The sequence below is a fragment of the Sinohyriopsis cumingii genome, chromosome 8 (assembly GCF_028554795.1).
Source record: "Sinohyriopsis cumingii isolate HCF-2022 chromosome 8, ASM2855479v2, whole genome shotgun sequence".
NCBI lineage: Eukaryota > Metazoa > Mollusca > Bivalvia > Unionida > Unionidae > Sinohyriopsis > Sinohyriopsis cumingii.
Window position 1 is genome coordinate 77547415 of NC_142968.1, and position 72089 is coordinate 77619503.

General features: G+C 35.5%; 1 protein-coding gene and 1 long non-coding RNA gene across 2 annotated transcripts in view; both read left to right on the forward strand.

Moving 5' to 3' along the window:
- The window catches only part of LOC149793921 (palmitoyltransferase ZDHHC1-like), a 7797-nt gene extending 6383 nt beyond the window's left edge, over positions 1 to 1414 (forward strand). The window contains exons 3-4 of the mRNA XM_089969067.1: positions 181 to 282; positions 1184 to 1414. Coding sequence (XP_089825193.1) covers positions 181 to 282; positions 1184 to 1328 — 247 coding nt within the window. The 3' untranslated portion in view covers positions 1329 to 1414. The remainder of the gene's footprint in view (positions 1 to 180; positions 283 to 1183) is intronic.
- A 23993-nt stretch (positions 1415 to 25407) lies between these two features.
- LOC149793922 (uncharacterized) lies at positions 25408 to 41563 on the forward strand. Its single transcript, XR_016422591.1, has 3 exons — positions 25408 to 25597; positions 35658 to 35707; positions 38708 to 41563. It is a non-coding gene; the product is annotated as an uncharacterized LOC149793922 (long non-coding RNA).
- Positions 41564 to 72089: the final 30526 nt, after the last annotated feature.

Consider the following 72089-nt stretch of genomic DNA (forward strand, 5'->3'; position numbering starts at 1 on the left):
GTTATGTTTTTACAACATTCTTGTTTTCTTATCAAAAAAAGCCTTGTACTTTTAAATTTTAGCTGGCTGCATCAAAAGACAATGAAATAAGGCTGCTAGGATGCCATGTTGTAATGTTAAGAAAATGGACTGACATTCTGTTACAAATAAATTAAAACTGTTCATCTTTCTCTTTTTCAGGAGTCCCAAAACAAGACATTGTTCAGTCTGCAACAAGTGTGTAGATGGTTATGATCACCATTGTTTCTTTCTGAATAATTGCGTCGGAAGCCGTAACTTCAGGTAAAGTAATCTATTTTTATTCATTCTTACTATTCCATGGAAGTTATGGGTTATTATTAATTGAAGCATTATTTGTGATTTTTATCATTTTTAAGATCGAATAAATGTAGTGTAATTATTATACGAGTACAAGATGACATATTTCATTGGTGGATCAAAATTACATGGGGTTTTGATTGTGTAAAACAAGGAAGGAGTTTAAATTATTTAAGTGAGGAAGGAGTTTACATTTTATGTGTAGCTACTTGTGATCAGAAAGGAGGTATTGACACCCGAATTTCATGCTCTCTACATATTACCTGTCTGGACTGTTTGAACAAATACAAGAATAAATAGTGTAACTCAGTGACCATTTAGTTACATACTACAAGTGCTAGGAGGGGCCCCGAGTGGCCGAGTGGTCTAATGCGCTCTCCGTTACGGATCACTGCCATCTCACCTCTGTCTGCGTAGGTTCGAGTCTCGGATTCGGCCAATGTGGATATGTGAGAAAGCTTGCCAGTAGCTTCTCGAGGGTCAGTGGTTCTTTCCGGGTTTTTCCCGGGTTCTTCCTCCACCATTAATACTGGCCGCCATGTATAGCCTATCGTGTGCTGAAAAATGGCGTTAAACCCAACAACAACAACTGCTAGGTGTCAGAATGGTTATAAGTATCATGTACTCATCAACAGAACAGTGAAAGTTTGAATCCTTCTATCAGATCAGCCCAGCTAGCTGGTCACCTACCATGGTGTGTCCTTCAACAAGACACTTTTATCAAATCTGGCTGAAACACTGCTTTACTCCCATATTACCTTGAACGGCACTGAATAACCTTTTGAAGGTTTGAAAGCAACCAACTTAATAGAATTTTAACCAACCAACTTAATGGAAACTGAATGATATTTGTTTTCTTTTTCAGATGGTTCTTTGCCAACGTAGTCACAGCCATTATAGGTCTTCTATTAATAGTAGCTTTGGCCCTCTTGGAATTTGTGGCTTATTATACGGATAAGAGTGCTCGGGTCATCCTTCTGCCATATGTCAGTAAGTCTTTCACTCTTTAATTTGTGTTATCTGTGGATGCTACTTTTAACTTGAAGCATTATGTGATGGAGATGTCATCACAGAACAGTTTTAATAATACTATTCTCTCTCCCATGCCCCTCTACCAGCAGAAGAGATAAAAGCAAAAGAAATTGACATATAATCAACATAAAACAATTACTTGCATTTCCTTGCTAATAAAAAAAAAATTGTTTTAAATTTATGAAAAAGAATAATATTGTATGGTAAAATATTATATTTAGGTTTTATGCGAGAAAAAAAAATTCAGTAAAAATTGCAAAAATGTATATTGTGAGTAACAAAAGGGTAACTCTAAATAAAATTTGAACTCTTGTTTCTTCCAATGTAGAATCCTGGATTAAAATAATGCACCTCCATTACCACCAAAATGGAATGCCTTGATATCCTGAAAAATCTTTGTATGGCTACTTTTCTTGAAGATATGGTCATATTGACAGTGTTTTAACACTAAGCTAGTGATTTAGTCTTTAATAGTAATACATGGTTATGTTCATCTGTCTACCAACATGGCAACAGCTCATGTACAAAGGCTTAATAAATAGGGTGTTTTAATTCAATTGCATGAATGTTTGACATCTTGTTCTCTCAGTGATCAAGTAGTTATTTTAAACATGTACATTAAACGTGTAATGATACAAATAGAATAATTTGCAATTGATCGTAAAACATGTACTTATGGCTGGAACAATATACACTAAAAACTATGCTGAAAAGTAATAAATTGTTTTGCACAATATGTCTGCATAAAATAATGCAAACACTCTGTTTTTTTTTTATTTGCCATACTGGCTATTTAAAAAATCTTGTTATCACCACTCTCGTATGAATGGTGGGCAATGATGTGGTTTATTTGCTAAAACACTTCTTACATTATATGTAATTGGTTCTGAATAACAATGGTTCAGATATGATCACCTATATATCTGCACTTTTTGTCACCGAGTTTGAAAACCAGACCAAATTGACTTTGAGGTCAAGTCAAAGTTCATTACTTGCATTTATTTACATTAATGACACTATGAATATGGTGACCTGTGCATATGCAAATGAAGATTGACTTTGTACTTGCAGTCCATTAAAGAAGTTGATTGTGAGAAGTAAGCACTCTTACATTGATTTTAAGGTCAATGATCTTGATTCAGGTTTTCTCTTAATGTGAGTATAATAACAAGTAAGCATGGATTTTGATAAAACCAATGAATGCTACCAGTTTTTTTTCTCTTCTGCTCAATAATTATTAATGTTAGATTAATCAAACTTAGTGTGTAGGTTTATTGACATTGTCTGAGACAGGTTTGGTAATCTTCTATTCCTAATATCAGGTTAAAGGACACAGAATTTAGAAGTGCTCTTGCAAGTATCATATGGGCAGTCAACTCTTCCACAAAAAAATTTCTTCATGCCAAGTATTAGCAATTGCAATTTACATTGGCCTCATAAAATCCATACAAGCAGTTTTGAAATTTTCTACTTTAAAACAAGTTTATAATTTACTGGGAAGCAAGATAGCGGTAACAACAGCCCAAGTTTCCATCTCACATACCAGAATTTTAGACCAGCTGTATGTATTAATATCCCATCCTCAAGAACTGGACAACATCATGCCAGCTAAGATGGCCACATTATTTTATGACCAGACTTGGCCATACAAGTCTAATAACACCCCACGACCACAATTGATCATACAGTACGATGCTCAGCTTTAAGCACTCAGTACCCATGAATTCAGTCATACAGCAGTCAAACCAGCATAGTGTGGCTAGGCACTAAGTGGATGATGGCCAGTTTATACAGGAACTCTGGTGGATTAGTCAAACTTTCATTGTGCCATTAGGCACTTCCTGTGGATGACATCGAGTTTATACGCACACTTCTGTGGATGAATCTAAGCTGCTGTTTCCAAGAGATGCCTCATCACTCATCCTCAAGTTTTTGCCACCCAAAGAAAGCCTCTACTTAGCAACATCTTGGAAGTAATAGGATCTAACTTGTGATGTGCTGCAAGTGTATTGAGTTGCTATCCTAGACATTCTTTTCCAGCTGCTTTACAGGTAGCAAATCAGGAACCGCTCTGGTTGCCTAGTAGTTAGAGCATCCGCCTCAAATGCGAGAGGTTGTGGGTTCGATCCCTGGCTGAGTCATACCAAAGACTTAAAAAAAATGGTACTAACAGCTGCCTCACTTGGTGTTCAGCATTAAGAGCTGGTTAGTGTTAGGACTGGTCAACCTGGTGTCAGGATAATGTGACTTGGTGGGACATCATGCTACATGTCTGTGGCATGATGCCCCAGTGCTAGACACCACTATAAACTGCCACACTGCAGACATTGTAGCGATATGACTGAAAAATTTTTAAAGCTACGTTAAAAATCCAGATCAGACACAGAGAGACGATTCTGCTACCTTAATCCAAAAAGATTGAAATTGGCTAAGTCTTTTGTTCACTCGTTATTAAATCTTTCTTTGATGCAGGACTGGAGAAGTTTTCAGCTCTCTTTCATTATAACTGTCTCCTCATTCCTCTGCAACCCTGTCTGGTCTACAGTTCCAACATCAGGTGATCATTCACTAAGGAAGAATCTGCTTTCGATTGCTTCCACCATCTGAAACAGTTACTGGAAATTTTAGTCCTGTGCACCAGTTTTCCACTTGGATATCCATCAGTTGATTCATAACATTATCATAATGGGATCAATGTGGCATCTTGTATAATAGCAGTGTTTCAATAAACAGAACACAGCTTACCATCTCCCACCCAGAAACTCATGCCTGTTTATGGAATGGCCCTTCTTAAACATAGATGCCCAGCATACTATGGTTATGAGTGTAACAACAGATATGAACTTACAACTGGTGGAATGAAATACAATGCTCTCTACCACCACCTTTCTTAAAAAGACCATCATAGGCCAAGCTACACTCTTGACCCTATTCATGTATTATCCTCTTTAATGATCAGGTTGATAAAATTTATAAAGCCACCAGGGATACCTTCTTTCCAGCACACATGAGTCTCAGCTACAGCAGAAAGTTTTGCAAGGCAGTTAAACAAAATATCACAGACATCCCTGCAGCACAGGCCACTCAGACTTCAAGCAGTCCTACTGAATCTACAACCATCGGAAGCCTCAGTTCTCCCAAACTAAAGAGGCAGAGGGAGGGAGATCGCTTTTGCCAGTGTTTCACTCCACAAGATTCTCCTTATCTCAAATGACCTAACTTACATACCCCTTGTATTAAAGATTCTAATAGAGGATGCTGCATTCATTCATTGTCAAATGGAGAAGATTTGCAATGACGACATATGGACCTGACAAGTCGTTTCCAGGGAACTCATTATTTCATTCAGCACAATTGTTCCATTGCCCAGATTTCTTCACCAACAAATGTGGCACTTGGTCATAAACCATTCTAGTGCAGTCATTCAACTTGTTTTTGAGTTCACAAAGGAATGCAACAATTACTTCTAAATGCTTCATTGGGAACACTATTCAAAGCAGCTGGCAGCTGAGTGGTTGTATCTTGGAGCAAGACACATATCACTTGTGACCCTCCTTCTCATTCTTCTTGTCAACAAGGACATTTTGTCCTCGAACCATTTCAAGATTTTGGTCATCTAGGACTGGAACTGAACATTCTAGTAAACAGAGTATGCCTCCCCAAATAATAATAGAATTAGTACAGTTCCTTCCTAGTAGATTCCTTGCCTATAATACATAATAATCTGCTCAATAGACAATATTGTCTTCACCAGCTGGGTTTGCTCAGTAACATTTGTCTTCGTTCTAGATCACCATCTTAGAATCCCATTACAATGATCCTCAGTCTTGATAATGGTCCTTGTGGAAGCTGAACCTTAAATTTTGACCACATTGAACTTTCACAATCTATACAATATGTGGTTACATTTTGAAGGTAGAGAAACCCACTGGACTAGCGTCAGGAATATCTCTGTATGTACAACCTCCAGAAAGCTCCATCGGTACAGATGCAAAAACAGAGGGCTGGGGGGGTAGTAAGTCTCCTTTAATTTTGGAATATCAATGGAGTATGGCCATATTAGGATCATTATTTACTTATCAGCATTCTCAAGATGGTCTTCAGTTTTAAAGGCATATGGAGGCATCTGAATATCTTGCATAATAACACTTGATACCACTGCAGGCATCAATACCTTAATAGCTATAAACTTCCTACTATGGCTTTTTGACAACATGCAGTGAGTTAGCACCAATCACAGTTAAGGGCTACTGTTCCATGATCTCTGGCACCCTGCATTGTCATGGAAGAGAGGGTCTCAGGCAAAGCATAGACCTGTTAGATTTTCTGTCCAATTTTTTATTAGACATATCACATGATGTTTTCTCCTTGCCCAAGTGGAATCTATCATGAGTACTAGCTTCACTTAAAAAGACACCATTTGAACCGCTCTCAAGAGCTTTATTGGTTCACCTCTCCAATAAGACCTGCTTCCTCTGTGTATTAGTAGGCAGCAAGCAGAATCTGATGTACATACTCTTTTAGTGGACTCAGACTAAATGCAGTTCTGATAAGATGGGTCAGAATTGCTCATGATGGCACCTGCTTTCGTTGCCTGGAACAAGCTTATGTTCATTGCGAATCTAACTTTTGTAATGAATTCCTATAAACTCTGGACATGTCATCTCAAGGTCATCTATGGGACCCAGTGTGAGCTTGAGAATGACTGAACCATTGCATAGAAGAAGAACATGCCACTTCTTACTCATCACAGAGGGAAGAAATGACATGTCAGCACAGACACTTTCATCCTAGATAAGGTGGATTATTCATTCTTCTTATTGGAAAAAAACCCAATACCAGATGGATTTGCTTTGTATCTCAGCTCATGAAGTTAGGGTAGTTGCCACAAACATTTCATTTGAATGAAACATTTCTGTTATTATCCATGAAGTGTGATGTTGATCTTAGTTCACTTCTCAAGCTTTTGTCTCAGATCTTTAAAAGGCTAAACTCAATCTGGTGGAACCTATTTCCATGGTACAGCAACTAGGTTACCTTACTGGATCATTTCACAACTTTACAAATATGCAGCTTAATTAAGCTGCATTATTTGTAAAGTTGTGAAATGATCCAGTAAGATAACCATGACTTTGACTACATTTGTTGGAGGGAAATTTTGTCCATTTTCAACTTGATCCCTGACATATGCAGTCTACTGAGTCCAGAAAGGTTATCCTGAAGATGTTGCTCATACATTAGGGGACCAGAGCTGGTAAAAGGATGTATCACACCACACCTCTTATCTATGCTTATCTAATACTTACCTTAACATAGTAAACATACACCCTCTTAGCTTCCCCATGGTGATTCCATATAGAGAGTGTGCCTGAATCTGCTCCAGTATAGTAACTAAAGAATTAATGGAATTTGGTGCCAATCCTTGTAATTTGAGTGAGGTAAGATATGTATGTTACAGTAGGTGCCAACTATTCACTAAGATTAGCTGCTAGCTGAGGTAAGTAGGTTGGATATTTTTTTAATAGTTTTGATTAAACTGCATCATTTCAAATATAAAGACTGTACAAATTCAAAAGGTTTGCAGTCTAATCTACATCATTGATTTGCAGACTAAATCAGTGCTCCAGTGGTGAAGCCACATGATCTAGCTGCAGGAACAAAAGTGAAACATTTCACACAAAAATTATGTTCTGAACCTAATTGTACCGTCAACAAAGTTGTAGAAAATTTGCTAATACAGTGTACAATTTGGGTAAGAAAGATGTCTACTGATTATGGGATAAAATGTCATGGTCACTGGGAGTAGAATTATTTTGCATAACGACGTACTTCTTAACTACATGCTTTTGAGTTTATGGTGGGCTTGCACTCTGTGTGTGGAACAGGCATTATAATTTTGGTGTCAGAATGTCAATGGGCCAATGATCATTGCAACATTTAAGAGACAAAATGGATTTGCGCTATAACATTTAATTTCTTCTACAGTAAGTTCGACCTTGATCAAATTTTGTGCACTTCTTTCAGTGCACTTCAGGTAAATAAATTAACTGATATATTTTGTTACCTAATGTCAGCAATTAATCAAGAGTCAGATTATAAAATAATGCATTCTGCTCTTTAAATTTACTCCAAGACCGCATACAGTAACGTGACCAAGGGCCTTTGAGTTCATTGAGGTCCATTAAAGACAGTATAGTACAGTACCTTGACCAACATCCTAGGTCACTGCGGCCCATTAAAGACAGTAGACAGTACCTTGACCAACATCCTAAGTCACTGTGACCCATTAAAGACAGTATACAGTAAATTGACCAACATCCTAGGTCACTGAGGCCCATTAAAGACAGTATACAGTAACTTGACCAACATCATAGGTCACTAATGAGGCCTATTAAAGACAATATAGTACAGTACCTTGACCGACATCCTAGGTCACTAAGGCCCATTAAAGACAGTATACAGTAACTTGACCAACATCCTAGGTCACTCATGAGGCCCATTAAAGACAGCATAGTACAGTACCTTGACCAACATCCTAGGTCACTAAGGCTCATTAAAAACAGTATACAGTAACTTGAACAACATCCTAGGTCACTGAAGCCCATTAAAAACAGTATACAGTAACTTGACCAACACCCTAGGTCACTAAGGCCCATTAAAGACAGTATAAAGTAACTTGACCAACATCCTAGGTCACTCATGAGGCCCATTAAAGACAGTATACAGTAACTTGACCAACATCCTAGGTCATTGAGGCCCATTGGTCAGTAGTATCGATTGTCATCTTGGCACCTGGCCAACACTTATATAGAGAACTATTAAACATGATGCAAATGTTATTTTTGTAGAACCCTTGAAAATTGATGGCCAGGAAAATATTAAATTCAAAATATAATGGACCCATGGATATAATATTGAATCCAATTATTTCCTTCCTGCATTGTATTTGAACCTGCATATTTTTGCTTACTGTGCAATCTGCACAATATCTTTTGTATCCAGATTGCATGGATCTAGTTAATTTCAAGTTAGGTATTAATTACAATGGTTTCTATGTCCATTATTTGTTTCTATTCAACAGGCACACCAAGCGGTGTGGCAGCACGTAAGTGTCTTTCATACTTTTGTTAATTAGTAAATAATATACACCCAATGTGGAAAAGAAACTTGAAGAGTCATATCTGCCCATCCATAATGTGCTTGCAAACCAGGATGTCTTGTGTATCACTCCTTGTGTTCATTTATATTACCAATGAGGTGATTTCTTGTTGTCAGAGATTTTGCCGTACTTTACTGATAAAATGTCAGACTCCTGTGGTTCACCTGACATACAACTGGAGCTGCTAGATTTTAAGTTTGTAGGATTTTCGTGCCTTTTAACTTTTCTTTTATTCCACCTCCTTCATTTGATTCAAAAGACATAATTAATGTGATAATACAAAGGAGGCCAGCTATTAATTCAGTGCAACAATACATATACTTCCGGAAGTCAGTTATCAAAACACGGTCGGCACTTAATTAGGTTATAAAAGAAACATTTGCGGACATAGCTGTTATGGTAGATTGACATATTTTACGTTTAATTACAAGAGAACACATTGTATTTATGACGATTACACTTGAAAGGAACAAAAAATAGAACTAGAACACAAATTTCAATTGATAAAAAATTATTTAATTTGTATTTATTTATTAAAGTACTACCTCCACTCAGCGTGAGTGACATTTTCATTGATCAAAATTTTCTTACATATCATTAATTGCAGTGTACTAGGAATGTCATTTGGAAAGAAAATGTAAAGAATTGTATGACCTATTTTTAAATTTGATATTTCATAGTGTTGATTAAAATTTCCAGGTGCTATCTACCATTTTTGATGAAAAAACGAGTGATATCTCAAAATTTCCGTTACCAATTTTGATTGTGATTTTCTTCAAGTTCAACAAATAGGGATCAATTTTTTGGAGTATTTTCTGGTTTAAAAAATGGGATCCATGGCTGACCCTGCATCATAAGCGGGTTCACAAGTTATCGAGGGAGTGGTGTATGAGGGAATTTAGTCTGGGTCGATTGTATTGTTTACTTTAAAAATCAAACCAATGAATGAATGACTATTGAAGACCCCTATGTGCTACCTGGGTGTCTGTATTGATGTTCACCTTAGATTAAATGTAAAATGAACCATGGAAATCCTGATCTGTCAGTCATAATACTCTTCACGTCAAGGTCCGTATTGTTGCTATTATTAAACATTATACATAGAATGAATATTGAGGAATCTGATCTATGCTGCTATTCACTTTAGAGATCTAATGCAGGATGAATACTGAAAAGTCTTAACCACCGGTTCATAATATTTTTACAAGGTAGGGTCAGACTGTATGGCTGTTCACTTTAAATTAAATTTAAAAATGAACACTGAAGACTTTGATTTGTCAGCCCATAATGTCCTAGCAAACTGTTCTTTCATTCCAGTTCATTTTCATTTATTGCCACTTTTAAACATTGATTATGGATGCCTTATATGTTCAGTATTTACTTCCTTACAATTTTCTTGTGACCTCTTTGCTTCATCTCCAAGATGCTCATTGATAGAAGAGCCTTTGATGGAACAATGATTATGGATGATATTTATCCACAATTACCTTTATTTCATTTCACACAGAATTACATAATATTCTCTAATGCCTTTGTAAAATTTAATAATTCTTTGAGAGTCATTAGTCCAGACATCAGCACATTATGGTAATTTTATCTATATTGTTTTAAAGATTTTATATCATAATTTGACTGTTTATTTTACCTGATGTTTATCTTTGTTTCAGAGTTCAAAGTCTTTTACTATCCTGCCACAGATGAAGGCTGGCTGGCACTTATTGGAGTTACTGCTTTCCTGGGAAGCGTGGCATGTGCCTTGCTCATCATTCTCTTTTTCTGTCATTGCTACATTAGTAAGTTACACTTTCATGGATGTTTCGCACCACCATTGTTTTCTTTCCATAGTGTCCTTCCTAATGAAAAAAAAAACAAACCACCACCACAGCAAGTTGTTTGTACAGTTGCAGTTTCTAATGCCAACTAGCCCAGAGATTCTGCCAGGCTGCAGGGTCACTGGATTATTGCAACAGTGATTAATGTCAGTCACACAACTTCTCAAAATCAGTGGGAGAAAGGTCATACAAATTATTTGTGGTTCCCACCATTTGTTCTACCCTGGGCATGCTGCTTATTTTCTTTTAAAACACAGCAATTCAAACAAAGGCTTGTAAAATTAATTCTTTGTAAAATAAGATGATTTATTTAATGTTGACAAGATTTGAAACAACTGTGAACTCCATGATCATCCATTTTGCTGGTGATCCCAATCACTGACATATTTTCAAGAAAAGAAAAAAAAACAGGTTTCTTCTGTTTGAAATTTTTCATCATTCAAGCTTCAGCATATACCCAGACCTTAAGTCTTACAAAAATTACCCTTAAAATATGACATAAAAGCAAAACACAAAAACTACAAAAAAAAAGATAATTGCCAAAATATCCGGACAATTTGTTAATCCATGTTTGATTTGGATCTGGGTTTCATATTAGAAGTAGTGAGATTGGTCAGGAAACCAGAATAACTTTACAGCAGCACATCAGCTGCTTGAAACTGCACTTACTTGTTCTTGGGAAGTGTCTGCATGATCAAACTGTTGATCATAGAATTTTTTTAAAACTGGCATCCAGCAAACCATGCATGTTTATGACCAAAGAGAAAATAAGCCTCTTTAAAAGTGTTAATAATCAACACAGGAGAAATAAAAAGGAATATTCAGATTCTTGTGAATAAAAGTAGGAAGGGACACAATTATGTTTATTGAACATCACGTGCAAGTTTGCGTATAACCATGGCAGAAAATATGATCAGTGCTGTCATTATGTAAAATGGAATAGAAATTTCCAGGAATTAGGTCAAGTTGAGATACAGCAACAAGCAATTGAACTGCATAGGGTTTGGGTCTAAAGTTTGTGCACTGTACGAGTGGTTAATAAAGTCTACATGTACTTTACAAACTTTTCAGTTGAGCATAATGTTTATCGTCACCTCACATTCCGAATACCAAACTTTGAATTACGTTTTCTAGCATTACAGTAGCAGTTTATGATATTTTGTTACACCTTACTGAAAACTGGTCAGACTTACGGAAAAAAATCAACTGCCTTAATGAGATAGGCTCGTGGTTGGCAGGTATGCATACCAGATCAGAGAAAGGACAAATCACCAAATTTGTAAAGAAGAATATGAGAGCAATGCTATACAGTACTTAGATTGAGCATATCCTGTGTTTTGTGAGATTTTAAAGTCATTAAATGCTTGTGTTAAATCAGGTATGCTAGTTTTTCATAATGTCACTCATCAACTACCATTTGTCATTTTGCCCCATGCCCCCACCCCACCCCCTGGATGTATAAGCAGTTAGCGTCCTCTACCTCTTAAGAATATACCTAACAGCCTCTCACCTGTAAGCTATGTCAGTTACCAGTCCACTTAAATGTTGGCTATGTAATCAAGTTTGACATAACCCGTACAGAAATTTCTTCCGTATGGAATACTTATGGAATCCGTATGGAATAGATATGGGCTGAAAAACTTATGGAATCAGACAATTTATTCCATATCAATTCCATAAGTACTTCACAGCAAGTGAAAATTCCATATGGAATAAAGTTGCAACTTTAATCCATAAGCACTTTTTTCCATATGGAAATCAGGCTCGTGTGTTATAGCATCATGGAAAATACTCTCTGTAGACTTAATAACTAAACTATCTGATTAAAATAGAAATGTTGGTGGGAGTTTGTGTACCTGTATATGTCAGTGTAGCTGATGTGGAAGGATGAATATATACTCATAAATTTTAAAAAACACATGTATGTCAGTTTTCTTTAATTTATTTCCACAGATGTTTAAAAACAAAGACATGACCAAAAAAGTAGGGAAAATGTAAACATGATCAGAAATTTAATATTAAAATACAAGCATAGATGAATCTTTGGTGCAAGGTGGATTTGGGCTTGATCTAATGTTTATTCTGAAAAGTAATTTTTTTGGCTTCCTATTAAAATATGCTCTACAAAAATCATGCCCTAGTGAAAATGTGACTTAAATTTCAGCAAAATCAATGAACATTTCTTGACATTCACTCAAATGTCCATTTTCACTAAAATCGTGGTATTTTAGGAGATTTTACCAAAATTTAAGAAAATATCAGTGAAATTTTTTGATTGAAATTTCACTGATTCTGCCAACATTTCTGAAGATATTAGTGGGAATTTTTTATTGAAATTTCACTGAGAGTTTGTCAAAAATTCTAAAAATATAGTGATATTTTGTGATTGCAAAATCACTGAAATTTTAGTTTAAAAAAATATAAATAAGATATAATAAAATTTATTTTTGTTTCTTGTACAGTTTGATTGATTTTCAGCAGCATTTATATTCCCTGTTTCTGATAGCTGTAATTGTATTGTTTATTTTGGGGACAATAACTCCTTTCCACATCTTTCTGTATTATATTTCTTTATCAAATTTTGTTATTGTTGTTGTTGTATATTCTTAAACTTAAACTGGATTTAACTGCCCTCAAACAAGTTTTCAGAATTTCGCTTTTCTCCGGACCTGAATCTGATTTTCCTCGATATGGACCCTTTTTTTGGTATAGTCTCCGAAACTTTTTTTAAATAATGCTCTATCCGGTCCCATTCCGCAACGGACTTTCTAATAAGTATTTGTTCCGTTTATTATTTAAAGGATGATCAATGTAAAGCGCTTTCTGATTGGTTAAAATTTTGTACTTGTCCAATGAGTCGTTGTGTAACGGAAACTGACGGGAATGCTAAAAATGGCGATTCGAGTGGGATATGAGTTTGAATAACCATTTGAAAAATGTGCGGCAAAGAGAATAGCTTGAATCAAAGTCGATGGGAGCGTAATTGGTCAGTGTGTATGAATTCTTATACTCCTTCTTGAGAAGTACAGTGTGTGTTGTTTTATCGTCTGAAAATGGCAAGGACAAAGCAAACTGTATGTGGTAGAGAGAGGTAAAAGGGTTTTCATACTAACAACTTGAGATTTACTTTTGTTGATTTAGCTTTGTTTATAACACTTTAACTTATTCTGTATTGCTACACAAGATTAATCCCGGCTGGGATTAGGTGCAGCAAAACGGAGTGGGTGATATTCAGCATATATATAAATAGTGGCAAGATTTGTTTTTGCTGTTGTATATGTTGCATATTTGCTAAATAGGATATTCAATAGATTTAGTATAATTTAATTGAGCATTGACCGGCTCCCAAGCATTGAAACCCCATTTAGAATAACTGGAATAGGAATAATAGTAGTGTGCGACCCATTCTCGGCTGTACACACACAAAACAAAATGGAAACAGATCGAGAGGGACAGGATGGCCCAGGCGGATTTAAAATCAAACAATATTTCCAGACCATCATAGAAGACAACAAAATGATAGTCAACCACCCAGCCGGGTGCCAGACTATAGACTTTGATGGGGCGGAGAGTACACCAAGGCAAAGCGAGGTACTTATGGCACTACACACCGCTGGGATTGACATAGGCAAGATAGAGGCAATGCAGAACGGGGGACTGAATAAGTACATGATATACCCCAAAAGGAATGAACCACTGCTTGAAGGGGATGAGATAATAATAAAAGGAATGGTGGCGAAAGTATACAGGACAGTGCCCTTCATTAGAAACATAGAACCGCGAGCGACAGAGGTCCACGTTATGGGACTGCCGCTGGAAGTGAGCACCAATGAGCTGGTTGAAAAATTACAGAAGAAAATGGGAGTAAAGACCATCACTCATAAAATGGCAACTATATGGGGGTTTGCCCCAATCAAGTCGGGCAATAGACTGATATATGTGAGCAAAGCAGACGCCAAAAAAATACCCATATTTTTCTATGTATTAGGGTTTCGAGTCAAAACCTGGTACCGGGGGTCCGAGCACGACAGAGCGTGTCCCTTGTGTCACTATACCGGACATGGTCCTAGAGACTGTCCCGGGGCAAAGGAAGCAAGAAGACCACAAGGTGAAGCAGCGAGTCAAGAAACCCAGCAAGAAAAACAACGACAACAACAACCACCAAAACAACAACAACAACACCAGGCGGAGGAGATAATGAACCTGATAAAAACTGTTAGAGAGAGAGAAGAAACTATCCATACCCTCCCAGAACTGGACATCACAAAAATTGAGGCCCATAAGACCCTACATTGGGAGGGATATTTAAGCCCCAACAAAACCGACAAATCAGAAATACAAGTAGAGGAAGGCATACCCATAAGGAATAGATTTGAAACCCTGGAGGTAGAGCCTACCCAGCAAGAGGATAACACTCCACAATTAACCTCAACACCCATGCCGAAGAGAGGGAGGCGAAAAAGAAAAACGGATACAATCTCACCCCAGGAAAGATCGTCATCGAAAAGGAAACAAAACAAAGAAGAGAGGAAAGATACAGAAACGGAGTCCTGTGAGGAAAAAACAGACCTGGACAGTCAAAGTGAGGATGAAGAAAAGGGGCCAATGGAATCGGAAGAAAATGAAACAGAGGACAGTGGAGAAAAGAGAAAAGAAGATTTGGAAACAGACACGAACACAGATACAGGGACCAAAGAATCAACTCAAATGAGTAACACAGACAGCTCAATGCAACACACAAGCAATAATACGGCTGAGAGTGGAAGCACTATGGTCTCAGTACAGGGGGGTGGGGAAACCAGTGCCCCCTCCAGTGAATATTCACAATAACATAAATAAATTATAATTGATAAATAACCAGTAAGAAATGAAAAGCAACACCCTGGTATGTGACAGGAATGGAGGGAAAGAACTTACAGCTCATGTCAATAAATGTAAATGGTATAAGTAAAGAAAAATTGTTAAAATTTCCAGAAGACTTAAACTATGATGTGCTATTAATACAGGAAACCCATAATGGATTTAAAGATAACATGAAATCATTAATAGAGGGCAGACTAAACGGAATATTAATAACTAATGATTATGTACACACAGATGTAAAAGGGGGGGTGGCAATACTATTTAAAAACAAAAAGGGCCTAGTATGGGATAGAATTGAAGTAGGAGATTTTTTCAAGGGGAGGATGATACACGTTGTAATTGATGAAATACATATTATTAACATTTACATGCCAGCAAATAGGGAACAAAAGAAAATATTTTTAGAACATTTAAATACATATATGGCGAAATTTGCTACAGAAAATATTATTATAGGGGGTGATTTTAATTGGGTGGGAGATAATATAGATAGGGAAGGTAACTTAGCACCAAACGATATTAGAATAAAACCGGATATGGATTACTTTATTAAAAAATACAAATTGATAGATGTGTATAGAATGCAGAATTTATTAAGAAAACAATATACGTATGAATATAAAACAAACAAAGGGAGTCGCATAGATAAATTTTATTGTAATAATTATGATAAAGATGTGTATAAAGAAACTAACATTATTGATTTTAAAATATCAGATCATAAACTTATTAATATGACTATAATAACTAAATCTAGAGAAATATGGGGAAAAGGTAGATGGATGTTAAACAACTCAATTTTAAAAGATGAAGATTTTATACAAACTACAAAAAATGAAATAAATAAGCTTAAAAGTAGGGAAAATGCAGATATAATTATAGAGTGGGAGAAACTTAAAGGCAAAATTAAGGAAATAGCGATTGAGCACTGCAATATAAAAAGTAGGAAACTAAAAATGGAAAGGGAAGCGATTAGATATCAAATGCAAAAACTGAATAACACCCATAATACAGAAACTAGATTAAAAAACAGATTGGAAGAAATAAATAAATTAGAAAACAGGGGTAGAGAAATTAGGGCAGGGAAATATACGGGGATTTACAAAAAAGCTGAGGGGTTATATAAAAGGGAGGAAAAAGAATGGGGGGAGATAAAACTATGAATAAAATCAAAATTAATACAACAACAACAACAACAACAATCACAGGAAAGAGGAAGTTATGAAACAAATTAAGAATTATTATACTACACTTTACGAATCTCAGAAAATAGCAGATAATGAAATTGATTACTTAAATCAAATACCTTGTGATAAAATTAAACTCGATTTTAAAAAACTATGTGACGACTTTATCTCGCAAGAGGAAATTTTAGAGAGTATAAACTCAATGAATAAGGGGAAATCATCAGGAGGAGATGGACTCTGCAGAGTTCTACATGACATTCTGCGGAGAGTTGTTGCCCATTCTCGAATGGTTATATAACAACATACTTTTACGGAATAAGGAAATGACAGAAACGATGAAGGAGGGGATAATTATTTTAATATACAAGGGGAAGGGGAATAGGGAAGATTTGAAAAACTGGAGGCCCATCTCCCTCCTCAACACAGACTGCAAGATACTGAGTAGAATATTAAGTAATAGAATAAAAAAGGGGATAGGGGATATAATAAATATAAATCAAACATGTGGGCCAAAAAATAGGGACATACAACATAATATTCTAAACATAAGCACAATAATCGAATATCTACAAAATAAGGGACAAAAAGCTGCTATGGTACTTTTTGACCAAGAAAAAGCCTTTGATAGAATAGAGCATAATTATATACAAAAAGTCCTGGAAAAATTTGGATTCGGAGAGCCCTTCCGAAAATGGACTAAGATACTATATAATAACATAACTTATAGAGTACAAAATAATGGAGCAATGACAGAAAAATTCGACATAAAACGATCAGTGCGGCAAGGGTGCCCACTATCCATGCTGTTATACGTAATAGCAATTGAAATGCTGAGCATTAGCATAAAACTAAACAAAGAAATTAAAGGTATAAAAGTTCCAAATATTACAGATGAAGTGAAAATGCTACAACATGCAGATGATTGCACCAACTTTATAGATGATCCAAAATCCTTTGAACACCTATTAAAGGAATATGAGAAATTTGGACAAGCATCCGGATCAAAAATAAATCAAGACAAAACGGAAATATTAGAGATAGGCAACTGGCGGGGTAGGCACTCAAGCATACCTGCCCATGTATTCAAAGATACCGTTAAAGCACTCGGGGTGTGCTTTGGCAAAAACGAAGAGAAAGAAAACTGTAAGAAAATGGAAAGAGAGATTAAACGGAATGTTGATATCTGGGCACTTACGCCGTTATGCTTAATGGAACGAGCCCAAGTGGCCAAAACTTATATGTACAGTAACCTTAACTATATAATGAAATCAACCAACATAAATAATGTAATATTGAATAATATAGACAAACCTATAATTAATTATATATGGGATTTTAAATTACACTACGTAATAAAAGAAATTTTGTATAAAACGAGAGATTTGGGGGGATTAGGTATACCAAGCCCATTAATTTTAAAAACTACTAATATACTAAATAGATTTAAACGACTGAGCGACGATCCAAAATTACCATGGGAAGGGATATATATATATTGGTTTGGGTTCGTGTTACGGAATAGGGAGGGGATATACAAAAATAATAATGTCATGAAATTACTGGAAGCACCGAGAAAATATAAAAGTACAAAGGACTTATTAATGAAATATAGAGATAAAAAAGAATTTTGGGACTTAGACGAAAAACTCTCATATAATTGGATTAGAAATGACATGACCAAAAATATAATAACTAAAGTCGAAAGAGAAAACTTATATGTGAACTGGAAGAAAGCATGGGGGCACTGGTCTAGATTAGGGTCCCTGAAAATACAAAGCCTCACCTTCAAATACATGCATGATGCGTGGTTGACAGGAGAGGTGGCAGCGAGACGGCATATGGTCAGAGTACCGCCAAAATGTCCACTGTGTAAAATAGGGTCTTATAGTAAAAGACATATAATTTTATACTGTAGAGAAACACAAAATGAAAGAACAATAATAATAAATGAAATAAATAAAAATAGCTCTTTTAAGCCGCAAAGTCTACTATACTTTGACGGGGATTTTAATAAAGAAACGCTATACAAAATTTCTAGTTTTATAGTAAACACCATTAAAATATGTGGCCCTATTAAATTTTAATATAAAATAGATTTCAAGTGGGAAAGTACAGATAATGAGGCCATGGGGCTATGTCACATGGCGCTACGCGAAGTGAACAGCCCATGGCAGAATCTGGAAAAGAACCCCTCTTGAAAAATAAATTTTAAACTAAATTTCTATCTATTCTATCACTAACTCCAACAAAAATCTTTGTGAATTGAAATTGATTTTTAAATTAAAATTTAAATTTAAAACTTATCTAAAATTAAATAAAATATATATAATCAAATTTTGGTTTGCAACTCAAACCAATTTAATTTAAAAAAAATTTTTTTTTTTTTTTTTTCTCCCTCTCACTTATCTCTCAAATATTACTTTTAAACCCAATTAGAAACATTTATAACTAAAAGATAGACCAGCTCCATGGGGGAGAAGCATAATAATTAAAAAAAATGTGAACCCTCCGTGGAGCTCAGTCTTATTAATCTCATTAAGAAAGGTGATATAGCACATTCACAAGAATCATTAAGATTCAAAAATTAAGGGGAAATCACCTTTCTCCCAAATTCAAAAAGTACAAACAGGATCTTCCATGGTATGTGAACACGGAATATAGTAGAAAAACTTATACACTACAAGAATTTGATTTAACAAGCTATCCCAACAAAAACACATTATAGCATACATAACCAATAGCACAAACATATAACAAACATGGGATGTAGGAGACCCTAGCAAGGTCACAGAGAAAACGAAATAGAGGAAGTTCAACCGAGAGGATAATCTAAATCACTCTCGGAGATACTCCTCTATAGATACACTAGGGACTGAATAAATACCCGAACTCCTAAATTCACGTTACAAAAACGATGAAATAATACATTACAACATATCTGGGGGAACACAAAAACACGTAAATAATTTATGTAATTAGGAAAGGGGGGGCATCTGTCTGGCGCCCCCCCAAAAAAAGTGTGTATGAAAACTGAACGCCAGGATTAGCATTTCGCTTTTTGTGCCATAACAGCTTTACAGTAGCGGCTAACATGCTAAATAGGACAAGGAATTGAACCAGGATGATTTCGGAGTTATATAACTTAAAACTGATTAACTTCCAGGATGAATTTAAGGAGGACAAAGTATAGATCACTTGTGGAATTCTTGCGAAATACCCATGTCTATCAAAGATGGTCATATCTTTGCGGAATTTTCTTGGCCTACGTAGAATCATCGTTCAATATCGTGAGGCATTATTGTGTACATTATCTAAATATTCTAGGTGTGTTGGAATTCAGTGTAAAATAAGAGTACTTCTATCATGATAAACGTTTGTCACGCTGCTTATTGAACAAGGACTAATTCAAGAGACCACAACAGCATCATAGTTTGTACATTAATCAAAAATCAAATTGCAGTACAAGTGACATAGCAGGCTTTTAGCATTTCTTTTCATGTCTCAAATGGATGCTTTTCTGTAATTTTGCATTATTTTCACAGTTGAATTTTTCAATGCAGATTACTATTTTATATATGTTTATGTGTTCACAGATGCCTGTGCATATATTCTAGGCTTGATACTTTGATTTTTAAAATCACTTAATTATTTAGTGTCAAGCCAGATTCTTCACATCATGTTGTATATACTATAAATATTGTACATAACAGATAGGCCTCAAGGTAGTATAGTTCTGCAATTAAGTTACCTTCTCTAAATAAAGTCATTATTATTATTAATTTTATTATTATTATTAACTCCCATATCTCTTGCCTTGGATGTCATATAATTACAACATCTGTAAATAAAATCATGCAAACTTAATATCACCTTGGTTAATAAAGTCCTGTTTAAGTCATATTCATTATTAATCTGAAATGTATGAAAAACTTCTGAAACTTCAGTAAAATACTATACAATGATCAAAACTGTAGTGAAATCTCACAAACGTTTTAGTTAAATATTTGTGAAATCTCACCAGACTTTTCAGTGAAACGAAAAAGACTTAAGTGATGCCGTCATGGATTAGGCTTTGTATGCGAGAAAGAAAATGAGGACAAGAAAAACCTAAATCTTATTTGATAATGTCTGTCAAAATAAAATTTATATCCATTTTAAAAATTATGGTGAAATATTCATCATTGATTCCCAATAATGTCTAAGAATCATTAGGCAGTTTAATAGAAATCTGAAGAAGATTTTTTTATGGTTTAGACAGAAAGTACTTAAAAAACCCGTCTGAAATCCGCCTTAAGTATGCCTGGAAATTTTTGTACGGGATGAACTATTACCAAATTCCATATGGAACATTTACAAATTCCATATGGTATATTTGCCAGCTCCATATGGACTATTCACAAATTCCATATGGAGTATTGCCAAATTCCATATGGATTATTCACAAATTCCATATGGATTATTGCCAAATTCCATATGGAATTTTAATTTTATTCCATATGGACAACCTACAGATCTCATGGACTAATTAGCATATTCCATAAGATTTTTGGAGTCCATAACATTTCCATATGGATACACTGAAATCCATAAGAGTGCTTTAACTATAGAATAGAAATGTCCATATGGATATTTCTGTAAAAGTACGTATGGATTCCATATCCATTCCATGTGAAAAATTTCATACGGGAAGTAATGTCTAGTTTCCTATCTAAAAGTAGATGGCATATTTAGTTTTCGGTGATTTGAGATTACAGGATTTCATTGTTGTGACTTTTCTAATTTTTTCAGTTGGAGAATCACTATTGTTACGTATATCTAATTTTATATATATTTAATTTAATTTGTTTGTTTGTCAGCTTTATATTTTTCCAGAAAATTGGTTGACCTGAATCATTTTTTTCATAAACACCAGGTGTTGGCCTGGATGCTGACCGTGATTCAAAATTAGTAAACAAAGTTCTATCTTGTTTTTAATGATTGGCCATTGTCAAGGTCATTTTGTGGCTTTGGGTTTAAGTTAAATAATGTTTTTAATTATTATTTCTTAGAGAAAATGATTGGTTTTCATCATGGTCATTTTTGGTGTACATGACATAAACATGATCACGTGACCCTCCCCCCCATCTTGATATCGCAATTCTGGTTTTTCCATTACTACACATTTGTTAGTTTTAATAGAGATGCATGGAGAGGGGTTTCTCAGTTTTGGGCTTTTACACTTGGTATCAAGTTGTTTTTTTTGTTGTTGCCAGATTTTGAGTTAATTATCTTCAGATCATTTGGATTTCAAAGGAATTAATTCCTTTTTCTCTGGAAATATTTTGAGGAGTGCTCACACAGAAATTTTGGAAAGATATTGCTTACAAATTTAATTTGGATTTCCAACACCGGAGTGCCATTATTTTTATTTCTACATGGAACTAGATAAGCACAGTACTGACTACATCATACATCATCGTCATCCATCTTGGATTTTCCATCAGGATTTGAACTTGAAATTATTAGAACATTTGTTACTAGGACTTTTGCAAAATAATTTGTGGATTATTCTTAGATTATTTTGGGATTTGATTCTTGAAACTGTAAGTTCTTCTATTTTTTTTTTCATTTTTACAGAATTTTCTAAGAAAAATAAAATATTTGTTAAATTTTAAAAAGCTTGTGGTTTTCACTCTTTTTGTGTTACTGTTTATTCGAGCCTAAACACGTGACACTAAACTAATTACCCAACATGAGCTGTTCCAGTAACACATGCATGGAACCAAGGGAAGGCACTTTTAGTGTGGAGTAGTCACCCCTAGTAGCAATTTAGAAATTTGTATTATTCTCAAATGAACTTGGAGTAATCAGAGTCCCCTGGTGTATATTTTAGGAATAAAAAGCATGCCTTCCCTGCATACCATATATGTTTAAATGTAACAGCTTTTAATCTGCATCATATAGGCAGTATTATGCTGACATGGTCATTCAACTCTAATACATTCATACATTTCTGTGTTATTTTTGTCTTTTCTTAGATGTAGGTGTTCGACTAGATAATTGCCTAATATGTTAGCCTGCTGCAAGTAGGTCTAGATCATTGTATAATTTATTTTCATGAAAGCAGTGAAGGAACAAATAGATAAGCTGGTATTATTCATTCTCATCAAATGATCAAGACAGAACAAATTTAGCCTGGATATTTTTGCTGGTATACTTCATTTTCATGATTCATTCACAGAACAAATATAGACAGACTAGTATACTTTATTCTCATCAAATCTTAGAATAAATAGCACATATGAGCTGTTATTACTTTATAAATAGAACAAATACCATTGTATTCTGCTCCAGTACTGCCCATGCCTCTGCCCAGTCTGGCTTTGAGTTTAGGTTTTAATTGTAGATAGAATAACTAAGTCAAATTAATATTTAAACAGAGTTGAAGCTTTCTATGAAGTGTTATTTATCTTTGTACAGTTCTTGTCTTTTTTCAAAGCGGTCTAGTGATGTTGTGGAATGGTATACTGAAGGCATTTTAGGTGTCAAAGGTAAGATACTTTAATCTAAAGTGGGTATCTAACATGGTTTTTGCTTGCTGCCCAGTTTTTTGGGGCAAATCATTTTTATGCATGATCTTGTGTTTTTGTACACTTATGTGTTGCATGCCAATGAATTCATTTTTTAGTTATTATTCAGAGTTGGTTTTGATATGTTTGTGTCATAATTTAATTCAAAAAGCTAATTCAGGGAGTCTTGTTTGCATGAGAGAGCCCAAGATCACTGCAGTCTATGTTCAGTGACTATTTCTGTCTATTCATACAGTGGGTAGACCTCCCACCCCACCCCACCCAACCCCCTTCCTGGCAGCTTTTTGTAAAGGTGTTATCAGTTGGAGTCGGGACACTTTTATATAAGATCAGTATCTATAAATAAACCTCTGATAGTAATTTAATGTGTACGTCATAAATTACTAACAAAAGATAAATGGGATATTACACTTTTTTATATTATCAACAGTAAGTATATGTTATGCTAAATTGCACTGCAATGTATCAGTTAAGAGCAGAGATATTACTAAATGCTAACAACTGCATTTCAAGCATTGTGCTTATTCACCAAGTGCAGATGGTAAAATTATTTTAACAGTTGTAAAGTCACTTTAAGTACATGCTTAGCTTTGCTAATATTGGTAAATGGTACAGGCTGTCTTATTCTTATAGCATTTGTGAAGTTTAGCAAGGAATTTGTGCAATAACACATCCTGGAAAAAGCACTTCTTTTCAGACATATTTTTTTCCAAAGACAGCCATCAGACAGTTTGTTACTTTTCAATATAGAATTGATTTGAATGAGATTTTCTATAAGATTTTCTATAAGCTGGTATTAACAAGTATAATCCAGTTGCTTAATACTGTAAGAGCAGTTGATAGTTTATTATAATTCATTTCAGGAATGGAAAACGTGGGGCCTAAAAGCCCCTACCAGCTCATGATGTGGGGTCATTTAGATTTAAGAAAAGCAGGGGTTAAAATAAACCTTTTTATCCATCCTACTGGCACCAAAGATGAAAAATAAGCATCCTTTGCATGAGGGCACAGCTTAAAATTAACCCTTGTACACCTCTTGAAAGTCACAGAATAATACTTTGTAACCATAATTTGTAATATTCTGTTCATTATATGTATAATTTTGGCAAACTTCGTATAAACCATATCTGCTAGTATATTATGCCAATTATTGATCAAGTCAATTATAAACATTATAATCAAATCACTGGCAAATTTCGCTGAAAGTATATTATACTCTACCAAGTCAGTTAATGAAAGCAGCATTTGCCAAAATCATACAGTTGTGTTTCATATGTTTATCATTATATTATATATTATTTGAATCTTTAAAATTAACATGTTTATCCTGTGTAAATTATAGACTATAATGGCTCAATAAAGATTTATTATTTTCAAGAAACACAATTTTGAATAGTTTATGTGTGTTTCATTATTAAGCTTCCTTAGCTTTTTGTGCACTTAATTAACTTGATTAATTACCACAAAAAAAATTAAAGTAAAAAAATGGAAATGTTACTCATTTTTGTGAGGAAAATCTCACATTATACTGTTGTTGATATTGTATTACATATTACCAGACATTGTTTCCTTTTGAGAAATAGATGTATGTATGGATGGATATTGAGTGACACTTATTGTTTTATTTTCTGTACCATCATCAGACTGTCTCAGAAAGGTATAATTACAGAGTTATGCGTATTGTTCTATGGTCTGTACCTTCATCAGACTGTCTCAAGAAAGTAAAATAGCTAAGACTTGCAATTACTTGAGTTGCTTAAACATTACTTAGCCTTTTGAGATGTTTTATCCTTGACACAAAGAAGACTCTATTGATATTAGGGTCAAAAGGTGAAAGGTACAGGTTCTTTGTGAACAACCAATGCAAAATGGTTTCCAATTACAATGTAACAATATGTTTGCATACATCAGTGCTGTCCAACATGCGGGCTGTGGGCTGATTTTAAATGGCCCACCAGAGCTCAAGCAGCTATATAGTCGTTGCTTTTTAGTTTTCTGCTGCAGCACTTGGCTTCAAGAAAAACATTTTTCAGTGGCCCATGGTGTCAAAAAGGTTGGACAGCACTGGCATAGATGATTAAAGAAATTGTATTGTTATTGGCATCAGAAAATGAATGGTCAGGACACTTTGACATGGCTTACAAAGAGAAATTAGGTTAAATTGTATAATGACCTAAGTTCTACTGAATATGCCATAATCAGACTACACTGGTTGGCTTTTGTGCCAGATTTCAAGATCAAAATGTCAAGGTCAGTCTCAATGAGCCACACAAATTACTTTAAATTCTTTTCTCACACTTTATATTTGTATTGTTTCTTTAGACATGGTATTCAAAACTTGGTTCATTTTATTTTCTGATTAAATATTTTCAGCTGTTAAGCATTTCTTATATCCTTAGCATTTCAAAAGTTTTTTTGCTGAAATCTTATAGTTTAACTCAGCTTTAGTTTTGATTTTTACAATTATTGCTGTACGTACATTCTTCAAGGTTAAGAACGGGATACGGAGTGTTAGAAATTGTAATGAAGGTTAAACTTTGATTTTTTACTTGTAGATCACCACAGACTCTTTCCAGTTGATTGCTTTATGATCAGGCAGGGAATAGAGAGATGTCGTTCCAGATGCAGAAATGCCAGGTAGACTGATTAGTAAGCTGGTCTGTTCAAAGGAGTAATCACATGTTACTTCATTGTTATTGTCATATTTTGATGAAACCTTTTCTATAGCCTTAAATCGATAATAACAAAGTCTTGATCAAAAGCTATTAATAATGGGGAAAAAAACAGACTTGATGGTAGTGAAATATTGTGAAAAGTTTTATTTGACACCATAAAAGCGTAACATTTAATAGCCACAAGGGGAAAATTGAACATTTTTGTAGCGAGATTTCTCTGAGAGACTTTTATTATTTGGCCAACAGGTCATGTAATATGCAGTAATTTTTTTGTATGTGATGATGTCATACCATTTTTATGCCATCATGTTATGGGCTGTTCCAGTAAAACATGGCCCACCCCCACCCCTCCGGAAGGCACTTCAAAAAAAACTTCTGTAGGAGGTTGTGTTTCAAACTATTTTGACTCTGACAGTGGAAGGTTGGTTAGGAAAATCACTTCAGTTGTGGGGTTGTCAGAAGAAGAAAAAAACAAATATATATTTAAAATCACATCTGACTCCCTCCTTTAAGTGGTCTAACGTGAATAAAACATTGGGTCAGAAAATGAAGCCAGTACATGTTAGTGCACGTAATTTGTACGAATTTGCATACTTTTAAAGCCCTGATATGCCTTCTGCAAATTATGTCAATGTTACGGATATAAAACCTGTGCTTTGTGTAATATGCAATTTTTATTAGACTTTTAACTTTAAAAGTACATTCGCAATGTAACTCGTGCTGCCAGTAGCGGTCTCGCAGCACTTATGCAACATCCAGATAGCTGGATACTTCGGTTTGACATGAATGGCTGTTAAACTAATTTGATTGGTTCATTGGGTCCTGGAACTGGCATTTTATGGACGTTTTAACCTTATTTTCATCATGGAAGTTTTACAAATGCATGTTTCAAATAAGGGCCACACAGGAAACCAATATCGCTGAATAACAGGGTTTGTCTTCAGATGACATTTTCAGTCAGCAAATACTGGCTGGTGATAGCTATGATGACAATGAATTTCATGTGTATCAGTCTGTTGGACATTGGGAAAATGTCACTGGAAATACCAGTGTGTGATTTTGAGCCCAAAATTGATGTTGAGTGCGAGTCCGATGTACGAGTTGGATGGACAATATGCTGGCTATATTTATTCAAGATACCCATGTCTGAACAAGCAGACTATGGGAATGTTGGAATTAAAACCCTAATACAGCATATTGGAAGAGAAAAAATCTGATATTAGAGGCAGCAAGCACTGATACAAGGAAGTGAATCTTTGGCAGAGTTCATGTTTGTGAAAACTTAGAGGTCTCAGAAATGCTCAATCACACGTATTTGGATGCCAATTTTTTATTGGTGATGCAGAAAATCACTTGGGCGAGAGTCCTCTGTACACGTAATAGGTGGGCGGCAAAATTCAAAGACTTGCCAGTCCTGCTTCAGCAACCTGCTTAGTGGGAAAATGTGTAGATCAGTTAGCTGTGCTGATATTTACAATGACAGAATTTAGTGGCTGAAGGCCCCCCCCCCCCCATGTATATGACACCAATATGTCAGTACTTTAAATTAATGTGCTGCAATAGCTGGGCAGCAAGATCAGAGGCTTTGGCTGGCAGTTGGGTGGGAAAATCTAATGATATTTACATTGCTTGAATTCAGAGAAAGAAAGACCCAGAGATGTACATGTGGTCATTTATAACGGTACGTCAAATGAACAACTTTAGCTTAAATTATTGTGTTCATTTCTGAGTGTAGCGGAATAAGCAGTGCACATGACCTCGGAATCATGAGATCTTGAGACTTAGACTTGAATGTAAGTATTTTGGGGGTCATCGGCAAACTGACAAAGATTGTAATGAGATTCAGGAGAAAGCTAAAGTTGCTAGAACTGATAGTTTGGATGGGACAGTAAGTAACCAAGTGTAAGAAAGACGTGTGTGATACCTAGCTTAGTGCTTTGAATAAGACCTTCCTTGGATTGACAAAATTCAGACTCACTCTGATGGACAAACAAGAGTTACGCCAGTGTTATAAAGAATGTAGAAATTAAAATCAATGGCAACCAATAGTTCATATAATTTGCATAGTTTTCTAGGAGCCAACTGCAACTTTTGCTAGTGAGACTCCTAATTTTACCAAAATGGGAGTCCTGGACTCCTTAAGTTTTAAAATCTTAGCGAGACCTGTGCAAAACTTTTCTTTTTGGAACAGAGATATCCAAGAGAGAATACCCATAGGGCCATACCTGTGAGATTTTGAAAATTACACAACCATAAAGAACAGTAACTTGTTCAAGCTAGTTATGCATGTGTTTCAATGAAAAGATCAGTTCTCAGCACAGAATAATATTCATGCACAGAGGAGGAGGATCATATTAAATTCAGAAACAGTTAACAGATAATGCTTATAGGGAACATCAGAGAATCCCCATGCAACATAATTACCTATGTGTAGATCTTTAGTTGGCAGAACCCCAATGGCAACAAAAGAATAATGCAACAAACTTTTATATCATGCAGATGTATTACCAAATGAAGTATATGCTCTCTGTGTGCAAAAATTAAAAGACAGTAAACATAAGAGACTGGCTGATCTGTGTAAATTCAAAGCAAGATGGATAAAATTTGTAGTTTGTGTTTGGTTCTAATTTTATCATATATGTATATTTTGATCATGGTGATATTTTATGCAGACTTTTTGGCACTTAATTCCAAGCCATCATTTGGTATTTGCATTAAAATTGGATTTACTATTATCTAGTACACAACATTTTGAAGCAGTGTCATTAGCTAATGATGAAATTGATGAAAAAATACTTGATGTCATTCTGATATATGGATTACTACACAACTAATCTGTTCATCCTGATTCTTAATTTTCACCATCTTCTTTAGTTTTACTAGTACCAGTACTTTTAATAAAATTGTAACTTTTATTTTTTTTCAATCTAAATATTTGTAATCATGCATTATTGTCAAAAGGTAAAATGTGCTTAGTTTTTGTTGTAAAATCTAAAACTATTAATTAGCAAGGGACTAAAGTAAAAAGTGGGTCAGCTTCATGTGTGCAAAAATTATTGCCATATTACAGTGTCGTTAGAAACAACATAATATTTGTACAAGATGTATTTTGCAAAGTTTTAGAACCAGCACTAATATTGTCACCACGTATTCCATTTAAATAATAATATCATTATTTCTGCATATTCCTATCATTATTTTCCCAGTGGTATTAATTTTCTGATCTGAATCTGTTGTTCGTTTCTTGTGCAATTTTTGCACATCAAGAATTCTCACAGTATCATTACAAAACAATGTAATCTGCACCAAATTGAGTTGTTTAAGAAGAAATTCATTTTTCTAACTAAAAACACACTGAAGCTGTGAGTTCTGGCATTAATGTCTCACATTAAATAACATTTGAAATAGCCATGATAGTAATTTAGGATGCAACTGTACAAATTTCACCTTTGGACTGTATTCAGATCTTGAATATGATGGAGGAAGATGGCTCCAAAATAAACACTTCAATTTTAGAACTGTTCATTGACTATGAATCAAGTATATAACCAAAGTCCAACTGAATTGTTTGAAATTTTTTAACTCTTTGATAACATCATAATTAGCTGTCAAATATGGAGTACTAAACCTCTGGTCTTTCTGCCATCCCAACAAAGACCCCACCACAACCACGTGACCATGCCATATGACATCACAGTAATATACGCAATACATTTTACTAGGGATGACATCTCTCTGAGTATTTTGATTTCACTAGAGCCTTAACAGAGTGGAACAGTAAGAAAGATTGACAGATATGTAAGTGTTAGGGAGATATTTAACAATGGCTATTCCTCTTGCCACCACTTCCTCATTGGAGATCACACACACACACAAAAAACTTCCTGAAATCCTGGCAGCATCCTTTGCAGGGGAGATAACGACTTTTTATTGATTTTATTAGTCTCTGGTTAACCCATGGTATTTCTGTTACTTGAACATTATCTTACAGTGTCCAACCAGCATGGTTGAAAAAGGCTAACAACCATTGAGAGTTGTTGAAGGACTCACATTACTACAGATAGATTGGTAGATAATGAAAGTAAGATTTTAGTAAAAAGAATCTTTTGAGGGCTTGTCCTGCTTGTAACTGAAAAAAGTGAGGGACATTGTTTTATTAACATAATTTATGTCCCTTTACAGACCCAAGTTTGGAAGACTCTTTACTAAAATGTTGTTGTTGTTGTTGTTGTGGGGTTTAACGCCATTTTTCAGCACACGATAGGCTCTACATGGCGTCCGGTATTAATGGTGGAGGAAGAACCCGGGAAAACCCCGGAAAGAACCACCGACCCTTGAGAAGCTACTGGCAAGCTTTCTCACATACCCACATTGGCTGAATCTTAGTCTCGAACCGCCGCAGACAGAGGTGAGATGGCAGTGATCCGTAACGAAGAGCGCTTTAGACCACTCGGCCACTCAGGGCCCCCTTTACTAAAATCAGGAGTTGAATCTTTGGTGCAGTATTGAAAGCACACATTTCAAATTTATGTAGGTTCAGAAAATGTTGCTGTTATGGTTTTCTTTTCACAAAAGCTGTTGTCATAGATGTGTATATATAGATACAAATTTGATCAAGAGCACTCGAAATTTTAAGTTATTGAATTTTAATATCATTGTGTTTGCAGAGGTTTACAGTGGGAACTGAATTAGTACAGTGAGTCATAATTCTTGAGTTTTGTACAGAAACATGTGGAATCCAAGCAGAATACATCAAGAAATGTAGAGGTTTTCAATGTTGGATTTAGTCTCCCAGTTGCATTTCACATTGATATGCATATTCACAAACATTTAGTATAGTAGTAGGAAACGTAATTGACAAATTTAGATACATATTATAAACAAGACAAACAGTATGTGGGGGAGGACAAGATCAGAAGAACAGGCTGGAATGTAGAAGTATAATAAAAACAATGATGTGTAGAAGTGTGCCTCTTTTCTGATGTGTGCAACATTATTTTTTCAACTTAAGTAAGAAATTACATCAGAGGGAAGACAATAAAGGGTGTCCAGTTAACTAAACCAATGTGAATTTTGCTACTTAAAAGATGCATCAGATCAATTTTAACCTTCTGGTTATATCTGGTCTGGTTTGTTTCTGTCCATTCTGGTGATTATGTCCACTAAATCAGTATGGTTGGAAAAACAATTGGCAAATTTGGCAGTTTATGATTACTGGTATACACTGTACTTCTGCCAGAGAGATGTGAATAATTTTATTTCTTGGTTTGTTGATTCAGGTTGTTGCTCATTTCAAATGCATCATTGAAAATCTTTGATGCATTCTCATTCTTAAAATTGTTACAGATATTTATTACAGATGCATATCTCCAGATATTGGTAAATATAGCTTGAATAAGTTCCAACAGTTGGTAGTTGGAACGATGGACATTGTTAGAGAAACCTTAAGTGAGCTAAAATGCAAACATTTTGGTAGTGCATGATGCAGAATTGCTAACTCATATGCTCACCATGAAATCCATTTGTACAAACTGATGATGACTGTTTGGTAACTGTCAGATATTCCAAGGTCTACAAAAATTACTAGTCAAAATTTATAAACTCATACAGCTGTAGCAAAAATGATGGACTAGCTATAGTACACTTAAGAACATGTAGCCTTTGTTGATTTGATGTTTATCTCCAACAGCTGAAGTCATTTAGACACAAGATCTCGGGTTTCCATAGATCATTATGGCCTTTACACCATTCTCAGATGAAGAGTATATATGGCAGCCAGTTTTACTGCTGTAGAAAATCCAAGTACTTTTGAGACACCAAATACCACTTATGTAGAACCACTGATCTTCCACAAGTAACTGACAACATTCTCATTTACACATTGGAGGCAAGTAATCTGACAGGGATCGTCCTGGGCTTCGCCAATGTCGCAAATTGCGATTTTTTTTCCTTATTGGCGAAAAAAATATCCCATCTGGCGATTTTTTTGGCGACAGACTTTTTGGTTATTTAATTTGTACATACAATCATAGATTTGGACTGGATAAATTAAAAGGGAGAACGAAAGGAAGCCACAAACTTGACTAAGCAATGCATTGGAATCAATCTGTTACGCAAACAATCCTTTGTTCGTATTGCCAACCCCATCTTTACAGTGCATTGTTACATCATAATCTGCTTATGCTGACATCTGGGCTGAGTACTGTATGCTGCGATACAGTCAATCATGCTACCGCACTATACCTACAACTGACCGACTTCTGAAGACGTGAATAGAACAGATACAATTAATTGAATGGCTAAATCTTCTGTTGGTTTTTTTTTTTTTTTTACATATACCAGTACAATAGTTTTGCTGAACCTTCATAGAAAACCGATAACCTTTGAAGTACCGACTACTGTGTATAAATACAAAGCAAATGGAAAAATCTCAATCACAATTATGTCTGTCGCCAGTGCAGCATTTTACTCATTGTTCTTTTCCTTTGGCCATCAATCAGTGTTACGGCTGCTGAGACTTAAACTCCGAAACAAGAAATAGCACAAAAAAAACAACCAGTTTTGCATAATTAATAATAATTATTTATTTCTCAAAATACAAGAGTGAAAGAATCTCTAAATTGGGTGTGAATTTATGCTTATATATACGGTCCAATATTGCCAGGTGTTGACTCGTGTAAGTTTCATTCGTGGGAATGGAGATCATATTTTGTTTGTCGAGAAAATTTATACAGCATTCAGTGATCATTCTTGGGATTTAGGAAGCAATTCACTACAAGCTTTGTGAAGCTAGCCATGGGGGGCGGGGGGCTGCTGATAGACTACTGGTGTCACCTGTCAGTGCTGTGGACTGTGAACGTAGATTCAGTAAGATGAACCTCATAAAAACTGACATCAGAAATAAACTCTGCATCTCGTCTCTAGAGAATTTCATGAGAATCAGCACGTACAGATGTGAAAAATTAGACTTTGAAACTGCATTCAACAAGTGGGCAGCCCTAAAATTGCGACGGATCTTCATGTAACACTTTGTAACATTTTGTTAATGCTTGTTGTAATTAAAGAATTAAGTAACCCATCTTTTGTAATTTTCATTGCCTGTTACATTAATAGACTAAATTAACCCTTGGAAAAATGTACACTACTTGTTCTGGCGACACTTTTTGAAAATTGGCGACAAAATATTGAGGTTGGCGATTTTTTTGGCGACAGCTTTTTAAAAGCCAGGACCATCCCTGAATCACATGACAAACATCTTGTACCACTCGGCCATGGAAGCCCCTCAGATCTGTATCACAAGACATTAGCATCTTATACCACTCTGCCATCAAAGCCCGTCAGGCCATAGGTATAAGTCTCATACGAAAGACTAGAAGTGGGAGATAGAACCTGTGACAACTGGAATGAAAGTGCAGAATGTTACTGCTAGGCCGTCAGTGATGATGATGATGCGATGATGCTGTTGACAATACAGTTAACTGCATTGACATTGATTTTACAAGTCCTCTGGAAAAAATGATTCCTTGACTTTCATCTATTTTTAAAAATCTAATTAATGCTATAAAAATGTTTGACTTGCTGTATTTCTTTTGTTTTTTAAACTTTATATTACTCTTGCAACAAGCATAAAAATAAGACATTTGTAACTGAAATATATGTTCTTGCAAGAAAAGATATAGTGTAAAAGTAGGAAGAAATAATACAACATCACTTCCACAGGAATTAATGGGGGGTTTTCTGACAAATCATGAATTATAAGTTTACCAAAACATTATTAAAAAAACTAATAACAATGAATCATAGCATCTGTCCACACAGTTAAAGCAATACAAGATTTAACTATTATTCTAATCAAAAGCAGCATGCCTGAGAACAAAGAAAACTAGCAAAATATAGTGATCACTTTAGTACAAACACAGCTTAGTAAGTTTATAAATTCATGATTTCTATATTAGAATCCCTATTATAAAATCTATATTCATGGATGTTAAATTAGTAGGTATTATTAAAGGAACTGATCAATGACATGTACAAATAATAAGCCGTGAAAATTTGTGATTTCACAGCATCAGAGACATACATGGCTGAAAGACAAACAAAAGGACAAAAGATTGATTATAATGAATGAATACAAATAAAAATATGCAGTAGATTATATGATCTATAAATATTCAATAAATTACCTCCAGCCATGAGCTGTCAATTAAATCGCATCTGTCCCCAAACCAATATTAAAATTACTTTTACTGCCCACTAACCCATAGCCAGAAATTATGTTTAAAAAAATATGCTTCTGTAGGGGGCAGTGTTTTTCGATTAAAACATATCTGACAGTGGATCATAATTTTTTTTTATTGCTTCTGTTGTGGGTTGGTTGAATTTGAAAGTACCTTCCCCCTAGGGGTATATATTTTACTGGAACAGCCATAAGATGAAACTTTACACTATAGTGAAACAAATATTAATTTTATTTTTTATCGAATCATGACAGAAAAACAGTTTTAGACATTTTTGGTGCACAAATGAAGTCAATTGAATAAGTAAATGGTTGATAATGACTTCCACTTCACATTGGTCAATATGAGGCTTACAGGTTCATTGAACATAATACTCACCTCCAGAAATGTGAATAATTGTATAATAAACTGTTGAAATCTCTGTTCATAACAGGATATAAAACTTGGTTTATTTTTCTAGAAGGTTAACTGAACTTATAGTAATTATATAGTACTTCCCCATTATAAAGCTTGGGAGCAGGGGGTGGGGGTGCAAATGGTCTAAGACACTTGATTTTATAGTTCACTCGTATATGTTACCCCCTGTCTGTGTGAGCTTATATCTCAGCATGATCAATGTGGGTGAGTGACAAAGCATGCCACATGGGTCATTGATTCTATGCAAGGTCTTTGCTGGGTCTTCGTACACCAAATGCATAAAACTGTTGGTAGTTTTTTATTCTGGATACTACATTTATAAAGTGCAGAAATATCATTACCCTTTCATCTGTCTGCATCGTTAAGTTATGCATTAGATCATTTTTCAGGCACTTTGCTGTGGTTCTTAGTAGTGTCTTCCTTGGAAGAGTTAACTACTAAACACTTGTGTAGGCTTTAACTCATTTGGCCCAGAGGCTTTTGACGTCATTTCGCCTGAAATGTGAGTAGGAAAGACATTTTGGGGGCTATTTCTGAATACATCGGCTTTCAACAGATTTTCCTTGAGGCTAATGCTAGTTGTATGAGGAACATCGTTTTTTTTTTTTTTTTTGCTTAATGGCCCCATCATTTTCGTATGGAGACCACTTTTTATTCCAAATACCCACCTTATCCTAGTTTTTGCAAAGGTTCACCTGTCTGTGTGCAGTTCAGACCAGTCTGCCTTAGATCTGAGGCCAAAAGTCTAAAATCCAGACACAAAATTGCATCCCGACCACAATCATATTTTGGTTGAAGAAAGTAAATGGGTAAATTTTTTAAAGGTTTTTCCCTGTATTGTGTAGTGCAATTAGAACTTCCAGATTTTTCAGCATAAGATAGACTATACATGGCAGCAAGTATAAATGGTGGAGAAAGAACCCTGGAATGCCCCGGGAAGAACCACCGACCTACAACAAGTTACTGGCAAGGTTTCTCACATACCCACGTTAGCTGAGCCTAAGGCTCGAAACAATGCAGACAGAGGTGAGATGGCAGTAATCCGTAATGGTGAGCACTTCAGACCAGTTGCCCACTTAGGCCCCTAGACAGATGGTAAAGTAGTAATATAAATCGGACCAAGTAAATGGATTTGTGATAAGCTCATCTCAAATTTTTTTATGATGTGCAGTGGTTTGAGGGGAAAGAAAATCACAATTGTTTTCCATTTAATCATCTGCCACTTAAAAGGTCTACAAGACAGGCATTCAGGTCTTGTCAAATGAGAAATTATACTGGATGCTGCTGCAATCAATAAATGAATGAGAATTGAACAGAATGCTTAATCATTATTATTTATTAACACTATTATAATTTAACTGCTTGCAGGTTATGCTGGAAAGTTGGAGGGAAAAAGATCCAAGGAGCACATACACAAGGTTAGTTTTTCATGATATGACTGTCAGTTGTTGGTTTTGACTTGTGACCACCATATTTTTGATGTGGAAAAAAGACCCTTTTTTTCTCCATTTGATAATGTCCAACACAATTTAAGCAAGAATAGTCATATTTTAGCACTGAATCACTTTCTTCATTTATGGCAGCCTTGTAATGCACACTTTATGATATTTCCATGTTTATAAGCTATGCCATACTTAAACACCATCATATATAGATCTTTTGACACACTTCTTATGTTGGCAGTTTTTAATTTATTTGTAAAAGTATTCCCAGTTGCTTGACGCACAAAATGAGTTAAATACTGACCAATCAAATATCATGTCAGAGTTCAGATTCACCTCAAAAAGTTTGGAAAAGATTATGAAACAAATGGTGCAGATAAGGGTTAAATATTCGTGCACAAAATCTTCACTACAGAAATTGAAAATGGGATGCACAAAGCATGGATGAATAGCAAGTCTCAACATTAATTTCTTAAAAACTTCTTCAGCATGGTAGATGGTAGGAAAGATAACTTTGTATTCTAATATTGCAACTGGGAGTGAACCCCCTTATTCAGTCTTATATTATTGGATACATTGTCACAAATTATTGGTTTTACAAAATGACAAACACAATAAAAAGAATGAACAAATTTGTATCACAAATTTCTTTTACCGTATGTGCTTGCTTAAAAGTTAACAATTTTTTTACTGAAAAATTCGATTCACACAAAGATGAAGTCATCTTATAAGTGTGACAAACAATTTTTTTAATAAATCTAGGAGTACTATTCATGGAAATATTGGATTTTTTGCAGGATGTACAAATACCATCAATTCAAATATTTTCATGTTGCCATGCAATTGGGGAAAAAACAATCTCCAGGGTAAACCAGCTTGTGAATTATCAAGTCTTTAGGAAAATAAGAAAATATGCACATGCAGAATACTAATTTTATTGCTGTGATTATTGAAAGAACACTGGTTTCCCTGTGTGACATTTTGATTTTGTTAATTTTGTCTTAACATTTCTTGTGTCTGCAAGTGTTGAGGCACTAAAAATGCTGTATGTTTTACATGTATATTAAGTTTGGGAGACACAGAAAATGTATTAAAAAAATTGTGTGTGCCTGGATTTACAATTATTGTCATGCATAAATGAATGTGTCTAATTATTATCTTTTTCACATGCCTGCCATAAACAAAATTCTTTAGACACATGAAATCACTGTGTTTTGTTGATATATAATGCAGCATTAATTCCTTAAGATTAGGACTTATGCACACTCCATGTAATTTAAAGACAGGTTTAAGTCAATTCACCACTTTGAAATTGATTAATACATTATATTGAAGGAAATCATGACTTTTGCTGTTATTTGCTTCAGAACTGTGACCTGGATTGTTAATGAAAGATATGGCTACTCCATTTACTGTATCTGTTGGGACACCATAAATTAAATTTTAAAGTAATTTTTTTGTGCACTATTTTATGAGACACATTGAGTATACATCACTGTGTCTGGCCAGGATTGGTTGATAATCAAAGTTAGAGTTTAGTAAAAAAAAATATAATCTTTTGAGAACTTAATCCTCTTTGTAACTGAATAAAATTATGGACATTGTCTTATTGATAGAGTTTCAGTTCTTTAACCCTTTACCTCATGCAACCGTCTTTGGACACCTCTACAAAAGTTGCATGGAAGCGCCTTTTGATGTCGGTTGTAAACATTAGCCATTTTAAGCCAGTTTTCGTAGCACCACCTTCGGGGAAAACCCCTTATTAGATACTACATTCATTTCTGCGAATAACAATTCTCGTCAGATCACATGGTCACTGTTTATGCACTGGTCGATATCTGCTATTTAAAGTAACTCTGTCGTAATCTCCACTCTCCAAAATGGCAGTTGCGGATTTCATTTAGTACTTGCAAAGTTTTCACAATTAGAATCACAACTGTGAAAGATTCAGTAACCTAGGTAAAACTCTGATATTGATGTAGGCAGCAGTTAGTTTTTATAAATTATTAAATTCAGATGAGTTAGTGATGTAGACACAAAGTACTTGCAAATTTCGAGTATGAGAAATGGCAGCTACGGTTGGTCACACGGCCTCACTGACATGAGGGTGAACAAGTTCTCTCCAGATTTTAAAGCACATAAAAAATTCTTCCGTGATAAATAATTACACAGCTATATTAATCAGACTTTATTCTTAAATTTTTCCGCATATAATAGATGTGTACCAAAAATGTAAAATGGTTAAAATTGCTGTTAAACGTAACATACAATACATTGCTTAACAGTTCACAGGCAACCATATGCATATAGAGTCGACTAGGTAACAGGTGTACTATTTATAGTGCGCTGCACTTTGTAACTATGCTCTATGAGGTAAAGGGTTAACAGACTTGAGTTTGGAACACTCAGTAACATGTTTCAAGCATCCAGAAACTGCCACAGCTCATATCCTTTTCTTCACACAGAAGCTTTCATTCAGGACACATGTATACTGATAAGTATAGCATTGATCATGACCACTCAGAAACCTAATGTTTTTGAATTTGTAATATTATGTTGTTTGCATATGTTTAAATGGAAACTGACCTGAATTATTTTATAATTATTTTTATATATATTTTTTATATAGTATAACCAGGGGAGACGTTTAGGTGAAATAATTAGTTGTCTCTCATTGCATGTTATATATATATATATATATATATATATATATAGATATATATAGCTGCAGTTCATGATGGTATCTTTGAACTTAAATGTTATTGCTTCTGTACTGAAGCCAAAATTAAAATCAGCCAAGTGATGAATGTCAGATTGACTTGGTCTTTTGTTGCTCTTCACGCAATTTTCCAGCTTGAAAATGAATTGAATATATATCTGCTTTAACCATGTGCTATTATTTATATACTTGAGAAGATACCATGTAAAGAATTATAAAATATCAGTATATTAATTCCAGAAAATTCTCCATTACAGTTGCATGGATTCTGCCTTTGTATGGTGGTGGAATTGTTGGGTCGTCTAATGGAGGCAACATTGAATCGCAGTATGACAGTGTCAGATCTACAGCTGATGAGTTCTGAGGTGCCATTCACTCTCACTCCACTTCTCAACTTCTGTTTCATTCTATTCCTCCGCTCATCGGGTTCTATAATTGTGTTCTGTTCTCTCCACTCTCGCTCCATTCCTCAAGCTCTGTTCCATTTTGTTGTATTCTATTCTGTTAAATATGTAACTAATTCTCTTCATATATTAATCTAGCTATTGGTGGTAGGGTTATCTAATGCCATAGTTACATGTACTATTAGTCCACACCTCGTTTATAATAAATTCATATTTTTTGCAAATCTGGCTAATTTTGTCTGTTAATAACCAGTATTTAGTCACCTCACCATTACTCCACACCAGATGCAGTTAAATACATTCTAATTAATGATTTCTTGTCAGGACCAATAATAGCTCCATATTCCTGAAACATCAAAGCTTGTGTGCACTCAAACCAACATGTGATATTAAGGAATTATTTTACATACGAGACGTTTAAATTTATTTGGATTGTATTCCATTGAATTAGATTCTTTGATATAAAAAGTTGTTTGATGAAAATGTGACTAATATATATTCCAGATAAATATTTTAGTATAAGTGTGAACTTCGACTGACATGTGTTAAGAAAACAAGACCATGAATTTACCATTTCATAGTCAGATAAGGTTTCAAAATGGTACAGGTATTTTGAAGTCTTGTTTGTTCCTGGTCTGGCACGGTGCTATATTGATAAAGAACTTGTTTTTCTGTTTTGGATTTAATACTTTTTTTTCATCTCAAGTAAGGCTATATAAGGCGGCTAGTATAACTGGTGGAGGATTCAGAACTCAGGAAAAAACCAAGAATGACTACTGACCCATGGGATAGCTACTGGCAAGGTTTCTCACATACACCTCTCCCTCGATAACTTGCACACAATGGGGTCCACAAACATAGACCACACTATAAGCACGAGTTACCGCGGGACCTCCAAACATTGAGAGAACAAAATTGACAATAATTTTAATAATGCACTTTTTCTAATGATGTTGTTCGTTATTCTGTTTAAATAACATTTATTTTAAAAATTTCCAACTGATTTCAACAACTATCAAGTGTACACAAAAAATCTGTATTACATCAATGCTTTTTGTTTTAATGAGGAGTCTGGTTCATATAGTGGTGTTTAATAGTATCCTGCCAAATCGGTAGTCCACAGAGCAACTAGACTAACTGTTGATACACCACCAAACAAGATTCCTTCTTTTACAAAAACATGCGATATTTATTTTTGTTAGACAGTCATCTACATCGTTTAATTAGTACAATATTGATGTTGTGATTTCATTGGAAGTAATAATGAAACTTCTTATCATCCTTGAGGATATCTCTAAGTGCCAGTTCAAGAATTCTCTGAAACTGGCTTGCCCACAAGTATACTTCAGCCATTGAGTGGTCTCATAATTCTAGCTAATGCAGACTTGTGAATATAGAGGATAGAGAATATCTATGCATAGCACGGATTCATTTGCATTGGCATTTTGTAACGTACACCTGTGGTTGGTCAAGATATACTTGGTAACATCTCTAGCTCAGTGAAGGCTTACCTTTTCTAAATTGATGACAAATGTTATACAAGTCCAATTGTAAAAGGATAATTTTTGCACATACTTGTACAGCCTTACTGCAGATCAGACCATCCTTACTTCCTCCCTAGGGGGCCCAGAGTGGGCGAGTGGTCTAATGCGCTCTCCATTACGGATCACTGCCATCTCATCTCTGTCTGTGTGGGTTCAAGTCTAGGATTCTGCCAATGTGGTTATGTGAGAAAGCTTGCCAGTAGCTTCTCGTGGGTCGGTGGTTCTTTCCGGGTTTTTCCTCCACCATTAATACTGGCTGCCATGCATAGCCTATTGTGTGCTGAAAAATGGCGTTAAACCCCACAACAACAACAACAACTTCCTCCCTGTCAGGCCCAGACAGTATTTTCAATGGTATTTTATGCAACAGAACTTCTATAATATTAACAAAGAGAGAAAGCTTAGTTACATGATGTTTTGTTTGTTAGATTCTTTTCATTAACAGATGACCATGATCTCGATTTATGTAATCTGTATGCATCTTGCTGTACCTAAATTGATGAAACTTGGTGAGGGGATACAATTCTTCATAGCCACCTTGATTGATATTTCTGTGCTTCACTGATTGTGGTTACTTTTTTGTATTTGGTTCATTTCTCAGTTGTTGTTCATGCAAAATCATAAAATGTCTAAATATTGTTCATCTTTATTAGTACCACACCCTTAAAAGGTAAACAAAACCATGTTATATATTTTACATCATACAGTTTTTAAATTTGATGTTCATTTACTCAGCCCGTACGAAATAATTAGGCAGATTCCACCTGGAACTTAAGCCGACTCCAGGCGCAATCTGCCTAAAATGTTAAAAATCTGGTTAATACAAAGGCGGACATGGAAAATTTGAGAAAACAAAGATAAATCCATCTAGAGTCCGTCTAACTCTATGATGGAATTTTGTCAAATTCCTGCTATAAATACATCTTTAGGCATAATTTTGGACTTGGTTGATTTTCCACCCACCATCTAGGTGGAATTAGGAACTTAGTCACTGGCATCTATTATATGAAAGGAGGAATCTGGACTTAGTTTATTTTCTAACCAACATATAGGCGGAATGAAGAACTTAGTCATTTACATCAGTTAAATAAGGCATAATTAGGACTTGGCTTTTGTGTGTCTGTAAAGTTAAATGACTGAAAATGTAGTAATATTTTGAGATTGTAATATCACTGACAGTTTAATAAAATATCAATAAGATATAATAAAATTTATTGTTTCTTGTACAATTTGAATGATTTTCAGCAGCATTTATATTTCCTGTTTCTCGATAGCTGTACTTTTATTGTTTATTTTTGGCACAATTTATAACTTCTTTCCACAGCCTTCCTTGTTAAATTTCTTTTTAAAATTTGTTGTTGTTGTTGTATTTGTGTTTAACTTCAATTGGATTTAACTGCCCTCAAACAAGTTTTCATCTTGTTTTCCATTTTAAAACATAATTTTGCTTTTTCTCCTGACCTGAATTTCTTCGATATGGACCCATTTTTTAAAATCATCTCCGAAACTATACCAGATGTTAGATCAGCATCAGTTTCATTTAGAACCAGCAAGACATCATATAAAGTCTTCTGCTGAAAACCCAGATGACCATTCATTTCAATGGAGTAGTGTAATAAGACTTTCAAGATGGCTATATTGGATGTCAGAGCAGCAGCATTTTCATTTATTAGGACCAACTGAACATCATAAAATGTCTACAGTAACTGGCAAAAACTCATGTCAATATTACTTTCCATTTTAAAGAAGTAGCAATAACAAAATTTTCAAGATGGCTGCCATGGTGGCCATATTGGAGGTTAGATACACACTATTTTTATTTAGGACCAACTAGATATCACAATGAATGGTAGTCATAATTGATGCCCAAGCGGAAAGTTTTACATTTATAACCAACAAAATACCACAAGATGTAAAACTCAGATCAATATAAGTATCAGCTCTGAAAAATCAGTGATAACAATATTTTCAAGATGGCTGCTTTGCTGAGGCAGACATTATATATTAGATCAGTACTATTTTCATTTAAGACTAATGAGATATAAAGTCTTTTACCGATCTTAATGTGAATAACAAGATTTTCAGGATGGCAGCTATGATGACCATGCTGAATATCTAAGCAGGACAATATTCATTTAGGACTAAATAGGGCATCCGGGAAGAATGTGTGTGCGTAAAGTATCAAGGCAATCATCGAAGCCATTAAGGTGGAGTAGGAATAACAAATGTATGCTAATGGGTGGATAGATGTTGGTCAATGGACAACAGGCCATTCAGTAAGTTATTTTGGTCTATGACCAGTAGAGTTATAGATAATATGGTCATGAACAAAGTGCAGAAACTTGAACAAAGCCATTAAAACACGAAATATAGGCCACAGCAACCTTTTTTCCCTGCACAGATATACTACTGTCTTTATTTAATTTATGTGCTCTTGTTAATCCATTTTAAACTTGGAAGTCATGAACAAAGTAAATTTTAGAAGGCTTCAATTCTGAGAATGCCAACTTAAGAAGTGTCATCTTTCAGTTATTAAAAAGACCATTTCTGATATCTGAAAGCTGACATTTCTTAAGCTTGTAATCTCAAAACAAAACAATGCTATCCATATTTCATGTCACTATACTATCAGTCACATACAGTATTTCATGTCACTATACTATCAGTCACATACAGTATTTCATGTCACTATACTATCATTCACTTGCAGTGAATAACTCGGGCCAAGGATCATCTCTGCATTATGTGAAGGGTAATTAAAATCCTTTGTTATTAATTGAAGCATCACAGATGGCTTCTTTTCACTGCTGGAGAATGTTTACTCTGCAAACAAAGTATTTTGGCTAAAGCACATATTGATAGATTTCCAGTCGGTCTAAATAATGGTTTAAACGAAACATATGAACTCGTGTTAAGTGTCCAGGTGCTAAATAATGTATCAAATAAATCACTTTCATATTCATATTTCACTGCATTGTTAATACAACATAGTATAAAAATATCTGAATGGTGACACTCTATATTGTTACTTACAAACTTGAAAATGATATCTCTTCAAAACAGAAATGTCATTCACTGAATGTTCTTTTGAAAATCTGAAGTCATGCGGATCAAGAATTTTCATCTGCATTATTAATCAACCTGATGTATTGTGCAGTACTACACTAAATTCTTGTGAACAATGCCTTTTTCCAGTTATGCTACATTCATAGTCATGCAAAAAATTAAAAGAATAATCCAACTAAAATGGTCATCCTCAGCAAAGATATATAAAGTAGGTTACTTGGTACATTTTCATTTTCAAGTCTGAGAGCAGTACCTGTCTACTCAAGAAAATTTAACAAAATTCAAACAGAAGAGGCATATAATTATTGTTTTAAAGCAGCACTGAACAGTGATCTTTTTCCATATTATCTTACAAACATCCATTTGTCATTATTTTCTGGTTTCTCCCTTTAACAGAACCACCTGTACGAAAACTTCCGCCTAGTAACAGTAATTTGCATATTTCAGGCTGTATTCCACCCTGAATCTGCCTAAAAGTGATAATAAGGAGAATCTAGGCTAAATAAGCAGAATAAACAGATTCTGCCTAGTAGAAGGAATAAACAAAGTCCACCTAGTAGGCAGAATAAACTAATTCCGCTTAGTGGGCGGAATAAACAAATTCCACCTAGTAATAGATGGACTAATTTGCATATTTTGGGCTGTTTTCCACCCAGAATCTGCCCTGAACCCACCTAAAATTTATAATAAGTGGAATCTAGGCTTTAAGTGAAATCTGCTTTAAAATTCCACCTAGAATCTGGTTAAAGTCAGGGCAGAAGTTTTCGTATTGAAAGGATAATAATATAAATTTTGCCAAGAGAAATAAAGTTCCAGTAGCAAGATTTATCAGAGTTCAATACTGGGTGAAATTTTCAGCAACAACACATTTAAAAGAGAAAACATTGTCCCCTTAATATATTTAGCTATGCCATGTGATGTACAAAATAATGATACATTATGCCTCCCTCCCCCACCAATTCTTAGCATATATTTTTGAACTTTATTCTAGGTGTACTGGAAAAGTCCAACTTTCTTTTATGCTGGATACATGTACTTAGGACTCTTTAAATTTAGTAAAATTACAATAAAAATGGTTTTACACTACCAGGAACAATCCTTTAAGTTTGCAAAACTTGATCATAAATAAAGAAGAGAAAAAAAACAGGAATTTTAATGCGTCTTCAGATAGGTTGCAGAACAGGAAAACATTAGAAATCACAATTTTAACTGTTTGATCTAAATTGCCAAAATTACTGGAAGGTGACTGGAACTCCTCACTCACTTCCTGTACTATTGCTGTGTATATGACTTGTGTCTATGCAGGTCATAGTTTGCACCTTCTACACCTGTACTAAAACTTCCGCCCTGAGTTAAACCAGGTTCCAGGTGGAATTTTAAAGCAGATTTCACTTAATTTTATTCCGCCTACTAGGTGGAATTAGTTTATTCCACCTACTAGGTGGAATTGGTTTATTCCGTCTACTAGGTGGAATCTGTTTATTCCACTTATTTAGCCTAGATTCCCCTTATTATCACTTTTAGGCAGATTCAGGGTGGAATATTGCTTGAAATTACTGTTACTAGGCGGAATCTTTATTTCTGCCTAATTACATGGAATACCTGCAGAAACCCCATCCAATAATGAAAATGTCAAGGCAGATTTCAGATGAGTTTTTTAAGCATTTTCTGCCTTAACCATAAAAAATATACTTCAGATTTCTATTATGTATTAAACTGCATAATGATTTTTAGATATTACTGGGAATCAATGATAAATATTCACTTTGAAAATGAAAATGATAATTTAACGAATAGAGATTATTTAATCAGCAGCCTTTGGTTATCATTGGACTTCATAACACTGTTATACGTATTTAATCCGCTAATACCGTGGACTTGTACTGCACGTCATTTAATCCCAGCATGAAAGACAATTCGGCACAACTTTGCGATAGTTGTATCAAGTTTTTTTTCTTCAAACAGCACTTTTGCAAGATATATATATATATAACTTAAATTGGACAAATTTTTTATCCTAAAATAATATATGCATCTGCACAACGCCATGTGTGTGCGTTTGTAAAACCCGCGAAACGGGAACTACACAGCATTAAAACGTCAACCATCTTATAAAAGGTGGAGATGTTGCCCTTGTTGAGTAATGTTTTACCAGTATATGCAAATAATGCCATTGACAAAGAAGTGAATACACATGGGTATTGAAGAAAAGCTGTCATAATAGTAATACTGTGTGTACTTTTTTCTTCTGAATTTTATTATCGTTGAACAATCGGTATGGAAAATGTAACTACTCTGAATCTCGGGCCAAATAATTTTGTTGTGATGTAAATTCCAAAATAAATACGGAAATGATTTGCAAAGCAATTTTGCATCTATCTTTATATTTAGATCATTCATACCGGCATTCTTAACAAATCATACTATGCATTTATTAGTAAAAGATTAAGCATTATAATTATGTAACAATTGTATTAGACACTATTAATAGTAAATGTTATTTTCTTTAAAAATTTCACAATTTTCAGCTATGGTATATACGATATTGCGTTCCGGTGTTTATACTGCATTCCGGGGTTCGGTGCGTTCCGGTGTTTATATGCACCGTAATCGGAGTACATATTTATAAATTTTTAATCGGCAGTGAGATATGCCATATTTGATAGAAATCTAAAATCTATTGTAAAGAAATTATTTGGTACTTTCAGTTGTTCGTTGTATTGTAATGTTGTGTTAATCGCATTTGATGTAATGTAATTTTGATTACTGTATTTGATTTTGTCCAGAATAGTGTTTAGTTATGACTGGTGATGAATATAGTAACATTTGTCTCCCTTGTTTCAATGTTTACTTCCAATCGAAAAAATAAAGGCAGTCGATCGTGTCGTCTGTTTCAACAAAGTAATACTGAATCCAATGTTCTCTTGTGGTTATGAGCATGATTAGCATCATGTTTAGCAGCAGAGAGGGCGAACAGACCATATGATTCCGACAAACAAATAAAACAAACAAAAAAAATAAAATCTGTAGAAAGGTCCAGATTTTTACAAATAAACGTTTCATTGAGATGATTTTATTTTTTGTTGAAACCAACCCCATCAATAAAACCTTAGTTCGAAAAGGTAGCTGAAAAATAAAGTACTCTACGTATTTATTTATTTTTTTTTTTGTTTAATTACTGGACGACCAACGTTGGTAGGCGCCCTCTCTGCTGCTATTAATTAAAAAATTGTTATATTAAAAATAATGGTACATCCAGAATCTCATACTGCAAGAATAGCACGAGAACGATTAGAAGCACAAGTTGAGTACGAAGAAGACACTAAAAAACTGTTTAAGCCCATCACTGCAGCTACTGAGAAAGTTACAACAGTCATCAAAGAGGATCTTCGTCCGGTATCAAAAGAAACAGCAGAACAAACCGAAAAAATAGCAAGAAGAACTAAACAAACAAAGAAGATTTTACGAGATCTTCCACCTGGCATAGCCAGGGAAATAGCTGCGGCTCAACCTCCACCTCTTGGTGAGGGAATACTTGAAGAAATTGGAAAACTTCGTACTGAAGTCGCCGACGTGCAAAAAGAGCATGCACATGAACCCGAACCAGTAGGAGTAAACGTGGAATTGATTTCAAAATTTAGAGAAGGAGTTGTTGAAGAAATTAGAAATACTAAAGAAGAACAATTACCCGAGGTAATATTAAATAGCATATTTAATAAATCTAGTATTTTAAACCCCCGTCATGAAAAAATAAATGATGATAAACTTATTAAATATATATATCGCGTATATTACAACAAAAAACAAGCTAGAGAGGATGATTCGAAATATAAAGCTCTTTATAAAGAAGTAAACACACTTTATATATATATATAGAGAGAGAGAGAAACAAGAAGAACTCTCCCAGCTTCAGCTTCCTACACCTCTGCAACAAACAGAACAAAAACAATCTTCTTATTCGCCGATGATGTCGAAAATTAAAGAAATTTTTGGAGTGACACCATCTAAGAAATCAGACGAAGGAGCTACTGGCAGTGGTCTGGGAAATAATTTTATTTGTCCTGATAATATCATTAATGATGTGTCACGGTTAGAGGTTCTCATAGGAGGAAAACGTGCCGGAAATAATTCACCAGAAATAATTAATGAAGCATCTGATATTTGTCGGCGATTATTTCAAGGTGGTATCATGGATATCGGCGTTTACCGAGAACTTATCGATGAACTTGCTGATGACTAGTTGTTAAATAAATAGTAAATAAAAATAAGATGATCATACATAATAATCATCGTAAACCCATGCAGGTCAGAGCGGTAAACTCACGATTACCAATCTACAGAGCTACTTACGGAGATGGACTTGGTGATGTTATTCAGGGATTATTTACAAGGATAGCTCCAAAAGCAATACCTGTTGCAAAACAATTATCGATGAAAGCTATTGATATTGTTCGTGATAAAGCTCCTGGAGCAATTGTCAATGTTGCTGGTAAGGCATTCTCGGCAATCAAAGATAGACTAGCACGATTATTGCGACGAAAATCACAACCACCAGTAAAATTACCAAGTACTGAGGTGATGCCAGCAGACGTAAGTAAAATAATAAATCAGGCTGCAAATCAAAAACTAGCGGCGATATCTGAAGCAGAAAAAAATATAACAGCAAATTTAATAGCAGGAAGCGGTCTTCGTCGACGATGATCATCATTTGAAAAATGGTAACTATAATAAAAATGTTCAAGCGTGAATCAGACCCAGCATTTGATATGGAGGCACCTGTCCTTAAGTATGAATCTATACGTGATTATCAGTTTTATTCTTATGACGCAAGACAACCAAATCAGTAGGGGAGAATCGAATTACAGGTTCATGATACAAGTAGATATTTCTTGCCCGCTGAGGCGTTTATTGAGGTAGAAGGTAGACTTGTAACGAATGTTGTAGCTAATACGCCATATGATATCAATTTGCGTGTTGGTGTTGTCAACAACGGGATTATGGCGTTGTTTGATAGTGCCACATACATGATTGATGGAAAAAATATTGAATCAATTCAGAAAGATGTTGATGTTGCCACAACAATAATTGGTCTAGCGAGATATTCTGACGACTTTACAAGATCGGCCGGTCCAACAATGATGTTTGCTAAGGATATTACCAACAACGCTGATCATGTTCAGTATACTAAATTACTGACACCTCGAGATCCTGCATCTGATCCACAACCAGCTGATTTTGAACACGCAGACAGACCAGGTGCTGCTTTTGATATTATAAAAAATGTTAATGCGACTTACAACCTAGGATTTGCAATGCGCCGAGCAGCGCTGTTGGGAGATAGTAGAAATTTTTCATGTGCAATTCCATTATCTCACATCTTTGGATTTTGCAGAAATGTTAGAAAGGTCATCTTTGGAGCTAAACACACAATTGTGCTCATAAGAAAAGGTGATGATAATGATGCAATCTGGCGAGGTGCTGGTGTTGCTGATAGTAAAGTAAATATAACAAAACTTTCATTGTGGATGCCAGTAATGACACCATCAATTACTGAGGAACAAAAATTACTCTCTTTTATGGATCAAGGCGGTAAATCATTGCTATCATGGTTAACAGTAACCACAGATGCTATTCAAAGTAATGTTAATGGTTTATTTACATGGCATATAGCATCACAACAGGGTGTTTCTTCACCACGACATATTTTTATTGCGCTGCAAAAATAATGACCGGACGAATAATCAAGAACGTTCACATATGATATTTGACAACCTTGGAGTTAATGAAGTTTTCTTACGGATAAATGGACATCAAGAACCAGCTGAAGATATATTGTTAAATTTTGATCAAAATCATGTAGCGCGTGCATATCATCGTTTAATGTCATTCATGGGACGTGATCAAAATATAGATACTGGTTTGCAAATATCACAAGTAGATTTTACAGGTCTATATCTGATTTATTATTTTTCATTGGAACATCTTGATTTATCCAAACAATCTGTCGTTGATATACACTTTCGAGCTCGTGTTACTAACCCACCAGGTGCTGGTGCCTTCTACAGAGCAATCGCGGTCATACTTAGCGATAAAGCCATGTTACTTGAAGGTGGTAGTGGTCGAATGAGAGTCGTTGATGCACCAGTGGAAAATATTTAATCATGTTATTTAGAAAAATGTATTTTATATAAAAATGTTGTATGGTCATGTTAATGTTACTCTGACTCCTGGTCAGGTAAAAAAGCTTCAATCAAAAACCGCCAACAAATGTGGAACTAAAATATCACTAAAACGAGATCAGATTAGTGGTGGTCCAAACAAATTATCGTTGACAAATAATCAGATTAAACATTTCAATAAAGCCTTAGAATCAAAAACTGGAGTTCAATTTCATCTTTCCCCGAGCGCCATCAAAGACATGGTTAAAACGGGTGGTATATTTCCACTTCTTGCGGCTATACCAGCATTAATAGCTGCTGCTGCTCCAGCCGTAGCAAAAGCAGCCGCGTTAGATGCTGTTGGAACAGCTGCTGGAATGGCTCTAAAGAAAGCAACTGGAAGTGGATACAAAAAAAAGGGACGCGGTCTAAGATTACCTGGATCTCGCTGGGGAAGAGGTCTGAGGCTTCCACGTTAGATACTCCAACATCAAATTTTGATTTACTTGATGCCGCTAAAAAATTAAAAATAAAAGCCTTTAGAGGTGTTTTTATGCGAGATCAATTACCAAAACAACCGAATAAACTCGAAACGGGTATTATTAATCTAGACGAACGTTCTGGACCCGGTACTCATTGGGTATCATACGCGGTTGGTCCACGTGGAATTGTTTATTTTGATTCATACGGGTTAGCTCCACCTGCTGAATTTATCAAGTATGTCGCACCACTCCACGCAAGAACCAGAGGTTCCAAAGTTTGGTATTCAACGCTACCCACACAAACAATGACAGATCCGCCAATATGTGGCCGTGAAGTAATTAATGTACTCGACGCTATATCAAAATCATCCAAACCACCACATAAAGTCGTGCATGATTATACGAGCAACCGATTCGTTTCGCGTAAAGCGTTTTAAACAACAGGTCTTATTATAATGGTTGATATTTACGGAAGATCTTCTTCACGTGTTAAGAGAACATCCGGCGATGTTGATCGGTCGAAGTACGCGACTAAGGATGACCTCGCTGATATTATGAACCTGGCTGGAGTTGACCCAGATGAGGTTGTTATTTTTCAAGATCGATATGGTAAACTAAAAACGAGCAATATCAGATGGAATGATATAGTTCGACGAGTACTCGGTGCAGTTACAGATAATATTCCTGTGTTTACTGACGGCGGCAGAATCAGGGATTCAGGTATATCGTTTGCAACCATCAGAGATGAAATTACAAGAAGCGTTGCTAATCGTGTGAGAAACACAGGCGACACAATGACGGGTGAACTCGGTATGAACGGAAATAAAATAGTAGTTTTAAGAGATCCAACATCCGACGAAGACGCAGCAACAAAAAAATACGTCGACAACGTGGATGGAAAACTATCCACGCTTCTGGCCGAGTATGATGTTCACGTAGGCGCTTTTGGAAGATTTTGAAGAAATTTTCAAAAAACCGACGAATCTATAGATAAATTCTTCGGCACTCCGCATGCCATTGACATGAAACTCGTTGATATCAAAACTAACCAAGACACGATTAAACAAACACAGCAAAACATCGTAGCGGGGATTCCTGAGATCGTTAACAAAACCAGTTTAATTAAAATTTCAGCTGGAATAACTCCCGGACATATCACAAACATCGTGTGCACGGTATCATCGGGATTTGCAACGTGGTCGCAGCAAAATAAAACTATCAAATATACCGCAACAGTCACTGGCGTGTACAGGTTGTCCGTGTTCAGTGCTGCGCGATTTGAGATCTTCACAACATTTCCATGGCGTCATTCCACCGACAGGTTTTCCGGGGTTGTATCTATTATTTTAAATAGCGGAACCGAAGAAATATTTATCCTGGAAGCAGTTGATAAGAAATTAACCGCAACATCTTACTGGTGGTGTTTGGAATTTGTAGCTGAAACACCTCAATTGGTTACTGCATAAAAATATATGGATGGTGCACAATACAGGTACAATCAAGCGCGTGAATGGCAGGCGGCGTTGAAAGATCAAGTCGAACAATATACAGTAAAAGTAAAAAAATATCGACGACGATTAGTTATCGTTGATGTGATTGTTTATTCAGTATCCGCTGCTGTTGCTGGAACGGGTGTTATATTATCAGCGGTGACAATGATGGAACCAGTAGCTGTAACTATTTGTATTTCAGCGGCAACAACGATTGCAGGTGTGCTCAATATCATCGCAAAAAAATATGTACTTGCACGAACGAAAAATTATCCGATTACATAATAAAATTACACACAGCGACGGTAGCATACTCGAAATTATCCTCGTTGTTATCAGCGAGTCTCAGAGATGGAATTATATCTGATTTCGAGTTTTCAATGATGACTAAAATATACGACGAAGGTATCGGTATTAAAGATACAATTATTAATAATGACAGAATTACTGCAGCAGATCGTGACTAACATAACTCCGCCAAAGATAACGATGATCTCGGTAAGTTCATCTAATCCTGAATTTAGTATTAATTTTCCTACTGCAATTCCAGTAAAAGAAATAGCGTTAGCTCACTTACGGGTATATTACAGCTGACCAAATACCAGATCAAAATCATTTCATGGTACACCAGCAAATAATTCGCTCGTATTTGCTAACAAGAACAAACCAGATGGTTCTCCTGACTGGATAGATGTTGGAATACCCACTGGTAGTTATGAGATTGAAGATATCACTGAGGAATTTCAACGTAGAATAAAATCAATAACCGGAAAAGAAGCAAAAATATCAATTAACGTTCATGAACCGACGCTATCCTCGACGGTTGAGATACATTCTCCCGATTACGTCGTTGATATTTATCAATCCACGATAAGATCCGTACTAGGTTGGCCTGAAATATCACCACCGATAACACCGATACCACCTGAACCAACTCGGGCTGATTTTATTACAGATGAAAGGAAATTTATAACAACTCCTGAATATAGAGGTAAATATCCATGGAGCCGGAGGGCCGGTAGTATTTCCATTTTTATAAGGGCTCCTGATGGTGAAAACCTTCCTGAAATAATAGAAAATGTACGTACTCTTGATGGAAGTGTTAGATTATCTCCACTCGTTGATGAAGAATTTATTAAATCATATTCTGATCCTGTTAATTTTGAATTTAAACAATCAATCAACAAACTACGAAATTTCTTTTCTGATAGCTACAGCGATGACGTAAAACAAAAAATCATTGAGACGATATAACATCTAAATCAGGTCATATCAGATCTTAGATACGTTAATAAAAGTATCATTGTGAACATGGTTAGATACGGTGATGAAAATATTGATAATTATAAAGCTAAACCATGGTTTCTCAATCATTACAAAATAACTGAACAACAATTACCAACATTTGTAATACCGGGGATTGATGCTGGAGAACTAGTAAAATTATTAAACGATCTTATCAACGAAAACTTCCCTAAAATACTTGATGTGTGGAAAAAACTAATACCACCTCCAACTGTTTTAAGATATAATAATGATCCACAGGGCGGCGGCAGACACGTATCTCCGGAAATCGTTAATATAACCAGCACGATCGTGGTCAATCTGGTTTGTGACGTAGTCGATGGCAGCTATCAAATAGATCTCGGAAGATCAAATCAGGCTCAACAAGGATATATTTTATATACATTTACACCACAAGTTTCCCCCGGAAGTTTAATCGTGCAAGAACCAACTAATCCTGTTTATCTGCGGTGTCACAATAATATGTTAACACGAATAAATTTTAAGCTCACAGACCACCTTAATCGCTTAATTGACGTACGTGGAGAAGAACTTGTGATAAATCTGTATGTGAAATCTTAATTAATCAAGTAAATATTATATAATGTACCAGCACGTGAGGGTTTTTATACACGACAAAGAAGTACTTGAAAACGCCATCAGAACAGCGTTTTCACAAAACATGGAGCAATTTAACGTTAATTTAGTTATTGATGAATACGGAAGTGAGGATTTCTTCTTAACACAAGAACAGTTAGATGAGCTCCGTCAAAAACGTATTATCGAGATCATTTGTAGCAGAGATCAGATTCTAAATTATGTACATTCCTGCATTAAAGTCGATCAACTTAAAAAAATAATATTCCAGAATTAATAAAATAAGGAGCGGATTAAGAAATATTTTATTTTATTTTATTTTATTTTTATTTTATTAGAAATATTTTATCAGAAATATTTTTTTTTTCTTCTCAATTTCAGTGAAAAATGAACAAATTTCGTGTTTTTGATGGGTATTTTACCCATTTTGGGTGATTTTGTCCATTAGATCGTAGGGGTAAGTTGCTTGATTCTCTAATTGATTTCAATTGAATAAAATATCAAAACCAGTAAATCGGTAAAAATTACATATTTTTTGAGATAATTTTACTTATATTTGAGCTAATTTTACTGATATTTGAGCTAATTTTACTGATTTTTTTGTAATTTTTACTGGTTTTGATATTTTATTCAATTGAAATCAATTAGAGAATCAAGCCCACACCCCCATCCATGGATAATTCAGAAAATAAAATAAATAATAAATCTGAGTACCAACTAACCCAAATTTGATCATTTTACATAAATCTGAGTACCAACTAACCCATCAAAATTACGAAATTGATTGGTTTGCATGATTCTGAGTACCAACTAGCCCATCAATCTCAGAATAAATAAATAATAATTCAGAATAAATAATAATAATTCAGAAGAAATATAATAAATCTGAGTATCAACTAACCCATCAAAATTACAAAATTGATTGATTTGCATGATTCTGAGTACCAACTAACCCATCAATTTCAGAATAAACATAATAATTCAGAACAAATAATAATTCAGAAAAAATAAATAATAATTCAGAATAAATAATAATAATTCAGAAGAAATATAATAAATCTGAGTAACAACTAACCCATCAAAATTGCAAATTTGATCATTTTACATAAATCTGAGTACCAACTAACCCATCAAAATTACAAAATTGATTGGTTTGCATGATTCTGACTACCAACTAACCCAACAAAATTACGAAATTGATCATTTTACATAAATCTGACTACCAACTAACCCATTAAAATTGCAAATTTGATCATTTTACATAAATCTGAGTACCAACTAACCCATCAATTTCAGAATAAACATAATAATTCAGAATAAATAATAATAATTCAGAAAAAATAAACAATAATTCAGAATAAATAAAATAATTCAGAAAAAATAAAATAAATAATAATTCTTACTACCAACTAACCCATCAAAATTGCAAATTTGATCATTTCACATAATTCTGACTACCAACTAACCCATCAAAATTGCAAATTTGATCATTTCACATAATTCTGACTACTAACTAACCCATCAAAATTACAAAATTGATTGGTTTGCATGATTCTGAGTACCAACCAGCCCATCAATTTCAGAATAAACATAATAATTCAGAATAAATAAAATAATTCAGAATAAATAAATAATAATTCAGAATAAATAAAATATTTCAGAATAAATATAATCCCAGAATAAATAAATAATTAATTCAGACAGAGTTGCTTTGGTCATTACCCGCTGACATAATTTTTCTTAAGTATCTTATGCGGGTACTGATTGTCTTTTTCGTTTGATACTCGCTGGATAATCCCGATCTGACCTTTTCTACTGCGACAGAAAGAGGAACAAATTTATTTACTTGATCATCGCTCACCATAGCCAGTGACTGAAACATAGCTGCCTGAATCCGCTTTATGAACTTATATTGAGATGATAGAACGTACTTATTTTCGTTCTTAAGCTCTTCTAACGTTTCAAAATCAGATATTTTTTCAGGATTTAGTTCATCAGATATATTAATTCTGTTTTCTTCTAGTTTTTTGATAGCAGAAATAATGTCATTGATATTTTCATGGTTCATTATATAATATATAAATCTTTAAAATAAAAAAAAATTATCCCTACAGAACCCCTATCGAGTCTTTAGCGAGTTCGTCGGGATGTTTCAAGGACAGTACAGCCAAGAACTCGCAGATTGCCATCGCATTCTACCAAGTTCACCAGGCACACAGAACATTTAATGAATGAAGAGCCCCTATCGAGTCTTTAGCGAGCTCAGATTATGCAATGAATGACGACACAAACATATATTATGAAATGGAACCTCTATTCGAGTCTTTTAGCAGGTTTAAGTATGCAATGAATGACGACACAAACATATATTATGAAATGGAACCTCTATTCGAGTCTTTTAGCAGGTTCATTAAGTATGTAATGAGATGTAATGAAATGAAATATATATAATGAGATGTAATGAATGAATGAATGAAATGAGATGTAATGAATGAAATGAGGCCATTTTCTCCGCTCAACAGAGCACCCACCCACCAAATAATCACCCGTGGGAAATACAAAAACATGTATCTACCACGTTTGACATGATAGTTTGGTGTTCTGACAGCGGAGAGGGGCTGGCGGTGCCCCAATTATAAAAATCGCTAATATGCGTAACCACCCGACCAATTGTCAGTCATGGGATTCGATCCTGGACCGCGAGCGTCACAGTCCAATACGATACTGATTGAGCTATCAAATCTTGTTAGAAACATATGTTTCGAAAGTTAATATATAACTAAGGAACTAATTTCAAATATATTTACACTAAAATAGCGGTTTCTGAATAATAATAATTTCTACATTTAAATAACTACTCCTGCATTCAAATAACGGTTTCTGAATTATAACAGCGGTTTCTGAATATATCTGTATTATGCAGACTGCAAATACCTGCGAAATCAATAACGGATTGTGAAATACACCTGTACACCATAACAACGGTTTCTAAGCTGATTGTATACAGCTACCTGCGGATCAATAACAGCGGTTGTAAAATTGCCCTGATTTCTCGTAATGTTGTATGATGGGAAATATTTAAAAACCATAAATATGCTTCTACGAGTAATTAATTACGACGTAATTAGTTAAACTGACCAATTACGATCATAAAAAATCAAAAATCTACGAAGAAAACTATATATTACAAAGTAATCTCCCCCTTATATAATCAAAAATTCAGTAGTGTATGGAGGAAATACTGTGACATAAATTAAAAAAATTAATTCAAGGTGGTTGATGATAATTATTGATACTGAAAGATGATTTTTTTTGTTTATATTTCTTTGAGAAAGCGGTTTTATATATATTTTCTGCTACTTTTTGTACTGAATGTGAGTGAATATCAAAATATTTCGCAGCAGCACACATCGAACGAAATATTATTACTTTGCCAGTTTCTGTGTTTGTGGAATTTACCGCCCTTCTAGAAACTGTCTTACATCTTCCAGTATTACCACGTATATTATTCTCGCTCTGTGAGATAGCTTGTAAATTGGATAAATTATTGTTTTGAGTGTTCCCGTCAATGTGATCGATCACAAGACCGTCATTGATCACTCCGAAGAAACACTCGTACGTAAATCTATGACATAGATAATGTTTCTTTCCTCCATCGTATGTGAACATTAGATAACCATGATTATTAATATGACCAACTGGTCTCTTCAACCTGCAATTTCTGATGACACCATTACGATCTGATTCGTAATTTGTTACGACAGGATGTGGGACAAATATATTTTGCTCCATTATAATAATATTTGTTTAAATCATTGTTTGTCTGAAATCTTGATCTATAATCCTCCACGGATTTTATAGCGTTTTCACCATTATTATTTTTTTTGTCATAATATCTTTTAAGCTCTCTGAACCGTTTTCCCCCGCACTTTCCACATAATTTTGTTTTGCCTCGCACTCCAACACCACACCGCAGACACGGTATTGGTCCTAGACTTCCTCGCCGTATGCCCTGTAAGTGCATCCAACAAAATTCGCCTCTACAGGATTTATTGCATCGATTTAATGAACCTATCATCAACCATCTGCATTGAGACATTGTATATATAATATTTTTTATTTAAATATTTGTTTTAATTATATGAACGAGTTTGAGAAATTATCCCAAGCTAGGCCTGTTAAGTATAAATTCAACCTCGACAGATTATCTTCTGACTTACCAGTACGAGATCTGGTTGATCCGAAAAATAAAAGTCTGATCTCGAAAATTCACGACGCCAAGAAGGAATTTTACACAGATGGTGCATCTCACACATGGTCAACGTTCAAGATTATTCGCAATACTGTCAAGGACGCCACAATGAATGACAAGCGAGCGGCTACTATCATTAACTACATCACTGAATACGAGGGCAATCAAAAATATTTCCTCAAAGTAAAATTTATTGTATTAACAGAAACAGGTAGTTGGATTATCCGTGACAAATATGATCCTGTCCTTGGTAATAATAAAACTGTCATATTAAGTAAAAATTCCAGACCGGGTCTATTGACGGGTGTTGACAAACCGTATTATGAGCGAGCGTATCCTGTAACAGCGGTTATTTATGGAATTTATGAGATAAATAAAAAAACCAACGTTGATAAACTGGCACCCATGAAATTTTCAAGGTTAAATTGTGTAGCCGAACGAGTAATAGAACACTTTACAAACGCGATGCGTGGAAATGGATTAACTGATTTAAGACGTAAAAAAAAAAAACTCGTGGGCTGATTCAGTTAAGGATACCGGTGCTACAATAAAAGATGTTGCTGAACTAGGAAAAATATTAAAATTCCCAATAGCAGTATCAACAATAACGGGAGAGGTACTGTACATATCGAAATATAAATCGAAAGGAGCTTCAATAAATATTATTGATCATAACGCAAATGCATGGACCAGCGCAGTAACAATATTTCCACGTGATCGAACTGTTAGATTTTACCCCTCAGATATGTTTGATTTTATCAACGAAATAAGTAAAAACGATCCTGTATCGGTATGGTTACACTGGACAACAAATTTTTACAAAAGTCATGTTACTGAAATAAAATTAGTCAATTCTTATCAATTTTTATGTGCTGAACACGAATATGACAGTCAAATTGCAAAATTGGCTCTAGTTTTTTTGTAATCTGCAAGAAATTAATGTTTACATAACGAAATGCATTCCAATAGTAAAAGGTCAACTGTAATAGCCTACCTATAAAAAATCAAGTCATTGACTACATCTTAGATTTCTTCGCCTGTCTCTTGTACAGCTGTTCGGGAGCATCTCTGAGGAGTGTCCAGCAGTAGTCAGCCAGCATTGTAGTGGACCATTTTCCCTGGTATCTTTGTTCCATTGTTGCGATATCTTGATGAAAACGTTCGCCGTGTTCATCACTAACAATACCACAGTTGCTAGGAAAGAAATCCAAATGGGAATGAAGGAAGTGAATCTTTAGAGACATATTGCAGCCAAGTTTCTTATACTTCATCAACATGTCTTCTACTAGTTCCTTATAGTTTTCTGCCCTAACATTTCCGAGGAAGTTTGTAGAAACTAGGCGAAAAGCATTCCATGCTTGTTTCGCGTCACCTTCCAGCAAGTTGTTGAACCGGTCATCTTTGAAAAGCTCTCGAATCTGAGGACCCACAAAAACTCCCTCTTTAATCTTTGCTTCGCTGAGTCAAGGGAATTTTTCATGCAGGTATCGGAATGCTGGCAAAGTCCGGTCAATGGCTTTCACGAAGTTCTTCATCAAACCTAGTTTGATGTGAAGGGGTGGTAGCAAGATTTTCTGAGCCTCAACCAGAGCTGGGTGTTGGATATTCTTCTCTCCAATGGCTACATTCTGCCTGTGAGTCCATTCCTTCCTCATGTAGTGCATTTCCCTTGCTCGGCTATCCCACTCGCATAAGAAACACATGTATTTTGTATATCCTTGCTGCAGTCCCATTAAAAGGGCAACTACCTTCAAATCACCACAGAGGTGCCAGCTGTACTTGTTATACTCAATGGAATTCAGTAGCTGCCTTAAGTTATCGTATGTCTCTTTCATGTGGACAGCATACGCTACTGGAATAGATGGAAGAATGTTTCCATTGTGCAAAAGCACAGCCTTGAGACTCAGTTTCGAAGAGTCCACAAATAGTCTCCATTCTTGTGGGTCATGAGTGATTTTTAAAGCATTCATGAGGCCCTCAATATCGGAACAGAATATCAGATTACTTTCCTTTCTGAAGAAAGGCTCCAATTGCTGGTGGCGCTTTCGATATGCAGTAATTGTGACATCTTCTTCTAGAAGATTCCATTGTTGGAGTCTTGATCCTAGCAATTCTGCCTTGTTCTTTGATAAGTCCAAATCACGAATCAGGTCATTTAGTTCTTCCTGTGTTATTCTGTGTGGGGTTGATGATGCACCACAGTGAAAATCTGGATCACTGCATGCTGATGGACCAGGAGAAGAACAGGTCGACTCACCTTTGTCTTCGTCAGATGAATCAAGAGAATATTCTGCTGGAGGTTCTGGAATAGGAAGTCCCTCACCATGTGGAACTGGTCTCAATGCAGACGGAATGTTTGGGTAGACTATTTTCGACTTCTTTCGCTTCGTTATTCCGCCGGAAAGAGGAGGAACCAAGCAGAAGTAACAGTCATTTAGGTGGTTGCTTGGCTCTCTCCACACCATTGGGACTGCAAACGGCATTGATGACCTTTTGCAATTCAACCACTGTGAAAGCTGTGTTGTACATGTAGCACAGCATATATGCGGAGCCCAAGGCTTGTCTTGGTCACCAACCTTGCATCCGAAGTAAAGATGATATGCCTTCTTCACTTGAGAATTGATACTTTTCTTCTGGTTGGCAAATGTCACTTCCCCACAAGTATAGCAAAAATTGTCCGCGGTATTAACACACTTTCGAGGCATTACTGTTCTTTATTGTACGTAAATGGATAAAATAATAAGTTTTATGTAACAGTAGCTTGAACTGTCTCGCACAACGTCTAAAATATTTTAAATGCTGAACCTATCTGATTGGGCTTTATATAGTACACTGCTTACGTCAGCTTCAGCAGCCGCCTGGCATTAGTATAATAGGCCTACACATGTATAGTACACTGCTGACGTCAACTTACTTCAGCAGCCGCATGGCATTAGTATTGCATTGCATCAGAAAATGATGCAATCAACTGTGGATGATGTGAGCATGATGGTATTATGCAATGTTACATCATTATTCCGGATGTTGCTGCAGTCCTACTGGAGAAATTTACACAGTGAAACATAGAAAATGAGGTATATGAATATCTTCAAAACGAGAGCCAATACAAATTTTTCACGGTTATATTCGTGTTCGGCACACCAAAATACTACAGATTAGGGCCTTTTCAAGTCAGTAATGATTTCACTGTTGACCAGTGTTATTTAAAAGTAATGAGGAAGGTGAATTTGATCAGTTTGTTAGACCAAATGGTGAAATATATCGAACAGAATCTCTCCATGACGAGATGAAAAATCTCGCGGATAAGTTTTTCGCGGAAAATACTGACAAATTACTAACTAATTGTTTTACCGTTCCATCTGTTGCGGCTCATTTCGCCAGAGAACGAAATTCATGGAAACCAACACGATTTGATTTACTCGAGGACGTACGCGCAAGTTGCGTCGAATACGGACATGGCGGATTATGGAATACCAAGTATAATTACAATGATGTTATTTCGGTTGATATGGTTGCATGTTATCCAGGAAGTTTTCTAGGATATGGAGATTGTTCTGTATACTTTAAAAGATTCGGTCACCCTACAAACGAGATGACGCGAGTGGCAATTAATGGACCATTACCTGATTTTGATCTGACTGGATTTGCTTGTATTGAATCATTCGAGTTTAACGAAAATCTTCACAAGATTTGTTATGTTTGGTTTGGCAGACATTTTTGTGAAAAACGTTGGGCACCTATAGTTTTGTTACGATATATGCTAGATTGTGCGATACTGACATCGTTGGTGGTCAGTGAGGCAATTATATCATATCACGCGCAGACCGAAGTTTGGTTGCCCATGCCAGATTATATCAATCTCGATGAAGTTATTAGCGAGTTTAAGGAAAAATGTCCTGATGTTTCCGAAGATGATATTATCAAAGAAGCTCCTAAAATTCTCGAGATTAAACTTAAAACCGCAAAAGATCTCGGTAGAAAAATTATAGGTAAATTTACTCAAGGTGGTGCATATGATCATAAAAGACATCACACACGATTAATTTTAGATGATGCCGAGTACGATTTTATAATCGCTGATACAACAGCGAGAAATATATTTGTAAATCGAGAAAATGTTTATTTATCCGACGGAACAAAATTGGGCACGATCGTTAGTTACATAAATGACGTCTCCCCACAGTATACTCATCTAAGATCTTCCATGTTGGCTTATGTTTCTATAAATTTATTATCGATGATTAATAGATTTCCCAAGACCGCAGTCAGAGTCGCAACAGATTCGTTTTATATTTCGAGTAAATATTTAAAATCTGTTATGATGAACGATGGGGTTCGTGGAGAATAAAAAAAGAAATATTACACAATTACACAGAATCAGCAGATGTTCCAATGAGAGATTTTTATCGTAAAGGTAATAAAATATCAGAAATGTCGAAAGCGCCGCCGGTGAGTGATCCAATAACCAGATATAAGACAGTATATCTCAATGGACCTGGTGGATGCGGCAAAACGACTCGAGCGATTAATGTTTTTAGAAATTCAGATATGATCGTGCTGACACCCACACATATACTTGCACGCGAGATGAAATAGCGGCAAGTACAATCTTGCACGTATCATAGTTTCTTTCGGTGGCGCGGGGATACATGGACTCCTGAACGAATGGGAGAAAAATATATACCTAAAATAATTATTTGGGATGAGATATGTACGGTGTCATTAGATACATTAACAACGTTTCTTGATTGGTTGTTGACGAAAAATACCGCTATAATAATGTGTGGCGATCATGGTCAGCCGCCGCCTTTTGTTGGACCATCTCCACATGATTGGTTAAAAAATTTCGTTGATTATTACGAAGAAATAGATGATGATCATAGAGCTCTAGATGCAAATTTAAAGGAGTTTAAAAAATTAATCAGATTACAATCAAACAAAATTCAGTGTGAAATAATACGCGGAGTAATCTCAGAGACCTCAGTGGGTGATTTTTTAAATTTATGGAGGCCCAACGATTTGATCGTAGCAAGCAGAAAAATAATCAGAGACGATTTACAACAGCAGTTATTTCAACTACATAAAGAAAAATATTCAGAATTACCCGTACCGTTGTGTTATAGACCATCAGATACACGAAAACAGAATATTAATGTTGATATTCCAGGGCAGACTGAAAAACAGAATCTCGTATTAAATGATATTGTCGCCGTTGATATCAGTGTAGTCGAAGATGCATTACGCGCTGACAAATCTCCATGGCTGTTGGGATACGCTATGACGATCCACTCATCTCAGGGATTAACTATTTCTGACACACGAGTCTGGATTGTGGACGATCGTATCGAGTGGTCAAATCTAGTCTATTTAGCGGTATCGAGGGTCAGAAAAATATCTCAATTACGTAGAATTATAATTCCTGAAATCGTTGATAAATTTAACATCATCGATGATGATATAATAAGAAAAAAATTAATCGGATATAAACAATCTGATAAAAAAATAAACGCGACTTTGATCTTGATGTTGAATTTATTATTGAGTTAAAACAGCAGCAGAATAATCATTGCACAAGTTGCAATTGTATAATGTTATGGCGGTATTCGAGTAATGATTCAAGACAATTTACCGTAGATAGAAAAGATAATAGTCGCGGTCATACACGAGAAAATACCATGCTGACCTGTCTCGAATGTAATCGACGTCGCGGCGCAGGCACCAGTGCTAGTTAAGTGATCGCGGTGGTAGTTGTGTATCCGTGGCGATTATTTGTAGTTGTTCACGTACAAATCCGCGTTGAGGAGCAGCCGAATCTAATCTGTAGATTGCAGGTCTACCTGAGGATCTTGTCACGGTAGATATTTTGTGTGTGGTAACACTCCAAATAGGATCAGTCGCTCTTTTTTTACCACCTTCAAGTTCACCAGGCTCATATAAATATCTGACTGGGACATCACCCAATATTTTTTGTTTTTCAACATCTTTTCGTTGTGTTGGTATATTTTTTTTGTGTGACCGCGCTAATGGGTTTCATGTTGGTTGTTCGTGTAATCTCATTATTTAATGCAGCTATCACGTTTGGTAATCTTGCAACCCATTCGCGAGATCTTTTATCCTGAATAAATTCCCTCGCGTAATGATATCCAAATAACCGCTCAGCGAGTGTTCGATTAAATCGCTCAACAATTGCCTGATCACGGTGAATTGCAGTATGACCTCGTCGTATTTTGGTATTATGTTGTTTCATCAACGATGATACTGGACCAAGAAATTCATTACCAGGATCAACCTGTAATAATTGTGGCCATCGCAGACCACCTCGTTGATAAATTCGCTCAAACGCATCGGCTACTTCAGATGATGTTTTCGTCGATAACGGTTCTGCTTCTTTATATCTACTTGCAACATCAACTACAGTTAACGCGTACTTGTACGTTTTTCCACGCACAGTATCATGTGGTAAAAACAGAATATCAGCTTGATGAACTTCATTAGGAACACTAACATCGAAATACGCGTACTGAATTTGTTTCGGTGGTGGTAGATACATTTGCCATATTGCTTGTTTGGATAACCACGCTTTAGCAGTAGAATGTTTAACCGCTGCTGCATCAGCAAGTTTGCCAATTGCTGCTTTGCCTCTCCAGTATCCTCTTGGTGAATAATAAATCGATTCCATTTATATATTACCAGCCCCAAGCGCTAATTTACTTTTCATCGCGGATGTTACTAACCAATTAGCTAATTTTTCTTTGATATTTTTATTTTTTTATAGAATCTAGCGCGTGAATTAATTTCACATCCGCAATATGTCCATCTTGTAGATTTTTACTTTTATACGCAACATCATTAGCGTGACAAGCTCGATCAATAGCGTTTACTGGTTCCTCGCCTGGTTTTGGTTGATCTTGATTATCGAGCCTGATATCAAGTCTGGTACCGGGACCGCAATAATTATATCCTGGTGGATGTTTTTCTCCGCTGTATTTAGCCCATGGAGCACCTGGAAACTTTGACATCAAATTAGCAATATCACCACCGCGCTTATTAGGTAAAAACGAAAATTTCTTCCTACCGCACACAGAACATTTTCCACCATACGCTATTTTTTTATTTTTTGTTGTAACCGTAGCTAAATCAACAGTTGGAGTTTTAACTCTACAGCGTAAACAATATAAATTCATGATATAATATATATGGATATAATTGATTTCTCAGCGACAAGAAAACGAGAACCTGTTAAGCATCATCCTGCGCTACCGAATTCCATCAGAATGATTATCATAGGACCATCTGGATTGGGTAAGACGCAGTTATTACTTAATTTAATAATGAGATGGTTGAAATGGCATAAATTGTATTTAGTAGCACCATCCGCTGATGATCAACGATGTTATGATGTACTTAAAGATTTCAGTGAAAACGCAAGATTACTGGACGAAGATAATGATGTTATAGAGTTTATAACCGATATTGATGAAGCACCGTCCGTGGATGTTTTAGACGGATTTATCAATAATTTAGTTGTATACGACGATGTGATGCTAGATAAACAATCAAATCCAGTCAGAATATTTTCCCGAGGTAGACATAAAAATACAGATGTGATCTATGTTACTCAACGATATACACAAATTCCGAAGGTGATTAGAGACAACTGCAACATTTTAGTTGTGTTTAATGGCGTAGACACACACACGCTGCGAAATATTCATCAAACTTGGTGTGGTGGTGACATGGATATAATTAAATTCAGAAATTTCTTCTCACGAGCGCAAGCTACTCCGCATGGATTTATAACAATAAATTTACATGATCCAAGAACAAGATATCGTGTGGGTCTTGATAAAATCTTTTAATTAATATAGCAGCAGAGAGGGCGCCTACCAACGTTGGTCGTCCAGTAATTAAACAAAAAAAATAAATAAATACGTAGAGTACTTTATTTTTCAGCTACCTTTTCGAACTAAGGTTTTATTGATGGGGTTGGTTTCAACAAAAAATAAAATCATCTCAATGAAACGTTTATTTGTAAAAATCTGGACCTTTCCACAGATTTTTTTTTTTTTTTTTGTTTGTTTTATTTGTTTGTCGGAATCATATGGTCTGTTCGCCCTCTCTGCTGCTTGTTTATAGTGGTTTTGGGCAGGTTTTGGGTGGTTTGGGGCAGGTTTTTGGTGGTTTTGGGTGAATCGTGCTGCCGCATTTAACATATATAAAATATAAAATATTAATCTGCATAGAAAAATTCAGCCGTGAAAATAATGTAAAATTACAGAAAAGCATCCATTTGAGACAATTTGATTATGAGAAGAAGAAAAGCTAGGAGCCTGCCTTATGTCACTTGTACTGTAGACTGGATTTTTGATTGCACAAACTCTGATGCTGTTGTGGTCTCTCGAATTAGTCCTTGTTCCAAAAGCAGCCGCAACAAACGTTTATCATGATATAATAACTCTTATTTTACACTTAATTCCAAAACACCAAGAATATTTTGATAATATACACAATAATGCCTCACGAGATTGAAACTAGATTCTACTTTTCGGCCAGGAAAATTCCGCAAAGATATGACTATCTTTCATATCTGGCAACAATTCCCACCAGTGATCTACACGTTGTCCCTCCTAAAATTCTGAAGTTAATCAGTTTGGAGTTGTATATTAATTCGAAATCGTCCCGATTCAATTCCTTGTCCTATTTAGCACGTTAGCCGCTACTGTAAAGCTCTTTATGGCACAACAAGCAAAATGCTTGTCCTGGCGTTCAGTTTTCATACAGACTGACCAGTTATGTTCCCATCAAGTTTGCGTTCAGGGTATTCTCATTGCCGCACATTTTTCAAACGGTTATTCAATCTCTCGTCCCGCTCGAAAATTCGAATCGCCATGTTTAGCTCATGCTCTTTCCCTAGTCTGGTTCCCTGCTTAGTATGCTCCCTGCGTTAGCGGACGGCAACGCAGGGAGCATACTAAGCAGGGAACCAGACTAGCTCTTTCCCATCAGTTTCTGTTACGCGACGATTCATTGGGCAATTACAAAATGTTGACCAATCAGAAAGCTTTATACAACGATCCTCTGTTACCCAATAAACAGAACAAATACTTATTTGAAAGCTCGTTGTGGAATGGGACCGGATAGAGCATTATTTAAAAAAGAGTTTCGGAGACAATGTTAAAAAATGGGTCCATATCGAGGAAATTCAGGTCAGGAGACAAGCGAAATTATGTTTTAAAACGGAAAGCAAGATGAAAACTTGTTCGAGGGCAGTTAAATCCAATTGAAGTTAAATAAAAATACAACAACAACAACAAATTTCAAAAAGAAATTTAACAAGGAAAGCTGTGGAAAGATAAATTGTGCTCAAAATAAACAATAAAAATTTATAGCTATCAGAAACAGGAAATATAAATGCTGTTGAAAATCATTCAAATTGTACCAGAAACAATAAATTTTATTATATCTTATTGATATTTTTTATTGAACTGTCAGTGATATTACAATCACAAAATATCACTATATTTTCGGTCATTTAACTTTACAGACACACAAAAGCCAAGTCCTAATTATGCATTCTTTAACTGATGTAAATGACTAAGTTCTTCATTCCGCCTAGATGTTGGTTAGAAAATAAACTAAGTCCAGAAAAGACCTCTTTTCATATAATAGATGCCAGTGACTAAGCTCCTAATTCCACCTAGATGGTGGGTGGAAAATCAACCAAGTCCAAAATTATGCCTAAAGATGTATTTATAGCAGGAATTTAACAAAAGTCCACCTTAGAGTTAGACGGATTCTTAGATGGATTCATCTTTGACTTTTCAAATTTTCCATGTCCGCCTTTGTATTAACCAGATTTTTAACATTTTAGGCGGATTCCGCCTGGAGTCTGCTTAAGTTCCAGGTGGAATCTGCCTAATTATTTCGTACGGGAGGCAACTAAATCACAAATGGTTTGAAAACTGGAGAAATATTCACTGAGATAAATGTCCAAACAGTTCTCTCTCAACACAGTAATCAACATCAGGAAAATCAAACATTAAGTCTTTAATACCAGATAAAGTGGGAAAAGTGTACCTCTGAAACAGTCAAAAAGTTCGGTAGTAAATCTTATGTTGGTGGTTCATGGGAAAAGTTCTAAATTGATTTTGCCCGAGTCTTATGCATGCTGTAAAATGTGACTTATGGTGACATGTACTTTGATGGCTAGTTGGATAGCTAATAATGGGACAAAAATGGTATAGGTTTGAATTCTACTATCAGATCAGCCTAGTAGTAAATGGGGGCACCCTAGCGACAATGGGAATTAGCATTACAAGACCCCTTGGGCAACTATAGCGACAATGGAAAATTAACATGGAGAAAAATCGTGGGACAATCTGGCGACAAGGGAAATTAACATGGAGAAAAATCGTGGGTCACTCTAGCGACAAGGGGAATTTAACATGGAACTATAGTGTGGGTCTGTCTAGCGACAAGGGGAAATTAACATGGGAATAGAGTTTGGGTTTGTCTAGGGACAAGGGGAATTGAATATGGGATTTTTTTTTAAATTTAAATTTAAATTTAAATTTAAAAAAAGGGGTAGGCAATGGAAAGGCTATCTCTTTTCGAGAAATATGGCTGGCCCTGAAAAGGTCCTTTGGGTTTTCTTCTTCTTCTGCTTCTAATTTCTTCTTTTTCTCCACCAAGTTCTTATTTTATCTCCAACACTCTTTCTCTTCTCTTTCTTTTTCTCCTGCTCTTCTTTCTTCTTCTTCTCTTCCTCCTCTTCTTTCTTCCTCTTCTCATTTTCTTCTTCTTTTTCAATCTTTTCGTTCCATTTGCTTATTCTTATTCTTTCCTCTTCATCCTCCTTCTCCTCCTTTATCTCTTTCATGACACCACTAATCTTGTCCTTTACCTTTTTTAAGTTATTAATTTCCATCTTTACACGATGGGGACTATAGGAATAATGGTCTTCAACCAGTCTTATTAACATCTGCTCCATCATTCCTAAGTTGTCTAAAACGTCTTGTAATGTTTGTATTTTGTCCATTTGGTTAGAAGCCATCTTCTTTTTTTATTCTTTGCAGAATGGTTTGAACGACGAATACTATGGGTTCTTATACTTAAAGCGCGTTCGTGAATGAAAACATCCCCCTAAAACGTAAAATTGATCTTACCTAGATCATGACCAAACAACGCGCGAACGTGAAGGAAAACATCCCCCTACTTTTTCATTTCATATAATAAAACTCAAACTATACTTTCTCATTTCATATAATAAAAACCCAAACTATACTCTCCACATACGCTAAGAAACAATAAACAAAATCCATAATCTACTATCCACACAATCTTACGTGAGCGCTTACAAAACCCAAACTATACTCTTCACATACGCTAAGAACAATAAACAAATCCATAATCTATTATTCGCACAATCGTACGTGAGCGGGTACAAACACAAACACAAACACACAAACACAAACACACAAACACAAACACACAAACACATACGCTAAGAAACAATAAACAAATCCATAATCTACTATCCACACAATCGTACGTGAGCGGTTACAAAACCCAAACTATACTCTCCACATACGCTAAGAACAATAAACTAATCCATAATCTACTATCCACACAATCGTACGTGAGCGCTTACAGAACCCTAACTATACTCTTCACCTACGCTAAGAAACAATAAAGAAACCCATAATCTACTATTCCCACAAACATACCTTAGCTCTTACAAGCACCAACACACAAACACATACCCTCACACTATCTTAAAAAAGAGTTAGTGTTTATAATCACACTACTCTACCTACACACATTGGCAAATCGATCGTTATTTCTTTTCTAGAGTATTGGGTAGCCCTGAAAAGGGCTGGGGTTTTTTTTGAACTTCATGGACACCTGGTTAATGGTGGCACCTTCCAGGCCTGGCGCCACATACACATCTTGTCCCCCAGTTACTTTTTACCTTTTTGGGGGAGAGAGCAGAGGCAGGATATGTCGCTTCAGAATCCCAATTTTCGCTCTCTGGGATTCTGAAATTTCTTCTTCTTCTCTCCTTTTCCTCCTCCTCCTCTTCTTTGTATCTTCTCTCCTCCTCTTTGTATCTTCTTTCCTCTTCTTCTTTATATCTTCTCTCCTCCTCTTCTTTGTTTCTTCTTTCCTCCTCCTCTCTTATCCTTCCCTCCTCCACAATGGCTTCCGCGGCCAGTTCATTTAATATGCGCCTGGCATATTCCAGATGCACATGAAGTTCCAACAGTTTCTCCAGTCTCGTGTTCATTTTTGGTGTTGATCAATCAACAAGGGTAGCTGGACTGCCGAACGAGTTTCAATTTATAGTGAAAGCGCGGACGTGAAGGAAAACATCCCCTAAAAACATAAAATTGATCTTACCTACATCATGACACAAAAAACAACAACGCGCGGACCTAAAAGAAACACTCACTCTCTTTTTATGCTACCCATCACTATTTTAAAATTTTTTATAAATCACTTCAATAGACTATCCACATACGCAAAGCAATCCAATCTAACCCCAAATTTACACCTCAAACACCAAAAAAAAAAAAAGACATCATTTTAATCTACTATCCATACCAACTTACTTAACCACTTACAAACACAAACACACAAACACATACCCTCACATTTTTTTTAAAAAAGAGTTAGTGTTTATTTTCACACTACTCTACCTACACACATTGGCAAATCGATTGTTATTTCTTTTCTAGAGTATTGGGTAGCCCTGAAAAGGGCTGTTTTTTTTATTTGCTATGGCATTCTTTTTAGTTTCTAAGAATGCGATGTCCTCTGAAGATAGACTTTCTGGCGATAGGTCTGCTTCTTCGGAAAGAGAAGAAGAACTCTTTGGTGTCGATACGACAATCGACAAAGCCTCTGTCAGCTTCAGGTTGCTGCTGCTGCTCTTGCTGTTGTTGTTGCTGCTGTCTCTGAAGTCTGTACTTCTCTGTCCATTCTTCTTTTTCCCTGTTCATTTCTTCTCTGAAGAGCTCTTCTATCAGGTCTTCAGTGATTTTTAACATTCTCACATTCTCTATTTCTTCTGGCTTCGGTATCAGACTGTGTCTGACCCTATGCAAATTCACGTAGGCTTCGTTGAGTTTAGCTAGTTTGGAGCACATCTTCTTAGGAGGATGAGTCGACAATGGATGGTTAGACTGGAAACAACCCGGTTCTTAAAGTCAAAGCGCGGACGTGAAGGAAAACATCCCCCACACGGTTTTTGAGTCGCAACGTTCAGTGAGTGTCATGAGAGGGATAGTAAGAAATGAAAGAGCATCAATCCAACATTCTTATAGCTAAACAAAAGACAAAGGCATTTTTTTCAAAACACAACATTTTTTATTCAAAAATCACTTAACACTAAACAACAACTCTAACATTTTTAACAATAATCCAACAATATAACATCAAACAATTTTTTCAAAACACAACATTTTTTATTCAAAAATCACTTAACACTAAACAACAACAACTCTAACATTTTTTAACAACAATGCAACACTAAAAGTTTCTCCACTAGGTAAAGAGGGATAACAGTCTTCCATGGTTTCTAGTAATCTAGGATGACTTCTCTCAAACTGTTGATTTCTATGGTATTATCGAATTCTGCATACAGGATGACGTTCACCGTTTCATCAGGGTCTCGGTCTTTAAACTGAATTTCCACACGAATCTGGTCGGATTTTATAGGGTGGAAATGTCCCTCGTCGCTGCCTTGGTCTGGAGTGAAATCGAAAGCCCACAAAGCGTAGCCTCCTGCATAATCCTCGTACGTAATACCGTGACTGGTATTGGTTCCTAACTGTCCGGTGGCTTCGTACAAGGACAAGTACGATCTCAAGTAATTCTTCTTTTTAAAGTCAGGTTCGAAAGGTCGGGTACACAAGGTCTTGCCATCGCGACTGACTTCGATTTTGGACACGCCAAAGTGTTGAAAGTAGAAAGGATTTTTTTCGGCAGCTCCGTTGAAGGCTGTATTCTCGACGATACCAACGATCAAACGTTTGGGTAACTGTCCTTGGAACAGATGATCTTCGATCATGGATCGCTGTCCCTTGGGAATGGTGAAGGTTTTCACTTCCACGCGTCGTATGGGATACTTGGCGGTCGTTCTGCTCAACGTCTGACTGATGTCATTTCCCACTTTAGGTAACACTTCCACACGGCGTACGTAGAGTCTGGCTTCTAGGATTTTGGTTTTGTAACCGTCACTATCAGCCATCAAATGGAAAGCGTCACTGCTACGATTCAGTCTCAGGCGGACATCCACCCCGTTCAGCAAATACTTTTCTTGCAACCACATGTCCAAATGCAAACGATCCATCAGTTCTAA